The sequence below is a fragment of the Cibotium barometz genome, chromosome 37 (assembly GCF_041138505.1).
Source record: "Cibotium barometz isolate CiBa-2024 chromosome 37, ASM4113850v1, whole genome shotgun sequence".
Taxonomy (NCBI): Eukaryota; Viridiplantae; Streptophyta; class Polypodiopsida; order Cyatheales; family Cibotiaceae; genus Cibotium; species Cibotium barometz.
The window spans coordinates 32,550,290-32,622,378 of record NC_141082.1 but is presented as its reverse complement, the minus strand read 5'-3'; the positions used below and the strand labels follow the sequence as shown (position 1 = coordinate 32,622,378).

Here is a 72,089-nt window from a genome sequence, read left to right as displayed (position 1 = left end):
AGGTCAACTAAAGACTTCATGCATTCCCAAGAATTTCTCAAATAAGGTTAAACTCATTAATGATTTTACACTAACACGTTAGGCAACTTCAAAAACTAAGTAGTGCTTTGACAAATTCCATGTGGTCATGCATTATAGTTCATGCAATTAATTGAACAGTAAAAATTAAAGAGAGTGGGCATGGAAGAATTACACCTGTATTTTGGAGATCTCCTTGATTCGATGAGAAATGCCCGCAATTTGATGTAGATATTTATGTATGAACATTGCGGCAATCTCAGAACTTGAAAGCGAATCCACCTCAAACTTTTTAACCCGTACAATTAACTAACAAACACTATACCTCGAAAGGCACATCAGTGGGGAAAAAATAAGCACTCGTTTAAGGACACAAAACTAGAAACAACTTGAAAACACTAACCTACCTACCAGTCACCACACTAATACTGAGGATCAAGGTAAGAGGATGTTGTAGAGTTCTGGCTCTAGCCCTAAGGCTAAGCCTCTATCCGCATCATCCAAATAAATAAAATCAGCCTCGGTAGTGCCATGAGTTTCATCCGTCCATTCATCGTCAGATATATCTTCTTCGTTTTCCCATCCACATAAACTTGTCAAGAATGTAACTATGCGAGGATAGTCATCCTGTGGAAAAGGAAAGTCTTGGGCTATCGGGGATACGTCCTCTACGGAGTAGGGGTCAGTCGTGGTCAATAAGCAAATTAGCCATTCTAATTCCTCAACATTTCCCTCGCTGGCTAGTACATCTATATGATCCAATTCGATTTTAATTACAGGATAGCACATGTGAAATATCTGAGAAAGGTACAGATGATACCTCTCACCAAAGGTGGGAGTGGATGAAGTGTGTGATGCTCGTGCATCTGCCATATCTGCAAACACAGATATAGCATCAGTAGGTTTATGAAGACAGGTCAATCTAGTTCCTAATTGTATGCGGATATTTCTCCTCTTAATGTGCTCTTGCTCTTTTTACTATTTTTTATTTTTCTTTTCTTTTCTTTTTTGTGTATGAAGCTATATATATACATCCCCTCGAATTTGGGAGTTACATGGTCAGGGGAGAAGGTTAGGGAGGAAGCAATAGAATGTCGAACGTGAGTACATGCTCCCCCCTTCCTTGGTAGATCATATTTTTTGCAATGATGTTGTAGCCCCTTGGAACCAATTTTTCCCACCAGTGGGTTATAGGTGGTGATGTGGGCAGATAGCTTTTTATGACCCTTGTGGCCACATCAAATTGCAGAGATGGTAGTGTACGCTCCCACGAACGAACGGAGGAAATGGCTTCCGACGATACTTTTACAAGGGGAGACGTAGACTCATTGGTTTCTTGGTGGGTATTGACAAGGGTAGGTGTAGAGCGTGCAAAAACTTCTATATCAACGTGTGCCTGGCATGAGGAGCTAGAAGCTTCATGTGGCTCCCCCCTTCCTGAGCTAGGTGGTATCGATCGATATCATTTGGGAATCCAAACTAGCTCTGGAAGAAGTGGTGTGGAGCACTCCGTTACCTTTCCCTTACCACGGTCTTGAATTGTCGTTGGGGTGGCAACATTTGGTTTACAAGGTTTTACAGGCGATGTAGAGGGATTCAGCTTATGTTTAGGGACCCAAATCTGGTCATTCCCTTCGTAGTACCCTTGGGCTGCTAATAATATTTTAAGAATCCAACGTGATGTTACGTTGCCTTTTCTCGGGCGGGTAGCTGCTTTCCTACTACGAGGCTTCTTGTCTGAACGAGATTGAGCAGTGGAGGTAGCTGTTAACGAAGCTTTTGGGACCCATTTGTATGTACTCTTTGGTATAGTAAGCGGAGCCTTGGAGACCACACTGCCTGTTTCCACTCTTGGCGTTGAAGCGTTAGAGGGGTGGCAAACAATCAAAGATGGTGTGGACACTTGACTTTGTGATTTTTCGTTATCTAGCATTTTGTCCAGAGTTGATGGCTTAGGTGCGGGATTTTGAGCGGTCATCTGGTTCTTGCGTTGTAACTCGCCTGGTTGCCCAATCAATATTGCACTTTGGTGGCTAACATCCATTTGCGCACTAAGTTTACAGTCCCCTCCATGGCACCAGCAGGCATAACCAAAAAGCTTTGAATTACAGTCCCCTTGTCATAGGCAACAGGAGTGTGCAGAATTTCTGAGACAGTGGTTTTCTTCTTATTGATACCCTTAACTTGGATAGCACTCTTGGATAAAGGTGGTTTTCCAAGTTGAAACCACACTCCATATGATAGCAAATTGTGTTGAGCTCCCGTATCCAATAATGCATTATATAGCACCTCCCCGTAAGGACTCTGTAGCTCAATTGGGTATCTTAGAGGCAGGTCAGATTCCAGTGAATCCTCCTCTGCCTCCTCGAAAAATGCTTGCGTAATCCCCAAGTTGGCTTCTCGTTTTGGTGCCTAACATGCTGTTGACATTCTTTGGCTTCAACTCTCACTTGTATCTTCTTAAGCTCAGCTTGTTCTTTAGCTGCCTTCTTCTGATGGATTGCATGTAACTCCTCTTGGCTTAGGGGGTCATAGTATCTTTTGAATTTACTCCCATTGACGAAACCAATGGTTTCAACTCCGTTGAGAGTCTCCACTCGGATGGTACCTTGCGGGATAATTTCACATACTCTATACGTATTTGAGCTTCTTCTTTTTGTTACGCACTCCATACATCAGGACTTTATCCCCAACTTTGATGTCATTGTCTTTCAGGTGGTGATCAAATCATTTCTTCCTTCTATCCTTCTCCACAAGGGCATTGTACACCGCCAATTATCTTTCTTCGTTTAGCCGCTCAAGGATATACAAATGCTCTACTAAGGGATTACTATCCCAACCCTCTTGAGTAGCAACACGAAGACTAGAAATGACAAATTCCCACATGACTGCTTCTTGGCCATATACCATCTTGAATGGTGTGCAATTAATAGCCACTTTGTACGCAGTACGATAGGCCCATAAAGCTGATGTAAGCTTTAGATCCCAATCCGTGCAATGAGCCTCAACAGTCTTTGTCAGAATAGAGATTAAGGTCTTGTTGGTACTCTCGGCTTGGCCATTCTCTTGCGGATAATAAGGCATAGATTTATAATGGGATATCATGAAATTTGTTGTGAGCTCCTTAATCACTTCATTTATAAAATACGTACCATTGTCGCTCACAAGTTCAAAAGGACAACCGAAGCGTGTGATTATATTTTCAAAGAGGAACTTGGCTGTTGTCCTCGCATCTGCCTTACGTGTCGCTCTAGCTTCAGCCCATTTGGTCACACAGTCAGTGGCCACAATAATATAGCGAGTGTGTGTTGCGGGCCGCTGGGCTAATTGGACCTACAAAGTCGAAACCCCACTTTTCAAATGGTTGGTTTACTTTAATTGGATGTAGGGGCATCTGATCTTTCCGCTGGGATTTCTTGTAGCGTTGGCATTCATTCATAACCCTTCACAAAAAGTGATGCATCTTGGAACATAGTGGGCCACCAATACCCTGATTGTACGATCTTTCGCGCAGTTAAGTCTCCTGAGAAGTGACCACCAGCTACGCCCATATGTGCCTCTTGCAAATGTATAGATACTCATCCTCTCCGGCACAACGCCTAAGAACGTCATCCTTTCCTCTTTTATAAAGAGTCCCGGCCATCAGACAATAGGGTTCGCATTCCATGATCAGCTTTCGAGCTAGATCTTTACGAAGCTCTTTGGGTGGAAAGCCATTAACCAAAAAGTTAACAATCTTCTCACTCCATTCAGGCATTGTCTCCACCATGAAAAAGGAAGTGTCAGGTAAGTCATCCTCAACTCCTGTAGGAGCTTCACCATTAGGTATGCGAGACAAATGATCAGCCATGATATGTTTTTTGCCAGGTCTCACAACAACAGTGAAATCAAACTCAAGAAGAATCAATAACCATCGTGTGATTCTTCCTGTGGAGCATGGTTTGTTCACCAGATACAACAATGCTTGATGATCCACATAGAAAACTTACTTGGTGGCAAGTAGTGGTGTAGTTCATTTTAGCATCGTTCAACTGGCGATTGGCAAAGCTACTGGGTAGTCTAGCTAATGTTCTCCAGGTTGAGTTAGTACACACCCCCAATAGCAAAGTTTGATGCATCAATATGCACATGGAAGATTAAATCCCAGTTAGGCATTCACAAGATTGGAGCACTTGCCAAGGCCTTCTTTAATAGCTCATATGCACGGTCACAATCTTCAGTCCAAATGAACTCGATGAGAAGCTTGTACAATGGTCGAGCTATCTCAGCGAAGAATAAAATAAACCTTCGATAATAACCAACATGGCCCATAAAGTGTTGGACTCCCTTATAGTTGGTGGGTGGGGGCACATCCAAAATGACCTTGATTTTACTTTCGTCAGTGGAAATTCTGTTTTTGGACACTATATGCCCTAGAATAACTCCGCGTTTAACCCAGAATTGGCATTTGAAAGGATTCAATGAGACGCGATATAATCTACACCTTTCAAATATTTTTCGTAAACACATCAAGTGCTCGTCCCAAGAGGAATGAACACAAAGATCATCTAAGAAAGCTTCACAAAAGTCCCTTAAAGGCTGTGTTTATCAATCGTTGGAATGTTGCAGGTGCATTGGTTAAGCCAAAGGCCATGGCACGAAAGGCAAACACTCCAAACTCCGTTTTATAAAAGCTGTTTTAGCTTGGTCCTCTACTGCAATTGTGATCTGATTATAGCCAGAGTACCCATCTAAAAAGCTATAAGCCTCCTTACCTACAACTCTTTCAAGCACATGTTTAGAATACGGTAAGGGGTAATGATCTCTTCTGGTGGGCTGCATTAACCTTTTTGAGATCAACGCGCACTCTGAGTTTCCCATTCTTCTTTGGTACACTGACTATCGGGGAGAAACCCATTCTGAGTGCTCAATAGGGTATATGAATCCACATTTTATAAGCTTTTCAATTTCCTCTTGTACAATCTTTGCATACTTAGGATTCATTGGGTAGGGACGTTACTGGACTGGTTTAGCGGTGCTAATCATTGAAATTGTGTATTGCACCACAGAGGGTGGAACACCCTTCATATCATGGTATGTCCAAGCAAATATGTCCTTGAATTCTTTAAGAAGCCTCTTAAGTGTAGCTTCCTCCATCTTGGTTAGGTCTTGAGCAATAAAAACTGGGTTAGACTCCTCACCTGGATCTGCTAGTTCTATCTCAACTACCGTGCCGGGCCATCGTAGACACCGCTACTCCCATTGGTAGGCGTTCGTTTGGCTTTTGTGTAGATGACTTTACATTCCCCCGTGGTAAACGATTTGAAATGCTCGGGTGCGGGGTGTAAGTCTACCGGTTCTTGTTGTGCCATGCTTTTTTCTTTTAATTCCGCATCCTTTTGTTGCTGAGCTAACTCTCGGTTTTGACGCCTTCTCGCAGGTACGACTTAGTTTCGGCTTCTCTTCGATCTAATTGGGCGATGTCATGAGATTGCGGAATACACCACATGACACTTTGGAGGTATTGTCCCCAATTATCCACTAACTTCTAATGAGCGTCATATGCTCCTACATAACTAAGCCATTCTGCAGTGGATCTCTCTTTGTTTATTGTAGTTCGTACATTACCTCGATAGCATTGTCGCTTATGTCTCGTCTTCTTTTTATCTAGTTTTTTATTTTTGTTTATATCAGATTCGGACTCACTTGATCGATCTTCACTTGTGTCCCCCTCACTCTCGGATGAACTGCAAGAGGTTACTGTCCTAGGCCTTGAGCACGTGGCTTCCACACGGGTAAATACTAAAGCTTCAAATAAAGAAAGAATACTTGCATGGGAAGGCCAAAGAATTGGGACACTGTCAAGAAATTGATCGTGAAGTGGAAGAGTATAAATACTTCGAAGAAATCGATTGAAGAAAGAAAGAAGCTCATAAAAATAATTCAAAGGATAAAGAAGGCAAGGGTGAGAGAACCTTTGGGTGAAGGATTGAATGGTTTATGTGATTTTTGTGAACCATTGGATGGAGCCTTAGATCAAGGGCTATGGGTGAATATTCGATTCATACCCCCTATCAGGCTCAGAGTCAGCTTCTTCTTGAGATTCAGACTCGGAGTCGCATTGGTCAGAGTCTTCGTTACTTTCAGTGTCAAGGGAGTTTGCCACTTTCTTGCCACGTCAGGAGTCAAGTGCATAACACCTATCATGTTTACTGGCACTAATGGTGGCATATCTTGCCCCTCAGGCGTTACCCAACTTGTGCCTCTATTTCCCCATGTGTCTATGGTTGCCGCTAGGTGTACCCAATCCACGTTATCCAACTCAGTCATGCCCGAAAGGACATCCATATAAGGAGAATCTTTCCCATCATCAATCTCTTTTTTGCATGTATATCAATACTTTAATGGGACTGAGTGAATAGTGGTATCCGATCGATTATCGATGATAACCTTGCTTCCTAAAGGATCCGATAGATTATCGATGATAACCTTGCTTCCTAAAGGATGCGCGCGACCATTCTCAACATCAACTCGAATGACAGAGTCTTGGAATTGTAGGTAGACATGGTTTTTCGACCAGTCATGCACCATTTGTGCTTCCCTCATGAAGGGACGTCCTAAGATCATTTGATATGACATAGGATATGCTTAGAGAAATCCATTACAATGAAGGTATGTCTTACCTTGTATCCCAGAACCTTGATCTTAAGGTCCCTTAGCATTCCAATAGGTTTAGCTATAGTTCTGTTTGCCATCTTAACCACTATGTTTGTGACTTCTAGGTGAGGTCTTCCCATAGATTCCCAATAGTTTTTAGTCACAATGCTCACTCCAGCACCACCATCAAGGATTCCCTTTAGAGTTAATCCCTTGGTAGTAATGGGAAGGGTTGCATTAGATTCGTCACCTTCAAAGTACTGTCCCAACTTGTTAACAGGTATTTCAACGACCGAGTCCCCATCTAGGTTGGGCTGTATATCCAAATGTTCCTCCTCATCTTGAAGCGTGTTGGGTCTATCCATATTTGCAAATTGTGGTAACCCCGCCTTCAGTTCTCCATTGAGAAATACCCGAAGAGCTAAGAATAGCTCAGGATCTCCGTATAACTTGGATATGATCGTGGTTCTGATTTCAGAGGACAAATCCATTAGTTTGGACACATTCAACGGTACTTTTCGAGATATCGGCCCCTGACTAGGGGCTGGTGAAGATGGAATCGCTTCCTCTTTGATGGGATCAGGCATTCCCTCACTAAACATTCTTTCAAGCAAGAAGGGTGTCTGCTCACTTCCTGATGTCCTATCCTCACTTTCTTCCCGAATGATACTAGGTATAGCTAACGGTTTATGGCTCCTGTGAGGCTGAACTTGTGTAGGAAACACTATGTCTGGAATCTTGATTTTTCTAGGGTCTGGCTGGCTCCAGTTCTCTTTGTGTTTCTTCCACCAAACCCCTTAAGTGTTGCACTCGTTCAATCTCCTCTACTGGGTTTGGGTAGGTTCCAATCTTTTTCTTGAGGGTTTTTGGCCCACGTGGCTTGTCTTTGGGAGTCTCAGTCAGCCTGGGTAGCTGAGAGGGAATTAGCTGTGGGGCCAGAGGAGTTTCCTTTTGTTTCCCCTTATTTATGTATTCGCTTGATTCTCCTTCATTGAGCTCCCGAGTGGGTTCCTCCCTTAAAGTAGTGGCTTTGGTCCCCATGGTTTCTATTGAATCAGAATCATCTCTTCAGGATCATTCATATACACAGGGTCGTCTCCTGTTCCTATATTAGTCTTTGAACTAGGTTTGGAGCTTGTGGCATTAAGCGATCTCTTCCGTCGCGTTTTCTTTTTCTTTGCTCGAGCAATTGATGCAGTATCCCTCTCTTCAAGAATGTAGTTTTGATTTTGAAGCATTGACCGTGTGACTACATTCGCGTGTAAAACAGGTGTGGTTCCTAGTGCCTCATTGGTGACCTCAACCAAATTCAATGGCGTAATCTTGGGTGCACTCGGATTATGTGGACATTGAGCAATCAAATGATCTATGCCACAATGATTACACTCCCTTGATTTGGTTGCATTTGAGTAGCGATCTTCTGTAGCCTATTAGGGCACTCCGCTCTACAAGATGCAGTCCACCACAATCATAGCATTGAAGAGGTGGTCTCCTCGCCAAGGTATTAAGGTTTTTCCCTCTTGTGGCGAGAGCAGCCGCTTGGGTTGATATACAAGCTTGACTTGCCCGAAATGATCCTCCATGTAGTACTGGGGAGTCATTTCAAACGTATCAATCCCATATGGAACAGTGGGGTCTATATCCTCTTCATAATCTCCACACGCACTATGTGACTCACAACCCATCTGGCTTATAGGGATAATCCTTGGATGTGGAGGTTATGGTCCTAGCACTGGCGGTGGTAACGGCACATGCTGGACTAAATTTGGGTCCTTGGAACTATGTGTTGTGACAGTTGCTCGACAAGTGGTGCAGGCATCAGTGCGGGTACTTGAGGTGTGTTTGACCAGGCTAGTGGTGCCTGATTTGCTAACATATGCTTAAGTACTAGACAATCCTTAGATTAATGGCCATACTTACCACATGTATTGCAAGTCCCATTGAATTTAACTTTGAATGTGGGACATTCACTCGTGCTATGTGATCCTAAGCAAATCGAATACCATTGTTGCTCTCTTCTTGGGTATATATGGCTATTTTGAGGAGCTCAATTACCCCTAAAGTATTCTTGGAGAGCCTTAGTAAGGTCGGCTATAGACATTTCGGATATCTTGGGCTCCTTGGCAATAGGTTTTACAGTCATTGGCTCGTGCCCAGATACTTGCGAGCTAACAGACTTTGTCTCCGAAGACACCTTTTTACCTGCAATCATCAAGTTGTCTTCTAACTGGATTGCATTGGCAGTGACTGCTTCCCACGTCGTAAGACCTCTAATGACTAGGCCATTGTATATGTCCTCATGGCGCAATCCTTTGATGAATCTATCAAGAAGTTGGTTGTTATTGAAGCGCTCATTGGGAGTACAGGGAGAATTTAGATGCTTTAGTCGACTAATAAAGTCTCTCACTGACTCTCCTTCCTCGCGTTCAGCTTTTTGGAGTTGAGATGCTACTCCCCAAAGTACACCCTCATGTATGTATTCTTTCAAGAACAATCTCTTGAGAGTGGGATAGTGAGTACGTTCTTCAATCCTTAAAGTTCGATACCAATCTCCGGCTTTTCCACTCAAGGTTAAGCCTAAGGCTTTACATTTATGTAGCTCATTGTGCTCTTCCAAGGAATCACACACGTGTTCGAAAACTTCAATGTGCTTTCCTAACATCTTCGTTACCACCACTGAAGTTCTGAGTGAGCTTGGCCACTTGTACCGCCTTGCTTCTAGGCTCTCTCTCAGCAGGCATGCCACGCATATTTTTTCGCAATAGATCGTCCGATCGTTTGAGCAAACGCTGCTAGATCACCTAGGTGAGCAGGCATAGCTGGTGGAGGCACTTCTGGGATGGCCTGGTTGACAGGAGTTGGCATTGGTCTTGATATGTATGCAGCTGACATAGGATATGATATGTGACTGGGCATAGCTCCTCTTGGATAAGGGTTCTGATAAGGCATTCGTGGAGCATACGCCATTGGCATAACATGAGGCGTAGGAGCTACATGAGCATGAGTAGCGATAGGTACATATGGTCGATATGCATTGGTATGCACTGTTGTAGGTATTGTACTAGGTAGCGGTGTTGTACTAACTACAGTGGTAACAGGTGCACTTTCCGTCATGCTCATCATCGGAGTAGGCATTGTGGATTCCCTAATGGCCAAAGTTGGAAAGCTAAAGTTAATGCTCGTGGGCTCAACCTGCATTGAGACTCCAGGCAAAACAACATACGAAGGATCTACGGGACTCACCAAGGGAGTCTCCAATTGTGACAGGGTTGGTTGTTTAGCCTTGCCCGTATCCAAAAATCTCATAGGGCCAGTGGAAACTAGGTTCACTCCCCTATTCTGCCTCTCGAATAATTGGATAATTCTATGGATAACTTCACATATCATTTGTTGTTGTTCATCTAGATTGGTGGCACTAGATGTAGATCGTACGACTTCTAACCAACCTACATGGTATGTGTAACCCGTGTATAGGTCAGTCAGAGTCTCCGTGTGTGTAGGTCATATTCCCAATTTTCATTGAGAAATATCCCAAATCGTGACTTAAGAAGTAGGATCAACGATCAAAGATGTGGGATCAGTAAGGTTAGATCGTGATCGGGAAGTGAGATCGAGAAATCAATTTTCAATCATCAAGGAAGTGGGATCGCATGATCGGGTTTCTTGGATCACAAGTTAGTTGTTAGATCATGATTCTCTTGCCTCATTAGTAAGTGATTGATGGGTCCATCTTGGATCACGATTCAAGGAATGAATCATCTCACAATTTAACTACTCTGGTAGATCACCATTCAGATTTTGAATTGCACACATGATTGAAGAAATGCTATTGAACTTGGGATCACAATTGTTCTTCGTCTTAGATCGTGATTTACACTAATGTGGCACCTTTATTACAAAAAAACTCACCCCTTGTGCCTTCTTAAAAAAAACTCATCCTTGTGCCCCTCAACCCTCTCTTGCATCAATTTTTAAAAAAACCCAAAAATATTTTAAAAACCCACTTCTATGCAGTATCTCCTAGACCCCTTGCATTAGTTCAAAAAACAAAACACTGCCTTGCATCCCATGCAGCTCACGCCTCCATGCTCCCCCCTTTGCCCATGCCTTTGCCTGTGCCATGCTTGTGCCGCACCCGCAACTCACGCTCCCTAGAGCTAGCTCTTCCTCCTTCATCACCATGCTATTTTCGCCCCTACCCAACTGGCCTGTCATGCTATCATGTGCATGAACATGGACACGCTAATCCAATACTAATCCCTGATTTATAGTAGATAAACATTAAGTTAGGGCTCAAATTTATGCAAAAGACCTCCACAGGCAAGGACATCAGTTGGCCAGGTGGACAAGATCCTGTAGGAGTCGACAACATATATAAATATTATTATTCTTGGAGCTGGCCGCCAGCATAGGGTTGGCTAGTTATTTAAGTGTCACAAGAGCCTATAAAAGGCATAGCATTGGCCATTGTAGGATACTTAGTTCCCAATTGGGGTGAGGTCTAGGATAGGACCCTTGAGGTCTAGATTAAGACTTTAGGGTTGCTAAAGGCAACCATAATAATGTACCTTTTTATACCATATAAATATAGTGAATACACAGCCATCTCTCTCTCTCTATTCTATGCTTATGTTCATTGTTTTTGCATGCAATTTCATACCATCTAAGATTTACAAAGCCTTGTAAAATGCGTCGCATATTTGGTGAAAAGAATTCCTACAACAAAGGAGGAATTGCAAGTCATCGTCTTCTCAGAAGATAATTCTACAGAGCTGGCCTAACCGCCATGATTTAGTTGACACGAAGCTGCAGATCTCTAGTCGCACCTACCTAATTACATCAGCAACGGTGGCAATACATACTATGTTTTTACTCCAGATACACTTGGGTCTTCTTCATAAAATCTAGAGTTGAAGTATTTCACATTTTCAAAGAATTTCATGTTATGGTTCACAACATTACAAGTAGAAGAGTCAAGGTCCTTAGGTCAGACCATGGAGGAGAATACCTCTCAAGACTTTAGTAAATACCTTCTTGAGCATAGTATAAGAAGGCAATTGACCTACAGCTATACACCTTAGCAAAATAGAGTTGCTGAGAGGAAGAACAGAGTCCTGTTTGAGTTAGCCAGATGTATGCTAAAGGAGAAGAACCTCTCCAACACCTACTGGGCTGAAGCTATCAGCACAGCATACTACCTGATGAACAGATTCCCAACTGAAGCACTCCAGTGCATCATCCCATGTGAAGCTTTTCATAGACTCAAGCCTCAAGTACATCATCTCAAAATATTTGGTTGTTTAGATTTTTCTCATATTCCAGATGCAAATAGGAAGAAGCTTGATGACAAGTCAAGAAAGTGTGTGTTTGTTGGATATAGTAGTGAGCATAAGGCTTACAAACTCTATGATCCACTCAAAAAGGAAACATTTGTGTCAAGGGATGTGATCTTTAATGAGACTGCCAGCAGCTGGACCTCAACTCATCCCATTAGATGCAGACACCCCTTCTACATCAGCTACCCTAAAAGAGAAGATACCACCTTTCGAGGACTTCACTAAAGAACTAGAGGAAGAAGAAATGATGCTCACCAAGCAACCCTCATGAGATCTATCAGAGACAAAAGGCAGCCCTCATGCGGTCTACTAGAGACAGAAGGGAACCCCAAAGGTTAACATATCACAAAGGTAACAATTCAGACTTAAACAAACAAATTATGCTTTCTTAACATCACTAATGCAGCATGATGAACCCCTCTTTTATAAGGATGTTTGTGTGATAAGAAAGAATGGACAAATGCAATGGATAAAAGGATGATTACACTGCACAAGAACCACACTTGGGATCTGTGTGAGCTTCCACCCAACAAGAAAGCAATAGACTGCAAATGGATCTACAAGCTGAAGTACAACTAGGAAGGAAAGATCGAATGATATAAAGCAAGTCTAAATTCCATCAAGTTAGTCCTTTCTCTAGCATCTCTTCATAAGTGGAAATTGTCGCAAATGGATGTCAACTTGTAATGTGTTCCTCAGCGCCCAGCTTGAGGAAGAAGTCTACATGCAGCAGTCTGTAAGCAACTGATTGGTTCTCTTATTTACTTGACCATCACTAGGCCTAACCTCATTGGTTCTCTTATTTACTTGACTATCACTAGGCCTAACCTCTATTTTACAGTTAATAGTCTTGCTCACTTTATGCAGAATCCCAATTTTTCTCATTGGACTGCAACCAAAAGAGTGCTCAAATATTTCAAAGGCACTCAGCATTGGGGTATCTTATATGCAGGTCACACACTATGTCTACATGGATTTAGTGATTCTGACTATGCAGCCTATTTTATGGACATAAGAAGCATTAGTGGTTGGCAATGCATTCTTTCTTGGTGTAGGAGCCACTTCATGGAGTTCTAAGAAGAAAAATACAGTCTCTCTATCATCCATAGAGGCTGAATACAAAGCCTTAACCACCTCAGTCTATGACGCTATATGGCTAAAAAGATGTTTACAAAAATTGGGTCTTTATGGAGTTGATGGTCCTACTCCTATTCTTTGTGATAACATATCAGCTGAAGCCTTAGCCAAGAATCCAGTCATGCATCAAAGGACCAAGAATATTGAAGCCAGAGAACATTTCATCAGGGAGAAGATACACTCATGTGATATAGTGTTGCAGCATGCAATACCAAAGAAAATGTTACAGACATCTTCACTAAAGCGCTAGGCAAAGAGCTCTTTTTCAAGCATATGACATGATTGGAGAGTAGCAGATGCTGCAGGATGTTAGGATCATGAGCTTATAGTTTGCATTTGAGGAGCAAGTGAAGCTGCTTCAAAGGAGGCTCATTCTGTAGTACCAAGCGAGGGTGGTTGATCATCAAGAGGACAACCCTGACAAAGGTATGTGTTAAGGCTGACTCTGAATTATAAGACTGGGAAGTCTGGGGATAAGTCTCCTCCGATGGTCATCAACACCTTTCCTGCGAGTGCATAAGTCTTCATCCACTATTTTCTCTCTGGCTGGCAAAGCTACATGCCGCCCTACGACACAATTAAGACTACACACGATCACTACCGGCAATCCAGCAAAAGTGACAATCAATGCAACACCGACATCCATGTTCTTCCTAACAAATCAGTAAGTACCCTCCTTTTACTACTTACTTTGGCTCCCTGCAGAGGGTTGAGCTATTTTCTCTCTGGCTGGCAAAGCTACATACCGCCCTGCGACGCAATTAAGACTACACACGATCACTACCAGCAATCCAGCAAAAGTGACAATCAATCCAACACCGACATCCATGTTCTTTCTAACAAATCAATAAGTGCAAGTAAATCACTTCTTACCCTCCTTTTACTACTTACTTTGGCTCCGCGCATAGGGTTGAGCTAGTACAACTAAGATTGTCTGCAAGGACATCATGCAAATAGCCCAATTGCCACACCACCCACGCGCCACGCGTCTCATAACAAATCCCACTAAGGCCAAACCCAAACCTGCTTCCACTTACAACCAAACCTTGGCAAGTTTTTGATGCGTATTCAACCTCATGGTCTCACTCACACCTCCATGCTCCATGCACACACTTTACATGTTTGCTTAGGGTCCAATTGTCTTGATTCGTCCTTTTCATTGTGTCTCATTCTTGCTTGGTCTAGCCCTCTTTCCATCCATGCATGCAGTACATTCCAACATCTGCACACTCACAAGGACTTCTAGCCTTCTGAACACGCCCAACATGCTTGGACTTTTTGAGGATGCCACCAGTGAATCCTCCATCTTGCCCAATCAAGGGGAGATCCCAATCATGGCCTATGGAGCTGTCGGATCCATGCACCCAAACGACCATCTCCACACGAGCGGTGACTCCAAGTGTGCTCTACATCTCCCTCCCAAACACCAAACTTGCCTATATCTGTGCTAATAAACAAGTGGAGTACAGCTACCCAAAAGGTCAAAGCAACACCGCATGCCAAAGTCGATAGCGTCTAGCACTCCAAAATTTCACCCCCAAGCTGCAAACTCTTCATAGTGCTTCCCTTCTTTTCGTCGACATTCACATGCTTTGAGAAAGTGACAACTATTCACAAAGCAGCTCAAGAATCGCCTGAGACCATTCGACAATGTCTACCAAGGCACCCATTATTTGTGGCTTACCACCACTATCCCTACCAAACCGAGTGTCCTCAATTCTTTCATTCTCAGGGACACCCCAACCTTAGTCACACCCGCTTTATTTACCAGCCTTAACAATTTCCTATCTCAAACCATGTGTAAGAGTTGAAGAAAGCAAACAATGAAGTGTTGAAGAAAGCAATGTGTTGGAGTTTTCACTGGACAAAGCTTCTGTGCAAGCCTATCTTTTTTTCCCAACACCCATGCACGTCACTTGCAATATCCACAAGCTCGCTTTATTTACCAGCCTTAACAATTTCCTATCTCAAACCATGTGTAAGAGTTGAAGAAAGCAAACAATGAAGTGTCAAAGAAAGCAATGTGTTGGAGTTTTCACTGGACAAAGCTTCTGTGCAAGCCTATCTTTTTTTCCCAACACCCATCCACGTCACTTGCAATATCCACAAGCTCTACATGTAATAGACACACAAACATTGCTCTTTCACAAACCTTATCGCGCCTGGACCTTCCTATAATTAGTACAAACCTTCCATCCCTCATCTTGGACCACCCCACCCATTCAATCCACCTTACCCCTAGGCCCAACACTTGACAACACCAAGTCCATCGAGCTAGAGAGGCCACCTAGCTTATACAGCAGTGGACACAACCTTCCACAAATTCACAACCATGCCTTTATCAAACTATTCACCTTGACTCCCCAAGAAGCCTAGCCCATGGTCAAGTATGCATGCTAGCAACATACGGAACCTTCATCAAGGGTTTCGAGAGGCAAAATCCTAGGGTGGTTAGACACACTAGCAGGCGTAAGTCAACAAAGGCATTTGAGAAGGGTAATGCCCCTCCTTAACGACATCAAATTTCATGAAATCACTATGCTAATATACGCAAGGTATAGCCCTAGACATTGGTTGATCATCTGTCTATTGGACCCCTAGTGTGGCTATCAACCTCTGGATTACCCTAGTGTGGCCATCTACTTCTGGATTGTCAATGTAACCTTCAGTGTGGCCATCTACCTCTAGATTGTCAATGTAACCTTCCTCCAAGAGCAGCCAAACATGGAGAAAGTGTTTTCCTACAATTTGTTTCTTTTATTGTTGTATCAATGTTTGTACTAGGCAAGTCTCATTTTTTTTTTTACTAGTAGAAGGATCTATTTTTTGGATGAAACCTAAATCCCAACATGCTCAATTTTGTAGTAACTCCTCAATTGGCCTTCATACAATACCCTTACATTTTTAAATAGACACTTGTGTGCGTACAAAAAAAAGCCACCACACTCTCTAATACGAAACTGTCAATAAAACAACTCCCGTATTTTGTGGTGACCATTCAACATTTTGACGACCTCATTGTTTGTGCAATATTTGTGGAGTTAGGTCTAAAATTAACATACCTTTGGTGAAGGTCACCCAGGCAGCCCTGCGATCTTAATCTTAGGGAGAGAAATTAAGAATCAACTATGAGGCCATCTCCTCTTGTGCTCTCTCAATAATAAAACAACCAAAATAGACCACCACACAATTTATTTAACACTAGTTTGGTACTAAAACAGGACACTTAAGTGTCCTTTTTTGAGGGTTGCGAAAAAAAATCAAACTCCTAATGTAGGCTTTAAAAACCAAAATTCTTCATAGGGCATGTAGAGCATAACCCTATGCTTATGTAAAAAATGCTAAACATATAAAATGCCTTTTTATTTGAAAATACATAAGCAACAAAGTAGCATATGTCTTGAAAATGAACATTTTTCAGGATTTTTTCAAATATGCAAGCATCATTCTCTCAAAAAAAAATCCAATGATATCAATAGCATTTTTTCCAAGATATTTTGATAGCATACATCAGTCCAAGGAGGTACAAGTTCACCAAAAAAATCATTTTCCTTTCCTAGAATTTTTTCCAAAAATAAAATCAGCAAAAGTAACGGGTATTATCAAAACTCAATCACGCCACTAAAAAATAATGTAGCCCTATCAATGAGAATATTGATTATTGGTTTTCATGCTTGAGATGAGATAAATAAGCCATAATTTGATGTGTATGACACTAACTTAGCCTCCACTTAAGTAGGTTCTTATCGCCTAGTTCTAAAAAAACTGTAAAAAATAAAAATACAAAATTTGATCATCTTTTATCAAAAACTAATCATAACTATGCTTGCACAAGTACTCTACACCTATAGTTACAACAAATAATGCACTTACACAGCTTTCCCCTTTGATGAAAATCAAAATTAGGCTCATAATTAGACATTTTATGTATTAAAAACAGGTTGCGCAAAAGGCCATGTATGAGAAGAGGCCCAAAAAGTGGCTTTAAAGTTGTAGAAAATTCAAAACAAAGTAGTATTTACCCTATATAACATGGGTGCACCTCAAGTTTTAAATTATTAGCTTGCATATGGAAGGAGAAAAATTCATGCTCCACCAGTATAAAAAACGTCATTTCAATATTAGCGAGTCAGAAATTTATCCAATAGTTGTCGTTTGATGATTCCAGGATTTAGTTTACATCATGGGCTTTCCATCAAGCCAAGTTTCATGATCAAACTATGTCCCTTCTAAAAGTTATGTCCAAATTACTACTATTTTTTGAAAACAGCAAAAAATCATGCATTTTATCAGCATGTGTCTAAGAAAATTAAAATATTACCTTGCAAAAGCTAAGAAAAGTGCAATTTAAAAAATCTCAAGGATTTTTTGGGTCTTGAGGAACATCTGTGGATGTTAAGCATTTCAAAACTCTTAATAGATTGCCCACAAAAATTCAAGAACTTTTCAGGACACTTAAGTGTCCAATTACAAAACTAGTGTTAATAGAGCACTCAATGTGCATACAGTGAAAGTCTTCTTACATATGCTTTGTGGTGTCCGTTCAACATTTTGAGGATCTCATTCTTTGTGCAAGATATATAAATACTTGTGAAAGAAGTCTTACATTAGACTTACCAGCTTTGGTGAAAGTCACACACGTGACCATGTGATCTTGAGCTTAGACGGAAATCACAATAGTAAATCAAGAATCAACCATAAGGTCATCTCTACTTATGCTCATTAATAAAGCGCTCCATGTGCATATGTCAAAGTCTTCTTACGTGGTGCGCAACTAAAAAATCTTTCAAGGTCGCCAAATCTAAGCAGCAAGATGCAAGCAGACATCAAGGCACCCATGACACCACCTCTTCGCAACCTTCACCAAACCCTTCTATAAGAAGCTTCAACTCGTACCATTAACTTGACTCGCACTTGCTTACACTGTGCAACCAGATTGTTATAACTTTTTTAAGTCAATGTTTATGATATCCTTCTTACTTTTTAACAAGCGATCTTGGAGGAGTATACTTTAAACAATATTAAGAAAAGACTAGATTAAGTTATACACCAATGTAAAGTTTAGGTTATTTCCCAAACTTAACAAAAACCAAATGTGATCTTGACTCAACGACAGTTTCAAATCAACTCCATCATGCATAGCATAAACTACTTGTATCACACCCCCCCTAACATCATCAGCACCCAAGTGTAGGTGCCAATTTGTGCAAACAGATAGCAACCTTAGTACACAATTCTTCATATACATAAAACATTGAACTGAGTTTTCATCACCTTCTGCAGAGGTAAAGGGCAGACTCAACCATCATGAAGGCTAGCACTAAACACACACACACACACACACACACACACACACAAGTACTTGGTTGGGCAATTGCACCACTTCCCACACGAGAAGCAGCTATCCTCTTCCCTTATACAAATCACACATAAGATGCTGTCCTTGCCTCACCCTCTTCACTTCTTCATTTTATGATTGGAGTACAGATTACAACAGCACTTCAGCCTGTCCATTAACACTGGTCTCAATAAACAGACTCCACTACTTGAAAGACCCCTGTCCATCTACAAGACAAGAAACACCCAAAACTAACGAGTCAGCTCATCTGACTAGATCCAAACTGCTGCAGCAGAAAAACCCCAGTGTGCGTAGTAGTAATAGCTATTTGAAAAACCCATGATGTCTATGCCTAAGCACGCAGAAAGTAGCCCACTATAATCCCCAACAACCCAACTGCCAAAACAAACAAGAAAGAGAAGCCTGATGCTGTGCTGGGCTGCAATGCTGTCTGATAGCTCCCTCCAGTCTTTAATGCTATTGATGTCTGTGATTTCACCCAAAACAACCTGATTAAAAGAATGACCCCAAAAAAAGACAGATTATCGAGCTTTGATTGTGTTGTAAATACAATACAGTACCATCAGCTGAACTGCAGCAAGCAAGCATACAAAAGCATAACCAAATTCCTTAATTTAGAGACAAAGCAGTAAGCATGGGGCTCAGGAGGTTGGAATGTTGTGCAATGAGACCCTGCCCCATTAAGCTCCTGTGTTGCATTCACACTTTTGCACGTGTACACACATATACATGAATAAGTTTACACATATACACAACCCTTTAAAACCCTTTTAGGGGCTATTCACACATTACGCTCTGAATCCTAACAAACCGCCCTATGGAGCAAAGGTGGAGATGCTTGAAAAACCTTCAATAGTCATCGTGGTTTGGACTCTAGACTGCACCATGTGCTCAATGGAGAGACAATCGCACCAGCACCTGAACTCTCATGTCAGGCCTGATATAACAAATGACAGCCTACATCCGTTTGTCAGGATGACCACCCCTTGACCTAAACAGGGTTGTGTAGAAAATTCAAGCCTTTTATAAGATTCAAGGGTTATTACACACATAGAAGGAAAGACCGACACACACAACATTTATTACAATCAATTTGGGGAACCACCCAGGGAGAGTTCCAATGACTCACACATATTAGCTTTTAGAAAGCCCAATCGTAATCTTCCTCTTTTAGAAGAAGATTATCCATGACAATAGCTGCATGTTCCATTCCTAAGGCTTCTGCTTCTTGGACGACTTCTTCATCTTGTGCCACCATGTTTGCATGTACCTTCTCTTGCTCCTTGGCCATCTTCTTGAAGCATATGTCCTCTATGTGTCCTAGGTTGCATCTCATAGTTGTTTTCTTTTTCCCCTTCGTCTATGAGAACTGCAATCATCTCACCATAGGTCATTTCCCGAGCTACCCTTAGTACATTCAAGGTTTTAGAAAATTTTGAAACCTCTTCTATACTTGTCATCCTCATCCACAACAACTCCCAAGCCAGAGAGTTGTTGTGGATGAGGAGAAAGAAAAGCACAGCTTTCTTTCTTGTCATCCTCATCCACCACAACTCCCAAGCCAGAGAGTTGTATTATGTAGCCTAGGTTGCTAAAATGTTCTCCCAAGGTTTCTCTTTCATTCATTTTTAAGCGGAAGAATTTTTGCTTAAGACTTTGGAGTTTATGATTTTATGACCAAAGAAGTTTTCCAACTTGTCCCATACCTCCTTTGAGCTTTTGGTGAAGTCCACGTGATCAATCAGGTTGTCGAACAACCCAAGCCCGATGAGCACCATGGACTTGTCATTACGATCATTCCATGTGCAAATCTTTTCCACTCCATTGCTTGGTTTGAGGTCCGTGTCATTGACCACATTCCAAATGCCATCTCTCATCATCAAGAGACGCATCTTTATTTGCCATGTTGGGAAGTAGCTCCCATTGAATTTTTCAATCACCATGTTGTCTCTATTGGTCTCCATGATCCTTGAATATTATAAATGCTGAAGGCGGTAACTAGACATATGTCACGTGATCTGTGGGAAGCCCCAAACAAATATTGAACTCCCATGTTGGGAAGTTGCTCCCATTGAATTTTTCAATCGCCATGCCAGCTCTATTGGTCTCCATGATAATTTACTTGAATATTATAAATGTTGAAGACATATGTCACTTGATTTGTGGGAAGCCAAAACAAATATTGAATTCCATGATTGTAGCACTTGCGTCAACTCCAATACTAATGACAGCAACAGCTTTCTCAACGTCGGAGCACGAGGAGAAGGCACCCAACTGGGTTGTACAGACGGCGTACTGGCAGACCAGCTGGCCGGCGGGCGGAGCAGCAACGGCGATCCTAGAGCCGAGGCAGAGGCTAGCTGCAAGCAGGCACAAGGCGTGGACAAAGGGGTGTAACATGCGGAAGCTTCAGAGAAGAATCGGTAACTTCAATGCTCATAAAATCAGCACTCCTTTCGCGACGGAATTAACGCACAAACTGCATGAAAGTGTGCAGAAAAGAGAGAGAGAGAGAGAGAGAGAGAGAGAGAGAGAGAGAGAGAGAGAGAGGACACAGTATTGGGTCCCAAATACCCTCTGTAGGGCCCCCACCACGGATGGTGTATTTGCTTTATTAGAATGATGTAAATCTGAAAAGAAAATACAAAAATCTTGACCTTCCTTGGCTGGGAATTCCCTGCCCTTGACCTGCAATCCTTCACCCCTTTGCTTAGCACCTTCTTGGCTTGTCGAGCCCCTTTTATGCTTGAGCTCTTGGTGAGAAATGAGATGAACTAATGGGATTATGGACTCTCCTATTTATACTACTCCACCTAGAGCAGTCGGCCAGCTGAAGTCCAGGCGGCCAGCATTAAATGTCCCACGACTGAGTATTTCAGCATTTAATGCTGAAAAAATCACATAAATTCCAGCGCTTCTTTCCCTTTTTGGCTGGGCATTATGCGCATGCTTCTACATGGCTGGACAATGCTTTTGCAAACATTCTGAGGGCTGGGCAGCCTGTATGGGCTGCCCCGTACCTGCCCTATAGGCATACAAAGGCTGCATCTCCTACATGTCTGCCTTTAGCCTGCCCCTAGGGCTGTCCTACAACCCCTCCATGGCTGGTGGGTTCCGCCAGGGCCTTCCTGGCCCTCATGGGGGAGGTTTCACACCATCCCCATGCCCACACTAAGACTTGGGGTAGCCCTATGGGCTGGCCCCTTGTTCTAAAAGCAAACTCTAACTAACTACACAATGATCTGGCATCCGGTACCATACCAGATACACATAATCACTTACATCATTCCAGAGGGAGACTCACAACGCGGACTGGCACTGTTTCATGTGCAAGGCAGTGCACACCTGACCTTGGACTCATGTGCAGGACAATGCACACCTGACCTCGGACAACTGAGATGGATCCCTGGCTGACTCATCCAGGACTGGGCTCACATGGAACCAGTTCACCATCCCAGGTCCTGCACCTTCTGTACAGATATGTCTACGTGGCATCCAAGTGCAAGATGCACGTGACATCCCCTTCTGCTTGACTTGACGGAAGCTGCATAGCCTCCAAATAATCCGTCAATAACGCCGGATAGTCTTCGAAAAACTCTTTGTCAAGCCATACCGCTTCATGGGTCCCTTGGTCTTGAAACTTCGTGAGGAACTGTCGTAGTCTTCGGCCTGAGCCATGCTTGAAACGGTGCAGAAGGATCTGTTCTGGAACCATAACTTCTGCTTCATCAACAATATCTCGTTCCGCTTCGTCTTTGACTTCTAAAGGAATAGGACCTGCATATGGCTTTAACCAACTGACATGAAACACATCGTGCATAGTTCAACTCAGAGGTAGCTTTAACTGCATAGACACCTCATTAATCTTTTTCCTGATGAGAAAAGGTCCGAAGCTCCTGAAAGACAACTTTGAACATCGCTTGCTCACCTGTTTCAATCTTTGCTTCATAATCCGAAGATAAACCCAATCCCCTTCCGAAAACTTCATATCCCTTCGGTCTTTATTGGCCTGTCGAGTGTAGGCCTCTTACGCTTTAGTCAATCTGTCTTTTACTAACTCTAAAATCTCCTGGTAAGACTCCGTCGCTCTGTTCGCTTCAGGTACTAAAGATGAGGTCCTAGTCAACAATGACTGGAAAGGTCTTCCAAATGCTGCCTCATATGGAGTCCTGCCAATAGCTAAAGAAAAAGAATCATTCAAAACAGCTTGAACTAAAGGCAAATATGATTCCCACTTACCTTGCTGATCGTGGACATAACACTTCAGCACATCAAAGGCCAACTGGTTGTATATCTCTGTCTGGCCGTCCGTCTGTGGGTGGAATGCACTGAAAAAATTCAATTTAGTACCAAAGTTATCAAACATGCCCTCCAAAAATGACTGGTAAACTTGGCATCGCGGTCTGACACTATGGTCCTAGGAATCCCGCCAATCGGGTACCAATGCCGAATGAACAATTGGGCAACATCCTCGACGGTCACATTGGCCCTGCAAGGAATAAGCATAACAAATTTGCTAAATCTATCAACGATAGTTAAGCACTGCGTATTACGCTTACTTGGACTAGGGGGCAGATTCGTGACAAAGTCCATTGAAATATCTTCGAAAGGACCCTCAAGAATTGACAAGGGTTGTAACAACCCTATCTTCTTTCCACAAGGAGCTTTCACCTTTTGACAAATATCACAACGTTGTACATATGTAAACACATCTCGCCTCATCTTTGGCCAATAATATTGCCGTTCCAATTTCTCCAAAGTCGAATTCATGCCCCTATGACCACCTGTAATGGCGATATGGACATCATGGAGAAGAGCTTCCCTGAACGACTTCATGACACACAGTCGGCCTTTGTAGAAAAGCCAACCATCGCGTATCAGAAAGTGGCATGGTCCTGTGGCATCCAATGTCTGTTCCCACAGTGTACCGAATTCCTCGGAATCCGCATACATGTGCTTCATGTCATCTAGTCCTATACCAACAAGATCGAGTCTAGTGGTTTGAATCATAGTCACCTACCCCTTCCTACTCAAAGCATCGGCCACCGGATTGGCCTTTCTTGGAAGGTACTCAATCATACCACCAAATTGCTGGAATATCTGACTCCAACGGTATTGTCGATCACTCCACTGTGCACTTGGCATTGTCTGAATCCACCGTAATGCCTGATGGTCAGTGCGAACCTCAAAGCCACAGCCATACAGAAAGTGTTTCCAATGTTTCAAGGCCTGTATAACTGCTAGGGGTTCACGATCATAGACTGAGTAGTTTCTCTCTGCGGGCAGTAAGTAACTTACGAGACATGTAATGCGATGTTACTCACATCGGTGATCACCTGAAATGGTTCGTTCCAGAAGGCAAGTGCCAACGCTCGTGGAGTCATTCGAATCTTTTGCCTTCTTGTCTTCACTCCCTTTAGCAGATCAGTGAGATCTGCCGAGAGATCAGAAAACTTGTCGATGTGTGGAGTATGCCTAGCATATCCCCACAAATGATCCGATGTCGTAGGTTGTCTGAGGTACTTCCCAATTGACAATCTCATCTACTTAAGCCAGATCAAGTCGAATGCCTTTTGCACTAATTATGTATCCCAAGTAATGCACCTGGAACAGATAAAATTCCGACTTCTTTTCATAGACGTAGAGCTCGTTGCTTTCCAGCAACTTAAGGACTTTCTCCACATCAATGTCATGCTGCTCAACCGTAGCTGAAAATACCAGTATGTCGTCCAGAAATATGAAAACACACTTTCCAATCAAATCCCGGAAAACACGCATCATCATGCGGTTAAATGTAGCTGGGACGTTCGTCAAGCCAAATGGCATGACCACAAATTCATAGTGGGCCCCTTCCGTACAGAAGGCTGTCTTGGGGATCTCCCCCTCCACAATCCGCACCTGGTGGTATCCACTCTTTAAATCAAGTTTCGAGAACACCTTTGCTCCATTCAGCCTCTCGAGAATATAATCAATTCAAGACATCGAGAATTTGCTCTTGATAGTCAGCTTGTTGAGTGCACGATAATCGACACACAAACGGGAAGACCCATCTTTCTTCTTGACAAATAAGATCGGTGCTACAAATGGCGACACGCTGGGGCGGATGAAGCCAGATTGCAACAATTCTTGGAGTTGGCGGTCCAACTCTCCGATTCCATTGCCTTAGAAAGGCGATACGGAAACTTGCTCGGGGATTCCGAGCCTGGAAGGAGGTCAATCTTGTGGTCCTCCGATCTGGACGGGGGGAGCTGGGGAGGGAGGCTATCCCCAAGAAAAATCTTCTAGAACTTTTCATGGAGAGCCAAGTACTTCTCGAAAGCATTGGCCACCGTCAGGGCTGTCTCGATGTAAATCATCGAACACTGTGCGCCTTTCCTGACTGCTCGGTTAGCCTCTAAGTGGCTTACGAGCGAAAAGTTCGGAATTCCTAGCTCACACTTAATGGTCACCGGGGCGTTTGACACATTCCGATTGATCTGGAACGTGTGCTTGTCCCACTTAACATCACGAAGAAACTTGTGAAACCACTGAATACCCAAAATTATGTCTGCTCCTACAAGAGAGGCAACCATAAAATCACGCACAAATTCTATGCCCTGAATAACTAACTTAGCACCTAGAGCTTCATACTTGACGCTCATTGTCATGCATGTGCTAAAACCCTCAACCTGTTTGTCCACCGAAGTCAGGTCAAAACAAGCACGCCTAACGGCTGTTCCGTGACCACATCCTCCATGCTGTCGTTGTCAAACAAGACAACGACTCTCTGGCCACCTATGTAGCCAAAGGACTTGAGCAATTCATTGCGCTCATACTCCTCGTCATGGGCGCCCTTCTGCTTATCTTCGAGCTCCCGGCTAATAATTGCTCCAACTGAAGCACCGGGGTTTGAAGAACTAGGATTAGCCGCTGGGGTCTATGTGGGAGCTGAGCTCACCACGGAAGCTGTGGAGGCAGCGACGGCGGGCTTTGGAGGCTTCTTAGGACAATCCCGAAACATCTACCCTCCTTCTTGTACTAAGAAAGCTCCTCAGCACTCAACTTGCCACCTGTCTTGCCTACCTCTGCTTTCTGGTCTGGAGTAAGCTTAGACGTATTGTTCGAGTTCTTGGAGCCAAAGGCTACCGGGCTCTGTCCTGGGGAAGACCCCGTCTCGTTTTGGCCTTTGCCCCCCGAGGCAGTAGCCTTGGGAGAAGCCGACTGGGAAGTCTTGGGCTTTCCACCATTATGTTTCATTTCTACACTGCGCAAGCGAGAGTGCGTCTTCAAAGGTGGCAGGCCTAAACATACGCACCTCCCATTGGATTTGCGTGTCAAGGCCATACAAAAACTGTCCTTTCTTGTCCGAATCACATAAGCCTAATTGCAAACATGAGGTCGAAATTCTATTGGCAAACTGAAGGACTGGTTGCGCGTTCTGACGCGCTCCCCTGAACTCGTCTTCGAGACGCTCAAGGTAGTGGGGCAGTAGAAACCGCTGCTTAAGGTCGCGGACAAACTCGTCCCACATATAAGCTGCCATACCTAATCTGGTGTGAGCATGAGCCCACTGAGTCCACCAAGGAATGGCCTCACCTTACCAACTGGCTAAGATCACTCTATCAGTATCCGTTTTTCTAACTGCGGTAAAGTAAGCTTCAAACTGATGTAACCATGAATAGAGAGTTGTGGGATCGAGTTTACCATTATACTTACTAAAGTTCATTTTCTCGAGAAAATGATTCGAGAGCGCCGCCGGTGTCAATCTAGCATCCAAAGCTACTAGGTAACGCTCATGCTCCACGCGTTGCATGGCTTCGTCTTCATGTTGTCAGATCTCCAATGCACGCATCTGCAACTCAAGCAAAGAGCTCGGCTGCAGTCGTGACTCCGCAAAAGAGTCCCTGTGTCGAGGATCTGGAATCTAGGATACGGAAGGAGAGGGAGGAGGAGATGGAAAACGCGACGCTGGAGAACGGGTACGCTCTTCCAGAGCCAAGATCTGCGCCTTCTGCTCGTCCAACTTGGTTGTATGGTCTGCCCGATTGCTCGCATCATCTGCTGGAACATATCTGTAACACTCAAGCCTGGTGCCCTAGCTGGGCTGCCTGGTGCACTCTGGTCCCATGGTTCTTGGTCTCTCTCGTCGTCGAAGCTCGCCATAGCAGAAAAATGCACTTCCTTTCCGGAACGCAATCTGACCATCCAGTATCTGTGTGGGAGACGGGAAGAGGCTTCCGGAGGCTGAAACCAACCGTCCTTCGAGGGACAGGGGTCACTCCGAAAGGGGTAGTCCACCGACATCTAAAAACCAACCACACGAGCGAGAAAAAATTCTAGTTTCTTTGCTGAATCTTTGCACTTGAAGTAGGCTTTGATACCACTGTAACATGCGGGAGCTTCGGAGAAGAATCGGTAACTTCAATGCTCATAAAATCAGCACTCCTTTCGCGACGGAATTAACGCACAAACTGAATGAAGGTGTGCAGAAAAGAGAAAGAGAGAGAGAGAGAGAGAGAGAGAGAGAGAGAGAGAGAGAGGACACAGTATTGGGTCCCAAATACCCTCTGTAGGGCCCCCACCACGGATGGTGTATTTGCTTTATTAGAATGATGTAAATCTGAAAAGAAAATACAAAAATCTTGACTTTCCTTGGCTGGGAATTCCCTGCCCTTGACCTGCAGTCCTTCACCCCTTTGCTTAGCACCTTCTTGGCTTGTCTAGCCCCTTTTATGCTTGAGCTCTTGGTGAGAAATGAGATGAACTAATGGGATTATGGACTCTCCTATTTATACTACTCCACCTAGAGCAGTCGGCCAGCTGAAGTCCAGGCGGCCAGCATTAAATGACCCACGACTAAGTATATCAGCATTTAATGCTGAAAAAATCACATAAATTCCAGCGCTTCTTTCCCTTTTTGGCTGGGCATTATGCGCATGCTTCTACATGGCTGGACAATGCTTTTGCAAACATTCTGAGGGCTGGGCAGCCTGTATGGGCTGCCCCATACCTGCCCTACAGCCATACAAAGGTTGCATCTCCTGCATGTCTGCCTTTAGCCTGCCCCTAGGGCTGTCCTACAGCCCCTCCATGGCTGGTGGGTTCAGCCAGGGCCTTCCTGGCCCTCATGGGGGTGGTTTCACACCATCCCCATGCCCACATTAAGACTTGGGGTAGCCCTATGGGCTGGCCCCTTGTTCTAAAAGCAAACTCTAACTAACTACACAGTGATCTGGCATCCGGTACCATACCAGATACACAGAATCACTGACATCATTCCAGAGGGAGGCACTGTTTCATGTGCAGGACAGTGCACACCTAACCTTGGACTCATGTGCAGGACAATGCACACCTGACCTCAGACGACTGAGATGGATCCCTTGCTGACTCGTCCCGGATTGGGCTCACATGGGACCAGTTCACCATCCCAAGTCCTGCACCTTCTGTACAGATATGTCTACGTGGCATCCAAGTGCGGGATGCACGTGACAAGGGGCTACAGGAGAGGCGGCACTGGGGAGAGCAAGGCAGCAGGCGATCGCTAGCAGGAACTACCGCCAGCAGGGATCTCGACCTGTGCACAACTAGCGACTGTGCTTACAAGCGGGTGAAGGAGCACCATGCGGAGATGGCGTAGCAAGGCACCAGATTGGTTGGGGGCACTAGAGACTCACCAGAGACAATGGTGCACAGCTGCAAGGAGTCGATCATGGTGCACAAGCAGCATATACGACTAGCATACGTGACTCTGATATCATGTTTGATCTTACATGGTGGGTTGCTGTGCAGACAGCGAGGAACAAATACAATAGAGAGTTGCTGTGCAGACAGCGAGGAACAAATACGATATATATATATATATATATATATATATATATATATAGAGAGAGAGAGAGAGAGAGAGAATTGCATGACTCAATGTTGGCTTGATTAGATTGACTTCTTACACCAAGTACATGCCTTTGGTGGACTACAACCCTCTACTGAGGTAAAGTGCTCAAAAAAAAAGACGCTCCCTCCATGGCTAGCTGCTCTTGGAGGGAGACGACATCCTAGGGGGGAGGGAAGAAAAGCCACACTGGCATGTAGGGCCAAGTAATATCGTTGTCTTTGTGAGTGAGGAAGGGACCACTACTCCAAGTCTGCAAGGCGGCTGAGAGGGCCCTCATTGGCCTCGTTGCAACATGCACGCCACAAATGTGCTAGGCCGTGATGCTACTAATGATCTCCCATCTTGGGTCTGTATTAGTGTCAGGCGTCCAAGGGGACACCTGGGCCATAGATGCAGTGTTGATTTAATCCTAAAGCATGTAAGCTGGAGTGTGATGCCGTCACCATCCTCCCGATAGAGAAGAGCCAGACTTGCCTCCATGGCCCACACAATGGCCCCCAAATGACTGCTCGAGAAGCCCGCAATGATCAATCTGCTATGAAAAGTTGAGAATCCGCCTAGGCAATCCCAAAGGCAATGGTGTAGAAGTCCTGGTGAAATCTACACCCTACAGCGAGAAGCCAACAATCGCCAACCAAGTATCAACCCGCAAGGCTCCTGTGAACCAACTGCCAAAGGAAAAGAGTGACTCTGGGCTGCAAACTCTCCCAAAGCCGGTTCCAAAATTATGGGATTGAAAATTAGCTTTGTCAATAATTATTCTCATAACTTTTTTTTGTTTCTAAAAGATTGAAAATCAGTTTTGGACTTGTAATTTGTGTTTATCTTGCAAAAATAAAGCATGATTAATGAACGTTCTGCACTATTGTTATTAAGGCATGCTATCTAATGATGCTTTAATTTGGTATAAACGTCATCAAAAGTACCACTATTTTTTTATCGGTATGGAATATCGACATCTCATGTCTACTATTTAGGAAAGAAAAGGATATATTTATGCATGTACAAAGGTTGCACTTGAGTTTTTACTTTCATTGATGTACTAATTTTTATGAGTAAGATTTTCGTAAAGTTAAGAAACTTAAGAAACGTTTTTGAAACACATATCAAGCCTTGGAGCAGGCTCCAAATTGTCCTTAACTTCTACACGAGTCATGCACAATGTGGTAACTAACACAACTCTTTCATACAAAGTGATGAAAGAGTTCTAATATTGCAACTGAAAGAGTTCTAATATTGCAACTGATTTTCTTGTCATGTTTACAGTTTAGGTAACTTTCACCTTATCCTCCAAAAATACCAATATTTGTTGCATAACCCTTCCATTGCCATAACACATTTGTGTTTCAGGTGACATCCTTTTGATAAAGGAACAGCTGCCTTCTGCTGCTCATCCATGCATCAACAAGGCCACCAAACTTCTTACAGCCACCTACTGGTGGGGTGGCCTCAATAGAAGTAAGTTGTTACCGAGATAGTGACACTGGACAGCCTGTTTCCCTTGTTCTCACCAAGAGAAGAAAGCTATTCAACAAGTACCTAGTTAATTCACAACCAACTCCTATCCCTAGCCAACTGTGGAAAAACAATACCATTGACCTGACCACTACTTTACCTAGAACCAAAGGCAACTTCCCCAACTTGCCACCAGACCACTCAACATCAACAAACTTACAAAACTCTAAAAGTTCTACCCTTAATCCGCTTCAGCCATGCCTTCCTGCCCCATGCCCTTCCAGAACACTAGAACAACCCTGGAGTACACAAGTGAGAGAGTGTAACGCGCGGAAGCTCTGGGTAGTCTTCTTTCAGCCCTAAACACTCTTGAAAACCTTCTGATGCAGAAAAGCACCATCTGATGCAAAAACGCAGGTAGAGAGAGAGTAGAGAGAGAGAGAGTGAAGTGCTGGAAATTCAGTATATACTATGGTACAAAAAGGTACATATCTTTGCAGCCATGGGCTGCCTTCATAAAAAGGTAGCTAACCCTAAAATCTGTCCCCTATGGGACCTCTAATGATCCAATCCCCTAGTGGGAGAGAATGAATAAACCAAGGAGCAAGGATCCCTATTTATATGGGACTTTTGACACTTTATGCTGGCCGACTGCTGGTCGGCCAGTTCCATGTCCAAACAATCCCCTTTTTGCCCTGCCCGACTGCTGCTGGTCCTTGTCTTTGATGCGCATGCTGCCCACCCCTCTGCTGACGTAAGCCGACAGCTCCTCTGGCAGCCAGCATCCACTGTCCTGCAGCCGACAGCCATCTGATCATGCTTTGCTCCATGTCCACCTCAGATGAGTCACCTGAAGCTCCTACCTTCTGGTTCTATTGGTTCATAATCTTTATCTGCTTGCCCCTTCTGGATTTAGCCCTAGAAATGTCCATGGCATTGCTGATGCACATGACATCCCCCTCTGCTAAACTTGATGACGGGAATCCAACCTGCTCTTGGATGACTGTCATCATCCCAATCCTGTTCCTGAAGTCCCTCTGTCATCATCCATCCCTGGCAAACCTTTTTCTCTGAAAATCCGTTCTGTTCTCCAAACCACTCTGTCTCTGATGAAGATCTATGCATCGGTTCTTCCTCTAGTCCACAATCCATTCCTGCCCCGGCTCTGAACACCGTCTTGGTCTTCGTTCCTAGAACTGAGTCTGGCACTCTCACATCACCCTTGGAGGATCAACCTCCCTTGGGACCGTTCCCTTAGAACCTATCTGGCTCACGGAATTGCCATCCCCATCTGGCACTGTGGAACACCACCAACAAACCTCCTGGGAGTTCTTCCCGATCTGTGTTCCCGCCTTGGGCTTCGAATCCGTGTACTTTCCTGTACCTTGGACCTGTACACCATCATCTGGGACTGATTCAGCGTTTAGCTTTGCTGAGCCTGATGCTCTGATACCAATGTAACGCGCGGAAGCTCTGGGTAGTCTTCTTTCAGCCCTAAACACTCTTGAAAACCTTCTGATGCAGAAAAGCACCATCTGATGCAAAAACGCAGGTAGAGAGAGAGTAGAGAGAGAGAGAGTGAAGTGCTGGAAATTCAGTATATACTATGGTACAAAAAGGTACATATCTTTGCAGCCATGGGCTGCCTTCATAAAAAGGTAGCTAACCCTAAAATCTGTCCCCTATGGGACCTCTAATGATCCAATCCCCTAGTGGGAGAGAATGAATAAACCAAGGAGCAAGGATCCCTATTTATATGGGACTTTTGACACTTTATGCTGGCCGACTGCTGGTCGGCCAGTTCCATGTCCAAACAATCCCCTTTTTGCCCTGCCCGACTGCTGCTGGTCCTTGTCTTTGATGCGCATGCTGCCCACCCCTCTGCTGACGTAAGCCGACAGCTCCTCTGGCAGCCAGCATCCACTGTCCTGCAGCCGACAGCCATCTGATCATGCTTTGCTCCATGTCCACCTCAGATGAGTCACCTGAAGCTCCTACCTTCTGGTTCTATTGGTTCATAATCTTTATCTGCTTGCCCCTTCTGGATTTAGCCCTAGAAATGTCCATGGCATTGCTGATGCACATGACAGAGAGGGTCTGCAAGGTACATTTCAAAACCATCCCCAGCTAAAACCACCTTGGGTAGACATCATACATATCACAAACTTAGGCTTGTTGAGTTGTCAAAGAGACCTTCCTTTGGAAAGCTCAAAGAGCAAATTCTAGCCCTTAAGAGCAAGAACCAAAATTGACGGCAAAATCCATCACACGTGCAATAGCAAAAACCTTCACAAACTACACAAATAAAGCCACGACAGGGGGGCAAACAAACCTAGGGGGAAGTCAGAGGGTCTTCTGGCCCTAAAGACCATAATCTGGCTGTTATATCTGAGGTTGGGCTTGCATCTATGGGTGGGACACCTAAGGTTACAAATGATTTCTGGCATCGGCTAGTTGTGAAAATACCTATTTATTATTAGGTGTGCTTTTATTACAAATCAAGCCTAAATAAGTGACCTCGTGAGCTATCCACCACTCCTTGGGAATCAAGACGCAAGTGAGGCCTAGGCCGTGCTTTGCCATACATTGGATGGTGTGGTATGGGTACAGGAGTTTGAGCAACAAGCATGGCTTGGTGTTGGTCTAGCTACAAGCTTAGGGGTGCTTAGCCATGGTTGGTAGGTAGCCTGCTGGCCACTTCTATGATTGGTTTGTGTGTATTTGGGAGTTCGTTGGATGTTGCATAGGGAGGGAGTGGCAAACCCTGCAAAGGGGAAAACCTAACAAGGTGGCACCCTTCCATGCAATACTTTGTGGTTACTTATAGTTAGCTAATTCTAGTTCTCCATCCACTTCTATCATACAATATTAAACGACTCTTCCACCATGTAAATAGCTTGTTGAAAACTTTCCACTTCTGCCTCGTATACATTAAATCAACAATATTACTCATCTCATAGACTACTATGCTTCTTCAAACTATCTGAAATTCACCAAATTCACTTACTACTTCTTCCTGCAGTTGTTGAGTCTTCTGTAAAGCAGCTTTCTTCTCCTCGGTCAATCTTGCAACCTGTGCTCGAGTCTGCCAGAAAGAAACCCAAAAACAAGGTATTTTAACAAAACGCCGTACAAGTTAGTGCTATGACACAATTTCAAGTAAAATCTTGCAACTCTGACCTCTGCAAGCTTTGCCTTCAGATCACCCTCATCTCTTCCCTGCCAAAATTAGGCCTTTGAGGATTAAAACTTTTTGCCTCTTACCTTTCTTCAATTATTTTGAACAAGTCAACTGAGTTTATGGAGGCTAGGCAAAAGTCTAACTCTGCAAAGCATACTCTCAAGCAAGAGAACACATCTTATAAGGTTTGCATCTTACAGAATCATAAAAGCTATGATCACCATTGTACACACTTCCAGGTGAAATACCCTCATCTGCTGCTTCAGGCACAGGAGGAGGAGGCTGAGGTGGTGAGACATAGATGACCCTCAATTTTGTCTCTGAAACTTCTTTTCCATGTTCTTTGCTGAACTGTTCAACAATGTAATGTAAATACAAACACATCAATTGTGTAAAATGATCCAATGGTGAACTGTCTTATAAATAGTATTACACTAGATAAAACGAACGAATTATGAAAAAAAGCTTGCCCACATTGAACGCAAATGTCACCCTTCTAAAAATAAGAAGAAAAAAAAGCTGTTATTGCACAAGTGAGAGGACAAATAGCCAAACGTTTGCTTCTGGTTTCCGAAACACAAAAGGGCTGCAAACTCTTCTTCACTGTGTGCTCCCTAACTGGAGCACCAGTGGCACCAGCCCCAAAAGACTGCATCAAGCAGCCCCGCCAAACAGTCCAAGTTGGGTATCAGCTCACTTGAGCGCTGTCTTGGTCCTGCTCCCAACAATACAACATCACTTTTGGCTGCCCTGGCTGGCCATAAAATACACAGACGTGCTTCTTGGGATTTGGACCCTCAAGTGTTTGAACCCGTGTGTGTGTGTGTGGGGGGGGGGGGGGGGGGAACAGCCCCTAAAAGGGTTGTAACACACAATCTTATAAGTGGATAAGATAAGTGTGCAATGTAGCATTCACTTATTTGAGCGTGATATTTGTATGGGTCAAAAAAAAATGTAGCATACGCCAAGCTAGGACCGTGTGAAACAAAGAGGCCTTCTTTGAACCTGAGTTTAGTGAGTCTTTAGCAATCCTTTAAACAACATACATGAACTAAAAAATGTAGTCGAGACGCCAATAGATGGAGTCCCAAATTACCCGTTGAAGGCCCCCCACTCCACTACCCCCCCCCCTCCTGCAAGCAAGAGTATTTGTTTTATTTCTTCTAGAGAACTGAATACAAGCTAAACTGTGTCCACAAGACTGAGCGAACAAATTGACTAACTGACTGCCAAAAGCAAGGACAAAGCAACCAAACATTGGGCAAGACTGTTCATAAGCTGTAGGCGACTATGAAGCTATCTTCGAAGAGAATACACCGGCTTGAGACTGAGGGCTGGTGTGCTGTGAACTCTTGAAGAGACTGAGATTCTGATGCCTATGGCTTGACAGCACAAAGAATGCTGGAAGTAGCAAAGGCTGAAGGCCTAAGCACACATGCTTGACTATTTGCTTGAGAACTTGATTTGTATCTGATGATTTATGGATTGAGGATGACTTGCCTTTTTATATGTCCATATGGGTGCTGGTCGGTTGGCTTATGATGTTGTCAGCCTGTTTATTACTTACCAAGACTGATTTATTCAACATTAAATGCTGGCTGGGTCTTGGGCTTTCTCTGGCTGCTGGCCGACTACAATCTGGCCTGGCCAATTGCTGTCTGGTCTGGCCGACTACTGCCAAACCACACAAAAGGTTGCCAACTGCTGCCGACTAGGTCCTACTGATGAATGCGAAGATATTTGATACCCATAGCAAGGTTGTCCCTCCTTGGGCTGGCCTTAGGGCTGGCCCCTGCTACATGGATGCAACTAACATGCCTCTCATGCATACTACTCCTAAGGTTGACATCTACATTAACCTACATGAGGACTACTTGCGAATTCTCCAAAGTGGGTTAAGAGGACTAACCTGATAGACCTCTATGGCTAGGAGACTAACCTATGTAGCTCAAGCCATGTCCCAAACTGGGGCTCACAAAGGGGTCACCGCATACAACAGAATATCCTATCAAGGTACTACTACTGTACATAATTCTTACACTGTTGATGAGTGTCACAAGCGGGCACGTGAAATACAAAAAACCAATGGCCCAAATCACAGCATACATCTCAACATAAGCATGAATCAACACATCTGTCACATACATCATGTACATATCACATATGATAATCTTGCACATGACACAGCACTAGGGGGTGAAGTTGGGCCAGTCCCCCCCCCCCCCCACCTTAGGTATCGTCACCGTATCTTTATTACCAACAGAGTAATCTCTTGTACAAGATGCGGGTGCCCAACAGTTCCACTCCTCTGATGGCACCAGAGCTCTCGGTCACCAACCATATCAAGGCAGTCACCAACTGCCCAATAGAGAAAACAGATCCTCGGTCACCAACTAGGGCCAAAGCAGTCACCCAATGAAACCAACCCCTTGGTCACCAACCTGGGCTTAACAGCCACCAATTGTTCCTTAGTTTCACGACTGTCCACACGATTGTGCAATTCAGCAGCTCCGAACAAGCCAAAACAGCACTTAGACCAATCGTTTTGCATCTCATGAAGCTATGTTGAAGCCTGGCACAACCTGTGTCTGTTCTATCTCAAGGAAACCCATGAAGTATGGCTGAGAGTTGCTGTAATTCAGTACAGCCAGCCAATAGAGATGCAGTAGAGGAAGTCAACCAGCTTTAGGGAGCAATTATGCAACTCGACTGGCCCCTGTAGCCTGTATACATCCCGGCCAGCACTAGAGAAAAGAGGAAACATTGTCGGCCAGCCTGAATATTCACTATTCCATGAGTCACCCAATTGTCTGGCAGCAGTAGATGGAGTCAGCCAGCCACACACGTCTCTTCCTTATTGTTCAACAGCCCAATGTTCCCTAGAGAAGTAGTAGTCCAGCTCTCTTGGCTGCCCTTCCTTGCTCCACACCCCAAGCACCCAAAAAAGCAACTCGTGTCTAGCAAAAATAGCCCCCAGGGTCACTTTTAGCAACTCGTGGGTTTTTGGTTCATACTTGGGTGCCCAAACCTAGAAATTGGTCCCAGTTCATTAAAATAGTCCAGCCCGATGTGAAGTCTCTTATTATAAGTTATAAGTTTGTACGCCCAAACTTTAATGAATGTGAACCTACATAGACTTTAGTAAACAAAGAAATAATAATTAAAGAAGGTTGAGTGTGCATACTTACCACCTACAAAACACAAAAAATTCACCGCCTTAGTCCCAAACAAGTATGCACACGCACTCCAGGCGTCCCCGATTCCCGTAGACATTCACAAGCAAGATACCATGCAATGTCCAGGCAAACAAAACAAGTCACACATGCAAGTGCACTTCACAGGCAAATACTTGTGCACGATGATTCGGATTAAATCTCCCAACTTGCCATCTTGTACACAAACTGTCGCGACCATGCGCACCACCCATGCTGGATCCAAATGCTGTACTCACTAGAGCCATTGCCCTTGCATGAGCCCCACTAACTCACCAGGATCACCAACCCTTCCATGAGTTAACATACTCACTGAACAGAGTCACCAACTCTTTCATGAGTTCATGCAGACACTCGGGTCACCAACCCTTGCATGAATGCAGAACTACAATAGTCACAGTCACCAACTCTTCTTACTGACTTAAGAGTCTCCAACTCTAAGCACTCATTAAAGTCACCAACTCTTACATGAGTGAATCCATCATGCTCCAGGAAATCGTTTCGTATGGCACAGATCTCTAGAGGATTGTGACAATGAGCCAGTGTGTCATCGTGTACCACAGTGCATGGATGCACCTGACATGCCCTCCTACTTAGCTTGGCAACAAGTTCATGGCTTCGAGGTAGTCTGCCAATAATTGTGGATACTCGAGGAAGAATTCTTCATCTAGTCAAACGACTTCATAGGTCCCTCGATCTTTGAACTTGGTATAATATTGGCGAAGTCATCGTCCGGAACCATGCTTCCAAAGATGTAGAAGGATCTGCTCGGGGTCTATCACTTCTGCTTCATCAACCATTTCTAGCTGATGCTCTTCTAGAACATTCTGCATTGAAAGTTCTGATATAAGGCTTTCACCAAGAGACATAGAAGACGTTGTGCATTGTCACATGCACCCTGCACTAGAGTGCTATGTGACACACTACTCTACATCAATGCATCATTCATCAATAGGATTTACTTTTTTAGGAATATTTTGTCATATGCCATGCCCCCCCCCCAAGTCCGGGACATGTCAGGCACGAGCTACGTAGGTCAATCTCCACAGCCATAGAGAATCTGCATGTGTCACTCCTCTTAACCCACTTGGAGAATTTATCAGATAGTGCATGCAGTGTCAGTCTTAGTATTAGGTATGCATCGGTAAGCATTTAGGGACTAATTGCATAATAAAGCATGCCTATGGGCCAGCCCATGGCCACAAGCGTCAGTCAACAGCCTTGGAGGGTTGTTTACAACCCTATGAGCCAGCCGACAACAGTAGCAACACCTGGCTAGCACTAGGACTCAGCCGACAACATCTGAGGCTTCATAGCTACAAGGAGTTCTCAGTTGGCGCATGGCTCAGCATGCAGTCAGGCAGCAGTGAAAAATAACATTTTTTCCATGCGCATCTTTGATAGCATTTAATGCTATTTTTTGTCCATTTGCTACTGGCCGACAGCTTATGCTAGCCGACCAGCAGCATAGAAACATATATAAGCAGCATTTCAGTCATCATTCCATCGTTCAAGTATTCAGCGAAATTTGAAAGAAAGAGCATCACAGGTTGTAGGCCCAAAGCACAAACTATAGAAGGCTGGAAACAGTTGATTATTGCTGAAAATGAGCACTAGGGAAGCCCATAGATGCAAGCATAAGAGACTGTTGCTATAGGCAATGACCTTCAGCAGATATGCAAGAATGAGATGAAAACTAAGGGGAAGGGTGTGCATCCTACATTCTTATATACCCCTCCTATGAGCTGGTCGGCCAGCTATGTAGCACGCCGACAGCTAATATGCAGCATAAAAATGCTATAAAATGCCTTAAAAATGGTAGAAAAAACCCAAATAATATCTGCTGAAATATGCACATGCAAGGTCTCATAAAATGACCAGTACAAGCATGAAAAAGGTGAACTTAGACCCTCTAGAGATGATATAAAATCCAACACCTCCTCTTTAGCGCCAAAGGAGCGGTCCAATACCATCACGCTAAAGTAACACCTCCAAAGTAGCTCTTGGAAGTGGTTTGGTGAAGAGATCAACCACATTCTCCTTGGTAGAACAGTAGGCCAGCCGAAGAAGTCCCAGCTCGATCCAGTCGCATACAAAATGATAATGCACCAAAGACCAAGTGTGATTCCTCTCAATAGAGGACATCTCTGCTTCCATGGCTTGCCACCACTGCGGCTGTGAAAGAGCCTCCTCTGGACTCTCAGGCTCATCAATCTCCTAGAGAGAACTCATGAGAGCATAATTCAATGTGTGATGAGATAGATGTGGAACCCCAAGATAGAGATCTGGTTATGGAGTTGTGCAACACTGAGACCAAAATCTCTAAAGAGTTGTTGAACCCACCGAGCTAGGCCAACCTTCCTCTCAAAGCGTGAAGAGGAAGAAGATCCACTTGTAGTAGAGGACTCATCCGATGCTGCTCGAAGAGGTGATGAAGTAAGCACTGGTGAGGGTAATCCAAGAGTCGAAGCAAGACTCGTAGAGGGACTCGGAGTGGCAGAAGCTGGTACAACAAGAATTGGTGGCTGTAAAGGAGCACCTGGCACCGGAGTTGCACCAGGAGGAGGAGGAGGACGAGGAGAAGCTGGATGTGGAAGAGGTATAAGATCACTAACATCCGCCAGGAATGGATCATCCAGAAAATCTGTAGATGCATTAGGTGGAGAGGAGTCAATGCCAAACAAGCTTTCATCAAACCGAGCATCCCAGGAAATGATAATGTCATCAACCTCTGGATCCCAGAAGCGGTACCCTTTGAATCTCAGACTGTAGCCTATGAAGATCACCTTTTTGACTTCGGTGCGAGAGTGGTCCTCTTTTGATCTAGGGCATGCACATAAGCAACACAACCGAAAACACGTAGATGAGAAACAGAAGGCTTCTGTCCAATGAACGCCTCCTCCAGAGTCATCCCCTCAACCGCTTTTGTGAGAGAGCGGTTAATGAGATAAACTAAGGTAGCCACAGCTTCACCCCAAAAAGCAAGAGGAAGACCTGCATGAACAAGCCATCTCTTTTACGATCCGGTTCTTTCGTTCCACAACTCCATTTTGCTAAGGAGTGTAAGGAACTGTGGTATGTCAGTGAATGCCCTTCGACGCAAGGAAGTTATCAAACGGTATAAACTCGCCACCATTATCAGTCCGGAGAAAAGAAACTATATCCCTAGACTGATTTTCCACCATCGCAATCCAAGTCTTGAAACTAGCAAAAGCATTTGACTTGCGAGCCAGAAAACATACCCAGACTTTACGAGTGAAATCATCCACAAGAAGAAGAAAATATTGAGCCCCTCCAAGAGACTCAACCTCCATGGGTCCAACAAGATCTGCACGTTATAAGCTCCAGTCTTCAGGTTACTTGATGAGTGGCCTCCTCTGGAAACACATCTCGATAATGCTTGCCCATCATGCAAGATGAGCAAATGTGTGAAAGAGACCTGAGCTAAGATAGTCCGCTAACAATCTAGATAAAAAGGGGAGAAAATGGAGTAAAGATGACATGTCCAACACCTCCTCTCAGCTCCAACACGAGGATCCGACTCCCATACGAGTAAGATGCTGATCGATAGTATCTCAACGAAGAGATTTGGTGAAGAGATCAGCAATGTTGTCCTGAGAAGGACAATACTCCAGTGTAATGATGCTATCGGCAACCAACTCACGAATAAAGTGAGAGTGGACCTCAATATGTTTGGTCCTGCCATGGAAAGATGAAGTTCGAGCCAACGCCAAGAGACTCTGGCAATTTGTAAGAATACCGATCAAAGAATCCGAGAGTACATCGAGATTGCTCAACATCTAGAACAACCATAACAACTCACAGCAAGTATCTAGATAAGTATGGTACTCAGTCTCGGTAGAAGATTATGAAGAGGTATTCAGCTTCTTGGATCTCCAAAAAATAAGATCAAAACCAAGAGTGAAGCAATAACCAAAAGTGGATCGTCGAGTACCCTGATCACCTACCCAATCAGCATCAAAGTATCCAACAAGCACAATTGCTCCTCTGAAAGAGAGACCATAGTCCAAGGTACCAGATAAGTATCAGAGAACCCTTAGAGCGGAGGAGCAGAAGAAACCTGACTAAGAACACTGAAACTGTAAGAAATGTCGGGCCTGGTGTAAGTCAAATAAATAAGAGAACCAACAAGCCTCCGGTACTGTGTACTGTCCACGAAAAGGGGAGAGGCATCATCATGGGAGAGCTTGGAGTTAGGATCCATTGGACAAGAAATTGGACGGCACTAGATCATCCCAAATGTCTCTAGGAGCTACTGCAAATATATGTACTGGTTAAGAAACACGTCATCAGAAGACTGATAGCTCTTCATCCCAAGAAAGAAGTGGAGAAGTCCTAAACCAGTCATCTCAAAGGGGTGAGCTAAATCTTACCGAAGTTGTTCAATCTTGGAAAGATGTGAGCCAATGATCAATAAATCATCAACATATAAGACAATTAAGCGGAACAAAGCATCCTGAGCAAACACATGGAGATCGCTGTCTGCAAAGCATCTCTGAAATTCAAGGAAAAGAAAGAATCCATAAATCTTATCATACCACGCCTTGGGTACCTGTTTCAAACCATAAAGGACTTTGTGTAATATGTACAACTTGCCCTCATGTCCACGAACCTGAAAACCTTGAGGTTGTTCAACATACACCTCCTCATGTAAGTCACCATTAAGAAAGGCAAACTTGACATCCATTTGGTAAACCGACCAGTTCTCATGAGGAGAAAGAGCAAGAACTGTCCGGAGGCTGGTGTATCTCGCTATAGGAGTAAAAGTTTCCTCATAATCCATACCCTCAATCTGAGAGTATGCCTTCGCAACCAATCTCGCTTTGTGTTTGTCCATAGATCCATCAGCATGAAACTTGGTCTTAAAGACCCACTTTACCCCAATGACCTGTCGATGCAAAGGCCGGTCCACGAGCTCTCATGTACGATTCCTCTCAATGGAATCAATATCGGTCTCCATGGCTGCCCGCCACTCCAGAAGAGCAAGAGTCTTTTTAGCTATAGTAGGCTCATATGATTGTATCACTGTGTACTCATCAGGGCAAGGTTACAAGAAAGACAAAGTTGCTATAATCTCCGTGCCCGTGTCAAAGATTGTGCTACAGAATCAGCAAGGTGTTGAAGTTCCATATCAAAGAGATTAGGATTAAATTTGGATATGTCAAAATCGGGGCTATGAACATAGGCATCACAACCAAAAACCCTGAAATGAGAGACAGAAGGTTTCTGTCCAGTAAAAGCCTCCTCTGGAGTCATATGAGAAACTGCCTTTGTAGGAGAACGGTTGATGATGTAAACAGAAGTGCTCACAGCTTCTCCCCAGAAAGAGGGAGGAAGATCAGAAGAAGAAAGCATGGTACCGGCTATCTCTTGAACAGTCCTGTTCTTGCGTTCAACCACACCATTCTGTTGAGAAGTGTGAGGTGTGGAAAATTGACGGCTTATACCTTTCTGTGAGGAAAAATTATGGAAGGCTTTGGAGATGAATTCTCCTCCATTGTCAAGAGCGGACTTGTCGAACCTTTTGCGTGGTCGCAGTCTCAACCAAACTCACCCACTCTTGGAAGCACGAGAAAGCTTGAGTTTTTCTACCAAGAGATAAACCTATAACTTTGCGTGCATAATCATCAATAATAAGCATAAAGTACCTAGCTCCTCCTTGGATAGTAGTCCACATGGGACCGCACAAGTCCATATGAATGCCATGCGAGCATTTCCATGCCACAAGCTTCATGCACATTCTTAGGTGGTACGAGGATTGGTGGGATGTATTTCCATTCTTGGAGGATGCTTGGGAGGATTTAGCCAATGTCATGTCGACGGGCGAGCCATGGTCATCTCGCTATGAGATGATGTGCCCCGACAGTCCTTGCATTTTATGACTTTTCGCACTCTCTTTTATTGCTCCAAGATCACGTGGATTTCTTCCCCACACATCGAGTTACTTTGTTTTGGCCCTTGCATTGTTCTATCACTTGAGGTAATGCGGGTTTTATCGATGTCACACATTTGTTACCTACATACAATCTATCAACAAATGTGAGGTTTACAGAGATTACAGATCAGTCTCTGAAAGCAAAGATGTTGCATGCAATAAGCATTGCTATACTGATCCACAGTCCTAAGCCTAATTAAGAACAAGATTGTCATGTGCATCACAGATGCCATGGACATTCTCAGGGCTAGATCCAGAGGAGGCAGCCAGATAAAGAGCAGAACCAGACAGAGCCAGGGATTGGAGCAGGACTTGGACCATAGCATGGATCAGAAGGCTGTCGGCTGCATAGAGGCTGACATCAGCATGACCAAAGGGGCTGTCGGCTGCAGGACAGAAGGTGCTGGCAGCAGGCGCATCCAGAAGACACAGTCGGCAGCATTAAATTGATTTTATGAATTAATAACTGGCCGACCAGCAGTCGGCCAGTTCCCCACATGCTCCAAGGCCTATATAAAGGCACCTTTGCTCTATGTTGGATTCATTCCACCCACTAGGGGTGTGAGTCAATAGGAGGTCCCATAGGGGACAGATTTAGGGGTTAACAACCTTTTTATGAAGGCAGCCCATGGCTGCAAAGACATGTACCCTTTTTGTACAATAGATATACTGAAATTCCAGCACTTCTCACTCTCTCTCTCTACTCTCTCTCTACCTGCGTTTTTGCATCAGATGGTGCGTTTTGCATCAGAAGGTTTTCAAGAGTGTTTAGGGCTGAAAGAAGACTACCCAGAGCTTCCGCGCGTTACATTGGTATCAGAGCATCAGGCTCAGCAAAGCTAAACACTGATTCAGTCCCATATGATGGTGTACAGGTCCAAGGTACAGGAAAGTACACGGATTCGAAGCCCAAGGCGGGAACACAGATCAGGAAGAACTCCCAGGAGGTTTGTTGGTGGTGTTCCACAGTGCCAGATGGGGATGGCAGTTCTGTGAGCCAGATAGGTTCTAAGGGAACGGTCCCAAGGGAGGTTGATCCTCCAAGGGTGATGTGAGAGTGCCAGGCTCAGTTCCAGACCAAGACCGTGTTCAGAGCCAGGGCAGGAATGGATTGTGGACTAGAGGAAGACCAGATGCATAGATCTTCATCAGAGACAGAGTGGTTTGGAGAACAGACCGGATTTTCAGAGAAAAAGGTTTGCCAAGGATGGATGATGACAGAGGGACTTCGGGACAGGATTGGGATGATGACAGTCATCCAAGAGCAGGTTGGATTCCCGTCATCAAGTTTAGCAGAGGGGGATGTCATGTGCATCACAGATGCCATGGACATTCTCAGGGCTAGATCCAGAGGAGGCAGCCAGATAAAGAGCAGAACCAGACAGAGCCAGGGATTGGAGCAGGACTTGGACCATAGCATGGATCAGAAGGCTGTCGGCTGCATAGAGGCTGACATCAGCATGACCAAAGGGGCTGTCGGCTGCAGGACAGAAGGTGCTGGCAGCAGGCGCATCCAGAAGACACAGTCGGCAGCATTAAATTGATTTTATGAATTAATAACTGGCCGACCAGCAGTCGGCCAGTTCCCCACATGCTCCAAGGCCTATATAAAGGCACCTTTGCTCTATGTTGGATTCATTCCACCCACTAGGGGTGTGAGTCAATAGGAGGTCCCATAGGGGACAGATTTAGGGGTTAACAACCTTTTTATGAAGGCAGCCCATGGCTGCAAAGACATGTACCCTTTTTGTACAATAGATATACTGAAATTCCAGCACTTCTCACTCTCTCTCTCTACTCTCTCTCTACCTGCGTTTTTGCATCAGATGGTGCGTTTTGCATCAGAAGGTTTTCAAGAGTGTTTAGGGCTGAAAGAAGACTACCCAGAGCTTCCGCGCGTTACAAAGATGCTGATTTAAACATGATTAAGACACGAGAGAAGCAGAGAGAGAGAGAGAGAGAGAAAGTTAGTGTCACTGTTTTCTGTATTTAATATGGTACAAAAAGATGACAAGATAGTTGGTGTCACGTTCTGTATTTAATATGGTACAAAAAGGTGACATGAAAGTCTATACATAACTTAGATCCTTGGTCAACCCTTAGGGGTGACCTCTGGCCCCTACATGACTTCTATGCTTAATGAAATGATGAATGAGTGAATGCACTGAATGTAATGTTGATTTTATGCTTTTATACATGCTAAGGTTGCTGGTCGGCCAACCCAAAAGCTGTCGACCTACTATTGGACAAATAATAGGCAATAAATCCTTTCTAATATGTTGTGTTTACTTCTCTAATGTCCCTTATGCTGGCCTTCATACTAATAATAGCCAACTGGTTGCTAGGATCCCCTGGGCCCTGAAAGCTCATGATGGCTGCAGACTGGGTTTCCATGCCCTCTTATGCTGAAGATGATGATGATGATGATGATGATGCTACTGCTATGATGCTCTAAATGTTGTCCTATCTGCTATATTAATCAGGGATTATGATGTTCATGCTAGAGATTAGCCATGGCACAAGCGTGCGCGTGACATCCCCTCCTGCTACACTTGATGACAAGGTGGACACTAGACTACTGAATTTGACCTCTACTTTAACTTTGACTCTTTTTTATCTTAACACCTTCCACTTCTAATCTCCACTTCCAAGTCTTGCTAAAGAACTGAGCATATGTTCCACTGTTTTGTCTCCATGCCTGCTGTCCCTTTCCCTTAACACAGCAACGGGTCACTTGCCAGAACTGATCATGCCTATTGCTAGGCCTTTGGAACTGATCTAAGGGCTTAATGATGTCCTGGTTCTGAGTACACACTCCCAGAGAATGCTTTTCTCTAACTTTGCATGTTGCAGACCACTCCATCTGCAACCCTGACTACATTCTTCTGATGGATCTGTGCACCTCCTTGGGACTATGCTTAGTGGCTAAGCCTGAATGCTCGATACCAATGTTGCATGCACGGAAGCCTTGCTATTTTGATCCATAACCCTAAGCTTGATTAACAACAAGATGTTGATTTAAGCATGATTAAGACAGAGAAGAGAAAAGAAGAGTGAGATAGTTGGTGTCAGGGTTTTCTGTATTTAATATGATACAATGGTGACATGAAAGTCTATACATAACTTAGGCACTTTGTCAACCCCTTAGGGGTGATCTTTGTCCCCTACATGACTTCTATTGACGTCCTATGCTTGATGAAATGATGAATGACTGAATGTATTGAATGTAATGTTGACTTTATGCTTTTATACATGCTAAGGTTGATGGTCGGCCAACCCAAAAGCTGTCGGCCTACTACTGGACAAATAATAGGCAATCGTTTTTAATATGTTGCGCTTTACTTCTCTGATTTCCCTTATGCTGACGTCCTATGCTTGATGAAATGATGAATGACTGAATGTATTGAATGTAATGTTGACTTTATGCTTTGATACATGCTAAGGTTGCTGGTCGGCCAACCCAAAAGCTGTCGGCCTACTACTGGACAAATAATAGGCAATCGTTTTTAATATGTTGCGCTTTACTTCTCTGATTTTCCTTATGCTGACATTTATACTGATGATAGCCGACCGGCTACTAGGGTCCCCTACAAGCTGCCGACTATTGGTTGAAAGCTCATGGCTACCAATTGGATTCCCATGCTCTCTTATGCTAAAGATGATGCTGATACTACTGCTGATGGTGATGAATGTGACATGTGAGGGATTGATCGTAGTAATCACAACCTTATATACCTAGATGAATCCAGGAGCGTGCATGTTATATACTCATGGTAGTCAACCCACAAGACTATATAACTATCGACTCCATTATGCATAGTACAGACTAGATACTACGACATCCGCACTAATGTCATCAGTGCCCGATAGTAGGTGTAGAACTCTGTATCAAGATATGCTCTCACACGCGCGTACAGACACACACACACATAAGAGCATATATTCACGCAAAGCCCTTCCTACTGAGTTTCTATCAAACCTCCGGAGATGCAAGGCAGACTCAGCCATAATGAAGCCTAGCACTAAGGAAAGTAGCAAATAGAAAGAAGTAGTACAACAAATAAGTAGTTGATAGGGCAAATGCACCGCTAAAGATAGAAAGAATAAGCACAATATCAACTAGCCGTAACTCGGACGAAAACTTCACAATGTGAAATCTGCATGTCCGCTAATGCGGCTGAATTATATACCTAGATGAATCCAGGAACATGCCCAAATTCACCTTTTTTAGGCTAACTAAACTTCACTTAATGATACTTAAGAGATAGGCAGTTAGTGTCAATGCAATGCAATCCAGCTATATTAGATGAATGGGTTACAATGAGATCTAAATAGATCTATGATGCTGTCCTAGATGAAGATCCTTCTCGGGATGAGAGGGATAGGCTGAATGCTTATGATGAGGATTGTTTCTTGCTCCAATGCTGAGGTCCACCCTTCGATGCCGGCTTCCCTCTATGTAGGAGGTAGGAATGATGTACTATGTGCTGAATATGCTGGCTATACTGCTGATCTGCTTCTCCCTTGCTCCATGGATGAGAAACGCTGAGGAGAGATGAGACAATGGACTGAATATGCTACGCTTCTATATATATGGTGTGCTGCTACTGGTCAGGTACCTATACTTCAGTCAGCCAGCCTTTTGTACCTTCACGACTTGCAATAAATGCTATGAACTGCTGTCGGCTGCCATGAATGCCCACGACCTAATGTTATTAAATGCCCTAGATGCCATGAATGCCTTATGTGCTGAAGATGGTGCTGAAACAATCCCATACACATGCTTATGCTGATATATGCCTGAATTATACTTGGATTAATGCTTAAATGTCCTACTTAATGTTTATGGATGCTTGATGATGACATGCCACTTGTACACCTGATGGGTGTGCACGTGACAATGATGCTACTGCTTATGATGCTCTAAATGTTGTCCTAATTGCTAAATTAATCAAGAATTATGATGTTCATGCTGGAGATTAGCCATGGCACGGACGTGCATGTGACAAAAGAAGCCCAAAGCTTTGCGGAAGGCCTCAAACTTTTCACAAGATGAGGCTTTAGTGATAAGATCAACCACATTGTCATGTGTATTGCAATAGATCTCTCTTGCATGGAGTTTCTCTCTCTGACAAAGTGATAATGCACTTCAATGTGCTTGGTCCTAGCATGAAAGACAGGATTCTTAGCGCTATGACTATCAATGAATAGGAGTAGGGGTTTCTAAAAGGGACACAAAGATCCTCCATCGATCTTCTCAACCATACACATTGAACTATCACAATGAATGCTACTCTGTATTTAGCTTCACAGAAATGTTCCCACAGTTGATTGTTTCTTGCTTAGCCAAGATAAGCACAAATTGCCAAGAAAGAAATAGTTTCCAAAAGTGTCATGAATCATAATCGCCTGCCCAATCGGAATCACTGAAGGCCTGCAATTCTAAATCACCCTTCTTAGTATAGAACAATCCAAGATCTTGAGTGCCTTGAAAGTATTTAAAGATACGAACTCCCTGCCAATGCTTAGAGCATGGGCAGTGCATGAACTTTGAAAGTTGTGACACACTATACTGAATGTATAGCCGTGAGTTACACAAATAGATTAGGCATCCAACAGCTTGATCATAAGTGGTTATGTCGAATGGTTCACTGGCATCCTGCAAACTAAATTTTACACTAAGTTCGATTGGTGTAAAAGATGGTTTCCAACTTTTCATGTTGAACCTCTTGAGCAGTACTTTGATGTCCTTTGACTACTTAATGACTACCGTCATCTTACAGTATAAACTGAATAACCAAATAGTAGTGCAAAAGACCAAGATTTAACATCTAAAAATTTTAGGCAAGGTCAACCTTGAAAGTTGTAATGAAATCCTCATTGGTGTCTGTCACTAGCATGTCATCTACATAGAGAATTACAACAAGTAAATCTTGCTTGTCCTTTTTCACCTACAAAGTGATTTTTCTAATGTTACATACCTAGTACTAATCTTTCCGATTAGTGGATCTAATAAGCCCTGAGATTAGAGGAAGAAGGCTGATACAGGCAGTTGAGACTCATGGTTAATTCTGGCTATTTATCACTAGACAGTTATTTATAGCAATCACTGTATAAGTGAGACTTAGATTATTATTGTTCACAGAGAGTTATTCACTCTATGGTCTCTGATGGACTAGGATTATCGTCAGGAACATGATTAGATTCGACGTATCACGGACGGTCATGCCGAAGGCCTCAACAGGTAAGCATTGGTGGTATACTAGTGCTGATTGGCATGATTCATGGGATTGGAGCCTTAGTCTTCTGGCTTGGGGAAGGTTTGCGGATGCGAACATACGGGTGGGTGGTGAGCTAGCCTGCACCCCTCTTTAGGGAATTTGTACTAATCACTTCGTGTTTTGCATTTAAGCGATCCGTGAGGTTGTAACATGTAGGACTATTTTGAAATCCATGTCTACTCAAATAGGCATGGATCTTCCGGTACCAAGGTTTGGGAGCTTGTTTCAAACCATATAAAGCTTTATTAAGCTTCCGGTACCAAGGTTTGGGAGCTTGTTTCAAACCATATAAAGCTTTATTAAGCTTACATACCTTTTGTTCTTGATCAAGTTGGGTAAATCGAGCTCGTTGAATCACGTAAACTTCTTCTTGCAAGCCACCATTCAAGAACGTTATTTTGATGTCCAATTGGTGCACTTTTCATCCATGATGGACTACCAAAGCAATAACAAATCGGATAGTGGTCATATGGAAAGTGGGAGCAAAAGTTTCATCATAATCAATCCCTTTCTTCTCGGCATAATCTTTTGCAACAAGTCTGGCCTTGAATTTGTCAATTGATCCATCTGTCTCTCTCTTTGAAAACCCACTTAGTACTAATAGCTTTCTCCCAAGTGGTAGAGAAAAAAATAGCATTTTTCTAAATGAAATAAATTTCATCCTACATGGCTTTCACCCAATTTCGATCTTCTTAAGCCTCGTCAAAAGACTCTCGTTCATCTACATCATGTAGAGAACTAAGACATGCAACCTCAACAATATCTGCTAAGAAATTGGTTCGAACACCAAATCTGGCTCTACTCTGTAGGGGAGTAAACAATTTGCTATCCTGCAAGGTGAACCCATCTAGGCATAACCCTATATTCATTGATTGTTGATCTTTCATTACTGCATCTTCCAGCTGCTTTGAAGTTGGTGTATCAATTCCTTGAGCATTCCCCCCTTGCAACAAACAAGGATCAGTAGGCAAAATCTGCTAAGAATCAACAAATACTGATACATGTATCAATCCATCGAACATGTCTCTCTTTGAGCATTCTCTCTCTCTCTCTCTCTCTCTCTCTCTCTCTCTCTCTCTCTCTCTATATATATATATATATATATATATATATATATATGCTTGAAACAGGCAGCAGACCCATCGAGCTTCGAGCACTCCAAAGGGTTTTCAAGTACATAAAGAAGGTCAAGTCCATGCAGATGGGGAGACTACCGAAGAAAGCTTTGCTAGCGAGTAAAAGACCTCAAAAAACAAACAAAAGCAAGATGCTATCTTCAGGATGGATGCATGGCATCAACAGCTGGTTTCAAAGATAGGAGGTAGACTCCTATCTAAATGCAGCATCAGATGAAGTAGATGAGAAGGCATTTCATCAAGCACTATTGGAAGCACTCCACTGTAAATGGCAATCATCAAAAAAAAGGGCTAAATTTGAATATTATGGCTCACACATCAACCCAAACTATTGGGTCACATACTCAAGTGAAGAAGACAATGCTCAGAAATACATAAGCATGCCTATTCCCGCCAATGCAAGGAGAGGTCTTGCACTTATCCGGACTAGGTCACACACACTCGAGATTGAAAAAGGAGCATGGAGCAATATCCCAAAAGAGAAAAGACTATGCAAAGTATGCACTTTGGGAGCAGTGGAGACGGAGGAACATGTCCTTTTAACATGCCCACAATATGATCACATAAGAAAGGACTTTAGTACCATTCTAGAAGGATATCATGACTTGGTGGATCTGCTCACACATGCCAAGCTTGCTGCTGTAGGCATTTATATCACCAAGATTCTAAAACATCATGGCTACCTTACAGCACAATGCGACCATACGACAAGCTCCATATCACTCCCATGAAGGGAGAAGGCTTTGTATTTCCCTCCAATGAAGGGAGGAGGCTTTGTTTTTTGTTTCTTACAGCTTTGTAATAATTTCGTGGAGGTCCCATGGGCCGTTTATCGGCTCCCAGAGGACGATAATACATTCTTCTTCTTCTTCTTCTTCTTCTTCTTCTTCTTCTCTCTCTCTCTCTCTCTCTCTCTCTCTCTCTCTCTCTCTCTCTCTCTCTCTCTCTCTCCAAAAACACACACTCGCACCATGGATCTCTTTGATCCACCATAGCTTAGGCTTATACCTGTGTAACCCTAAATCTACACTACTACACACTTGGCTGCTAATATTCTGAAATGCCTCATGCCCATCCTGTAGCCACATCTACTATAGATCTTTTGTCAATATGCCCCCCCTGCATGTTGCCCTACTGTTTGCCAGACGCTTTTCTTCCCCCTCCAATGTGCCAACTGTTCTTCGTGGAGAACACATTGGCCCTATCTGCCATAGTATCCAAGATCTGCTCACACAACTTCTCTTCATTAATGGGAGTAGTATAGTTACTACATAACGCTCAAGGCCTCAATGCATCATCCCCCAGCGTGGATGCATGTGTCGTACTACTTGAGAATATACAAGGGATTAGGAGTCTACGAACACACCCATGATGACAGAATTCAATGCCCAGAGGCAATGGGTTATCAAAATTGGAAAGCAATTTATTCAATATTAACTAAGACTACTCCTAATTACACACTAATTGAAATTAGGAGCTACATCTTGGCACACATGACAGCACAATAAACAAGAAAAAGTATTCTATAATTATGAGAGGGAAATACCCTACAAAACGTTAGCCCAAAATAGTTAGGACTTGCACGACTCCTCTAACTCTATTTTTGCCTTTGCCTTGAGTAGTGTCAAACGACACTATTTTTTATTCTAGCCTATCTTTACCCCTTGAGCTTTGCACCTAACATTAGTAAGGTCCAACAATGGGCTACGAGCGTGACAGGCTGGTAACAACAAGAACGGTGTCCGATAGATGGATCGGTAAGGACTGGTAAATTTTGGCATGGGACTAAATGTGCAGGTGAGTAGCAGGTTTTACCCCTGACCAGTCCCAGACAAGCGCCCAAGGTCCCACTAGGAGCTGGGCATGTGAAAGGGCCATTTGGAACCACATCAAGCATTTTCCCCTTTTTGAGTCCCCTACACGAAGCCAATAAGCAAGATCTTGCAGAGAGCGGAGAGGTCTTCAAGGCCTTCAACTCAGCACGTGAAGACAGCTCTGTTATTGCAGCAAGGTGTTTGTTTTAGTATTGATATTTCATTCTCATATCTGTAAAATGTTTTAGTATTGGTATTTCATTCTCATATCTGTAAAATAAATCCCTTACTTAACATCTAAAAATAAGGGCAGACTTGACAGAAACAAAACCTTACAAAGATTCGGTCCAGCCTTCAGCAAGGTGCAGCCCCCAAAAATCCTCTGAAGTCCCCAGCCCCAATTGAGTGCACAGTCAGGAATTTGGCGAGTGCACGGTCAGGAATTTGACAACAGCTAGCAGTTTGTGATTCTTCCAAAAATCCTCTAAAGTCCCCAGCCCCAATTGAGTGCACAGTCAGGAATTTGACAACAGCTAGCAGTTTGTGATTCTTGCTCCTATTGGTAGAGAAGATAATATGGAAAAGGAAAGAGGGGAGAGAGGTGTTGTTGGGAGTCAGGACCTGATGAGTGTGTGTTGTGTACAATTCCTCAATCCTACTCTTATATTTTAAGTGATGCTAGAAAACTTTGCTACATTAAAATTAACAGATCAGTCACATTCAACGTGAGGTCAGTTTTGGGGCAGGTCTACACAACCAAATTTTTACTTCAAAAACAAGGTCACAGGTCAAACTTGGAGTTCATTATCAGCCCCCACTCACTTGTTTCACCTCAACCACAGCAATTGCAGGGGGTAGCCTCCTTGGTTCCCTCCCTGTAAGCCTGTTCACTCCTTTGCAGGTCCTGGACAGTGTATGATTGTGTTGTGACACTGCACCAACTGCAAAGTCAGTGAGAGACTTTTCTTGATGAGACCCAGACTCCTCATCCCAAAGCCAAGCAAGTTCCTGAAGCGCCAAGGTGGTGAAAAAATCAATGAGAACCTCGAGCAGCAGCAACAGTCCCCATAATGGTGCATGTGACAGCACATGTAGTAGCAGATAACCTGGTTAGACTCAATAGAGCAGCGCCTCTTAAGTAGAGAAAGAAACCTCAGGGAGAGCAAGTGGCTGCCAAGAAGCAAGCTTGGGCAAACCAACTTGCAATCTTCGAGAGGCAAGTTTGGTTTGAGTGGACCAAAAAACTTTAAAAGAAGAAATACTTCAGAAAGAAGCCATAACACCATCCCAAGGAGGAAAAGAATCTCAGGATTTGCAACCTAAGGAAGCAGAAGCAAATAATCTACTCTTCCTCTGGCCATTTCAGCCAGTCAAACTAATCCAAACCACTTTAACTCAAATTGTGTTGCCTACTAATTAAATTTCACTAATCGCAGCAAAACTTAAGGAGAGTAACACAAGACTTACCAGAACCACAACCAGTACGGAGTTGAATACCAGCTAAGACTCCAATAGTGTTGCAATCTCACCGCCAACATTAATCCAATGCCAAACGTGTCAATGCAGACACATCCTTTGCATCCACCACTCCTCTTCAACAATGTGAACCCAGAACATTGCAAAGCTTCCTTTAGAAGGGTGCAGGTTACAAAAGTGCTCCAATCTCCATCCCTAGTTGAGTGCACAGTGAGAAATCCAATAAAAGCCAGCCATAGGTAACTCTTTCTACCTTTTGCTCTTATCAATAACAGCAAATAATCTGCAAGGGAAAGAGAGAGATGAAAAACGAGGAGACGCGGCGGGCGGGGGGCAGGGGGAACTGGGCTTGGCAGGCCATTGTCGGCGAAGGCGTGATGTGCTCAATTTCTCAGCCCTAATATCATGGGTGTTCTGATCACTGCTGTGTTTACTGATTCTAGAAAGCTTTGTCACAATAAAATCATCAGATTGGTTCAGCCACGATATACACAAATAGATATATTAAGGCTGCCAGCTCGTTAAAAACTACCAAAGCTGCTACTTTTGGTAAGAACCAAGTGACAGCATTAGCACTATCCTTGTGCACAAGGGTAAGGCATGTCAGTTATAAAGTAAAACATTTCAAGTAAGAGGAATTCCTACTCAATTCTTGAAAATGTGCGGCCAATTGTAGACTGACAGTGATCACTACAATTAACAAAGGGTATGTTTTAAGTGGAAATGTGAACCCTTCAGGTAAAAAGGATAATCAAAAGCCCAAAGTTTCTGAGGTGTTTTGCTCAACCCTCTGCTACGTTATCAGCCTCATACAAAAAGCCGCCTTTTAGTCAAGACTAGGGCCAGGATTTGGTCCGAATTGGGCAATTTTGACAACCCAATAGGTGCCCGGAGATGCCCAAGACATGCACCAAATGCACCAAGAGGTGACTCTCCTCTTCAGCCTTTAAATTGTCCCACATAGAACTCCATGGCTGCCTACCAAACTTAACCTACAGTGACTTACCTGTATGCAAACTATTGCTACATGCAAGACCTATACAGGGAACCCTAGCACATGCACAAAATTGGCTGCAGATGCAAAAACAAAAACCCTATTTTCGCTGCAGATACAAAAACGCAACCCTAACAGTTGCATGCGCTTTTGGCAAATCTTAATGCAAAAACCGTTGCGTAGGAAAAACCTAGATGCTCTGGTACCAATGTGACATGCTAACTATGTGAAAGCGTGCTTGATCCTTGATAACGCTAAGCATGGAAGATTAACGCTAATCAAACTACCTGCAAAAATACAATATAAAAGAGATGTAAACCCTAATTTACTGTATATTCCAAAACATGAATATATACAATAATGACCTTGGATCTTGACTAAGATCCACTTCATGCATGCCTACCTATTGTGCATACAAAAGGTTCCTAGTTGTCCTCCACTTATGCATGCTCTAATGCACACGACGGCTGCCTGTCTTGCTACTTTACAACTTGCCTTCTTCCTTGCTGCCTTGCTCCTAGTCTTGCCAACTCGCTAATGGATGCCTTCAAATAACCCTTGACCTCCCTTTAGATAGGCCCAACTTGTGTCCCATCCATTGGTGCACATCTTGGGAACCTCAAGCGCCTATTGGGCTATCAAAACTGCCCGAATCGGACCATATCCTATTGGACCATATCATGTCCCTAATCTTGCCTAAAAGGTGGCTGCAAGGGAAAAGCATGTCCATGTGCAACTCTACTTGGACATACGCATCTTTAACCCTCAATGCCTTTCCAGGTGACCGATGTCATGTGGTGGACCAAAGCACCCAAAAATCAGCCTGTTGATTTAAGGAAATCCGACAACTCCAAAAGGAAGATTCCATGATACTTAATGATAACACAAGAAGAAGGCGACAGATGCTAACTTATTATTCATGATCGTAGCCGCTACTGTGGCAAAGAGATTGACTATGACTGATGTCATGGGACAAGTGAACTTTATGTAATATACCTAGATGAATCCAAGAACATGCCCAAATTCACCTTTTAGGAACGTGCATGTTATATACTCATGGTAGTCAACCCACAAGACTATATAACTATCAACTCCATTATGCATAGTATGGACTAGATACTACGACATCCCCACTAACGTCATCAGTGCCCAATAGTGGGTGTAGAACTCTGTATCAAGAAGGCCTTCTCACCTCCTTGACTAACAGCAGCTCTTAAAACCCTTGCAGGCTATGTACTAGCTGTTGGTGCTCCTGCTTTCAAATCCTCAGTCCTACAGAGATTGTGCCAACAAACAATCCCTACTGCTGCACCGTCACAGCGAAAGCTGCACTATCTACTATAAGCCCTGCTCTCGAGGAGAGCTTGTGGCATCATGAACACAGATCAGAATATGTGCTAAGTGGAAGTGACATAACTGTCATTCAAGCATTTGTAGTGTGACTTAAAATGAAAAACTTTTCTAGAATACTACCATGCAGCACAATTTAACGATTCTGCTATGTTTAAAGAGCCATATGATGTAAAGATTTGCCAAGTGACTTGCTGACCCAAAAGGCTTTAAGGTTGCTCACCAGATCTTGTGAAACCTCTTGTTCCTGAACACCATCTGAGGTTACCACACTCTGTACAAGAAACTTATCTTTACACTGCATGTCTGGAGGAGCTTCCCGCTGTGCTTGCATTGTAACTGCATCACAAATATATTTCCAGTTCATTGCTTTTAGTATTGAGGAGGAGTAATTTTTTATAAAGTTCATGAAACTAGACAAAGCTGAACAGTTTATATGCTAGCTTTTACCTGTGACATCACAAGTGGCCCCAGGTAAGACCAGTCCAGTATTCGGCCGAACACAGTACTTCTTTGGAGAAGTAGTTTTGACCTATAACAGTTAAAAATAAGCTTGTAAAAGGTTCCACTTGATGCATTGCCAAATCCCTAGAGCAGAAACTAACACAAAGAAAGCAGCTACATGATAGACAGCAAAAGAGAACTGTGAGCAAACAGATCCTTAGGTAGATTAGATTGCCATACATTGATGCATTGCCAAATCCCTTGAGCAGAAACTAACACAAAGAAAGCAGCTACATGATAGGAACTGTGAGCAAACAGATCCTCAGGTAGATTAGATTGCTATACATTATATGGCAACATCAAGAGCAGAATGCAGACTGCCACGTGTGTATAATGAGTTAAACCCGGCCACCCTCATGGGGGTTTAACCTACCTGCCGATTGGAAACTCAGATGGCAAAAGAGAGATGTGAGAAAAAAAAAATTTGATCATTTTACACTAATGGCAACAACAAGAGCAGAATGTGACGGCCACATGTGGCCACCATCATGGGAGTTTCACCTAGCTGCCAGTTGCCAACTTGTGGATGGCAAAAAAAGAGCGGTGAGCATACAATTCCTTAGCTATACACATTTTGGCAACCATAAGAGTTTGGACAGCCGCAAGAAGGCCATAAGTTCAATGAGCTCTATATATACACCTGGTTCCCATCATAAGACCTTAGCCTAGCTGCCCGTTAGCCACTCATAGATGGCACAAGAAGATGACTGCAAGCTCTGACAACATTTGGATCATCCTACACTAATTGTAACATTAAATAGCAGAATGTGACAGCAAGACAGGCAATGAGCTTTCGAGCAAGCAAGCAAAACCCTTAGCATAAATTTTTACTCCATCCTGAAACGAAAGCGCTTTGAATACATTGCTAATCAAGAAATCATGGACAATTCGAACTTGAACATGAATAAACATACATAAGGACAGTACCATAAAGTGTTTATCAGATGACTAACTTTGTAATCCTTGACATCAAAAGAAAGGCGACCTCAAGCTGTTGATTATCCGACAGTTAATTTAGTAATTCTGAACACCCTAAAACTGTTGATCAACTCGGTAGTCCTTGGCAACAGAAGAAAGGTACCCTAAATGTGTGCGCCTGAGAAAAGTAACTAACCTTGAAGGCAACATACTCCTCAGTTGTATTGACAAGCTGCAAAGAGCATGAGACTTGCTTTCTCACCTCAACTGCATGCAAGGAATCGCTAGGGTAAGTAGGGAAGATAAAATTTCAAAGGTAAAACCAGGAAGGACAAGAAGCCTATGGATCAGAACTCACATGGAAACTTAAGCTCTCCCGGATGGACGGAGAGAAGCTCGGCAGGCATGGCTGATTCTCTCCTCTGTAAGTGGATACCAGCTATGGCAAAAAATGCAGCTATAGCGTGAAATGCTCCACTGAGATCATGCTAGTTTTAAAAATCTGCTTCAAGATTTCTCCCTGCAAAATGCAAAGCACAAACTGAAGAGAGGATTACAAGGATCACACATCTGTGGCCGTGGCTGCAGCAAGCGAAGCCTTATTACCCTAAATAATCACGAAGCTGCACTAAAGTACTAGAGAAATCATCGATTTCGATGAGATTGAAGTGCAGATTAGCATAATCGAAATCAGATAGACGAACAGGGAACCCTCCAAAAGCTTGGGAAAAAGGAGGCGATCGGTGCAGGAAAGCAACGGCATACCTGGACGCAAAAAGGCGATGCAGAGAGAGAGAGTGCCGATTGGAGCTGTGGAGATGCGAAGGGGAGATGCTTTTCAGGAAGCGGGAGGGGGAGGAAGCTGAAGGTGAAGAATCTGGAGATGGAGGGCAAATAAAAACGCACACTGAACTTGTGAACGGGCTTTTGACGCCGCACCGTCACCCACCCCTTCTCTCTCCTCTCCCTAGTCCTCCTCGTCCGTTCTCTCACACGGTACACCCCACGGCACTAAATGACACTATGAATGAGGAGGGATCAAAAGAGGCGTTGCTATCTTGCCTAATTTGGATCGTCGGATTTCTATCGAGAAAGTGAAATACTTGCCTAATTTGGATCGTCGGATTTCTATCGAGAAAGCGAATTAGGTGAACTCAAGGTAATTTGGATCGTCGGATTTCTATCAAGAAAGTGAAATACTTGCCTAATTTGGATCGTCGGATTTCTATCGAGAAAGCGAATTAGGTGAACTCAGGGTGAACTGAGGGACTTCGAAAATTTTCGAGAGGTTGAGCTCAATGCAAAAGGGAATTCGAACGTGGAACCAGCTGCTCAAGCTTTCAACATCTAACCACTATGCTATACTACTTATGATGGACAAATCTACTCTAGAGTCTAGATGGTATAATCTTCATTACACTAATAAAAGATATTTGTAAAGCTTCATTATCATCCTATCCCTCATTCAAGCAAAGCGAAGCACCAACAATTGTAGATTCTGACGACATGGACATAGTGACCATAAGGGTTTTTTTCTTTTGTTTAAACGTCGGCCTTTCAATTCTTACGTGTGTTAAGTAACGAAGTTGGACCCAACTAGGAGCCACATATTTGCCAATTTTGTTGGCTACCATGCAACGCAAAAGAAGTGAGCGTCAATGAAACCGGCTCAAGTTGTCATGGCACAAAAGATCTAAAGGTGGAGTTGAAGGACTACTTATAGTAGATGTATTCCCAACCAAAGGTTGATACCAATGTGAAGGAGTTAGAGCAGTCTTTGTGGTCGCTATAATGATATATAGAATTGTTATTTGGGTTCCCAAAAGGCCAATCCAAAACCAGGTTACACAAATTGTTAAGCCAATAGAAGCATTAGCTATATCATTGGATGAACTGAGAGATTTTGGAGCAAATGCATTGATAGGCAAAGGTTCATATGGGAGGGTTTACCAAGGTGTTACAACCTTCGAAACAAGAAAGGCGATAGTTGGCAAATCTATAAATTATGGTCAAGATGTTATCCATATTGATATTGAGAAGGAATGAAGAGCTTGATGGTGGTATGAAAGGAACCTATATGTAGAAGGCATACATAGGCGGATGTAAGGTATTATAATGGTAGATCCATGACAACTAAAAAAACTTAGTGTCAACAATTAGCAAGTTCCCAACAATGAGTTTTTTGCTAGAGTAGGTATAAGGGCATGAACTCTTATTTTCTTGTTGTGTTTACAATGAAGTGGTAAGACTGTCACCTTAAGACCTAATGGCATTAGAATCATGGGCAGTAGCACATTCACCTTACCATATGATTCCCCAAATTCAAAGGAAACCAATGTTGATACCCATTGAACTTATAACCTCCATTGAAATTTCTTCTCACCAACCTTTATACAACAAAGTGTAAAACTTTATGCATCAACAAGTTGAGAGGAGAATGGTGTCATGCTGACCACCATTATTGAGGATCGATGAAGCTTAGCAAACATGAAACATTGATTATTAAAAGGTGAGGTGGACTTAGACCATACTTCGTGATTGAAGCATGCGGTCTAGTTGTGCCATCTATGTGCTTTATGCAACAACACTTTAAGACATGCGGGTTTTCTCTTTACAAAAAAGAAACAAGTCCTCACAAATAATATCTAGTCCAAGCCTCCATTTCCTTAGGCACGACACATAAGTCAAAGATGTGTAAAGGTAATTACTTAAAGCTTATGTGAGAGTAGTTTTACCACTCTATTAATCATGGGAGTTAAGCGATTAGTAGGTTGCAAGTCTCTTAAAAGGGAGAATCTAGCACAATGCACATTAGAAGTCCTAGAATGCCTCCAAATTGTAACAATAAACCCCCCACACCATCAAGGTGCATGGTTTGTTTTTCATTTGTTCTAAACCTAACCTTTATAAACCCAAGAACCTTAAAGCTTACCAACTAACCCACAAGAGCATTGAGAGAGTACTAATGGCTATTTTGGTTTAGTTAAGAACATAAGCTTTTTTTGAAAAAAGGAAAACCCACGTGCATCTTAGCCTTTGTTTGCTCCCTTTATGAACTTTGCTTGTTTTAAGCAAGTAAGGGTGTCCCATTAAACCCATAGTGAGTTCATTAGATTGCATTAATGTGTGTTGCATAATATGCAAAGTGCAATTTTGAGACCTTGACATGAAATAAAAAGACTTATGAGTGTGTAAATCTCACATAATGTCTTAAAAGATATATCATTTTGCAAAAGTTGATATGTGCATGTGATGTCTTGATAAACAACATGCAAGTATATAACTATGAGGTCTCTATGTGCATATGATGTCTTGATAAACAACGTGCACGTATGTAACTATGAGATCTCTAGTGTCAATACATTCAAATGTTAATTAAGGAAGTGGATGTATATGACATTACGATGGAGTGTATTAATAAACAACATGTAAGTATGTAACTATGAGATCTCTAGTGCCACTACATTCAAATGTCAACTACATGCAAGTATGTAACTATGAGATCTCTAGTGTCACTACATTCAAATGTCAACTAAGTGAAGTGGATATACACGACATTATAAGTGGAATGATCTTAAGATATATTTGTTAACACAATCACTACTTGCATATGCAAGGTACGATTACTTTTATTGGTTTGCCATATGTGAGACTACTCAAGGATATTGCAAGCCACAAATGATATAAATTTCATTACCGGGATCGGTAGTGTGGGCCTTCAAGTAAAGAAATGGTAGATTAGGGAAGATATGCAATGCTAATAGATGGGCCACACCAAGTCACCAACCATAGTCTCAACAACTTTTTGAATGGTCAACTCTATGGATTGGGATCTTTCTTCAATAAGTATTCCAAGTCTTTTCATTCGAGATTTCAAAAGTCACTTGTTATTGTCACCTCCCACTTGTTTATGCGCCTAGTTGAGGTTGTACTTAGCTATAGTCACATATGATACAATCCAATACTTTTTTAAAACCTCTTTTTCCTTTTCTTTTCAAAAATTTCCAAACTCCTTTTTTGCAATGTTAGGCCTTACTATTTAGTGCTTTTAGTGAACTAGATGTCCACTATTTTTACTCACTTTTTAGCATCACGGTATGGTAGTTTTCTTCACTTATCCATATTCTTTGGCATTTGCCATGGCAAAAAAATAAACCTTTAAACTTAAGTTCTCACTTTGTTGCATTAATCTTTCAAATTGTTGAGTTGTAGGATGATTGAGACTTCCCGACCCTAAAGGAAAAGCACATGAGTAATGGAATATATTGGCACTTAAAAAGGAGAGATAAATGCTTTATGGAGTTATGTCACTAAGGGCATCCACAAATAGAAAGTGTGTTGAAGAGTTTAAAGGGGTTCAATAATTAGAAATCCTATATAATACCTACATCAAAATGATGATTTTAGAATCCATTGAGACGGATTTCTTTTCATAAGCATATAGGTTCTTTTCGTGAAAGTATTATAATACCCTTTATTTTAAGACAATTTTCTAAGCTTTTTCATAATGTAGGTTATTTTCATGAAAGCGTTGTAATACCCCTTATTTTAAGAAAATTTTATAAGCTTTTTCATAATATAAATTACTTATCAAACCTCTTATTTGCATTTCAAGAATTGTCATTATGGTGGTTGTTAAGATATGACCACTTATTCATGGAGTATTAGATAATAAAACAAAGTGAACTACTATGGTCCATCATGCAAATTAAGCAAATAAGAGAATACTATTGCTAAAAAACAACCATGGCTAAGAAATAAATTAGTGGGAGAGAGGAAAGCAAGTACCATTATGGTAATTTATACACTACTATGTCCTAGTATAACACATTTAAGTTTTGATTACATTGTTGTGCATCATGATGTGGATTCTATAAATTTTTGCACCTATGTAAAAAATATCTGCAAAGTGTAAATTAAAAGTTTCATAACTTCATAAAGAACAAAAAATGAAAAATCAATAGATCTTTTCTACATCCAATATTTGAGAAGACCATGGAATCAATCGCAAAAACAACTAAAAGATCAAAGGTATGATGGAGAAAATGTGGGATAAATAGGTATGATGACCAAATGTGGGATATCTAGGACACTAACTCCTTAGTATCAAATTGATCAAGACGAGGAGGTTGCAAGGTGGGGAAAATATTAAAAGGCTTAAAGTTAATGCTTCAACTATAATATAAATTCCATGATAAAAAAATCCCCACAAACAAAACATGCTACTCTCAAGTTGGAATGACTGTGAAAGTAATCACATCCATATGGCACAAGCTTGTGTTTGTCATCACCTATCTCATCGCATGACATAGGGAAAAAACTTACTAGGAAAGGAACATCTCTTTGAAGGTTATTGTCACAACTTTAACCTGAGATCCTTCAAATTTTCAAGGCTAACCAAGATGCAAAGTAAGGATTAATATTCTCTCAATGCATATTGAGGTTGATACTTTTAAACAAACTTTTCTATCTACTTATGCTTGGTAGACCATGAATAGATGTGAGAGTGGTAAGTGCCATACTCTTTCTAGTTTAGCTAACCTTTTAAATTGGTAAGTATGGTTGCCAATGATAAGGTAATTGTTATGAGGTTGATACTTTTAAACAAACTTTTCTATCTACTTATGCTTGGTAGACCATGAATAGATGTGAGAGTGGTAAGTGCCATACTCTTTCTAGTTTAGCTAACCTTTTAAATTGGTAAGTATGGTTGCCAATGATAAGGTAATTGTTATGAGGTTGATACTTTTAAACAAACTTTTCTATCTACTTATGCTTGGTAGACCATGAATAGATGTGAGAGTGGTAAGTGCCATACTCTTTCTAGTTTAGCTAACCTTTTAAATTGGTAAGTATGGTTGCCAATGATAAGGTAAGTATGGTTGCCAATGATAAGGTAATTGTCTTATCTATGATAATAGTTATCTCTACTTAGTAATGGCTAGTAGGGTAAATGCTTCCATGGGATGGCCAAGACTTTGAGTTGGAAACTATGATAATTGTCTTATCTATGATAATACTTATCTCTACTTAGTGTGTAATGGCTAGTAGGGTAAATGCATCCATGGGCCGGCCAAGCCTTTGAGTTGGAAACTAAGGCTTTCCAAGGCATGATCAAATGTTAAGGAGGTTAGAGGATACTTGAATGGAATGGTTTATTGGGATTTATTAAGGGATATACAAGCACATCTACTTCATGGGAGGAAGGGGGTTGAGAACATTAGGTCTTATTTTAATTTCTCAAATCTCACTCAAAACACATGGATCAATATACACCTTCCAACCACTCTATATGTGTGTGTGTGTGTGTGTGTGTGTGTGTGTGTGTACGAGTTAGCTTTTACTTATTAAGAAAACTCTATGCAATTTTGTTGACAAAAAGGGCACCCCAATAGACACATTTATAAAAATATATATAATGTCAGTCCAACAAAAAAGAAATTTTGCATCTCTCTCTCTCTCTCTCTCTCTCTCTCTCTCTCTCTCTCTCTCTCTCTCTCTCTCTCTCTATATATATATATATATATATATATATATATACTATGCTAATGTTTTAAATATATAACAAGACTAATATTCCCATTTACAATACATGTTTTACAAAATTAAAGCATAAGTTGTATTGTATTATTAAAAAAGATGTCGACTAATGTTAGTCATAACTTCTATGGGGATGCCCATTATTTTATTTCAAGATATTTTATATTAGATTCACCTTTTATTTATATCATCTACTACTAAGATTAATGTGTTTAATCGATTATGAGCGATGGTATGATATAGTCAGGATTAATGTGTTTAATCAATTGTGTGCATTGAATAATATTATATTTTGGGTATAAGCGATGCGATTGAGTGGCAGATTATGTGTTAATCGCAAGTGGAACATGTGTTGGACCACAATGAGATATTTTGGAAGACGTGAATACGTTTTATGGTTTCATATTTGGCATTAATATTCTTGCAAGGTTAAGGCCTCAAACCTTTGTACATACCAATTAGTATTCTATACTTTTGGTAGGCCCAAGAATTTATATTTGTAGCTTGCTATATTTTTGTAAGAGCTTTTATGCTAAAAAACTCAAAAGCACTTGTGCTTTGTTTTAGAGTTATCTTTTTGAAAAGCAAACTTTCTAATACATATAAACTTGGGTGAATGGTACAAAGGCCACACTCGTCTAGGGGAGATTCAACCCAATCTTGTGTTGACAATGATCTCTCTCTTATTATCTAGCTCTCTTGTTTATTTAATTTTGTTTATTAAGTTTTATGCTTTTAATTTGTGCAAGTCTATGTTATGCTCTAATTTTTGTGCTTGAGAAATAGAATCTCTTCTCTAAGTGTCATAAAGGTCCTAACAATTAATAAACTTAACATTAAGAAGAAATCCTACAAAAAAAGTAGATTTCGCATTTTAATTATGGCCCACAATACTCAATTCAAAATAATTTCTAGAAGTTCATCATAGGTTTTAAAGACGAGTTATATTGTGTGTTATCCTTTAGAAACCAAAATTCTCAAAATGGAAAGCATTTTCTCAACACATTGAGAGAGAGAGAGAGAGAGAGAGAGAGAGAGAGAGAGAGAGAAGAAGAAGAAGAAGAAGAAGAAGAAGAAGAAGAAGGAGTTAATCATCTTTGCTTGTGGCCAAAGTAACTTACCTGATCATGTACAAACATGAAGTTCTTAAATCAATCTAAAGTATGAATGTGAATGTGAAAACCCTAAAAGAAAAAGAAAAACCTTAGTGGTCAATTGGTGAGGCTATGATGTTAAAAGGTACATCAGTTCCAACAAGTGGAAGCTTGATCAATTTTGGCTTTTAAATAACCTTATTATGGCTTTTAATAAATTGATCTATTTGCCTTCTTTACGAGATACCTAAACTTTAGCTATATTTGCATCCTTTTACTTCAGTTCTCTTTAGTATCTTTAACTACCTTAAGAACTATAATTGTATATACTCTTTAGTGTCTTAGATTGCCTTGAGAAATATAATCTTTGGTGTCAAACACAATACTTGCATGGTTATTCAGCTAAGCCTTATTATATATATCTATTCTTCATTTTCACTATTCCTATGCCTTACAAGCGGCAGGTTTGGGAGAGGAAGAATTACACATGGCAAGTTCAAGAGAGGAAGAAAGAGCTTTGGCATAGGTTTGGGGGCATAGAGGAAACTTTCAAAAAGTGAGGGGAGCTGTAGGTCATTTACTAGTAGTTTATATTGTAGCTTATAGCTTGCTTGTTCCACTCAATTGTTTACGTGCTTTGGATAAATTTATTCACTTGGGACTCTGTATCATCCTTCAAAAAATTTCACCCTCACAAATTTTAAGGGATAATATCTTTCTCATTTTAGCTTTCCTTGAATTTGACTATGACTTCTAACTTGATGTGCCTAGCTATCTCTTATAAATGCTCATGTGGGAAGACTTTCCTCTATACATTGAGTTTGGATCTTGGGCTTGGTTTGGTTTATAAAGTTATTAGATGGTCTTCAAGTAGAGTACGACTCCATTTCAAAAATTTGGGTAGGGACCTTGTGGATCGACCATATAAATGCAAGTGGATCCAAACTAATCTAGTTTAGATAGGGTTCACGCAAAAATAGAGTATGACTCCATTATGAAAAATTGAATTTGGGACCTTATGGATAGACAATATAAATGCAAGGTCAATAGCATCTACTATTGGATGTATAAAGCTGACTAAAATCTAATGGCTTATTAGAGAAGTACATGGCTTGGCTCATGGTGGTGAAGTACATGGCTTGGCTCATGTATTTGCACAAGTTAAAGGGGTTTGGCTTCATAAAGGGGTTCCATGCTCATACAAAGCATATTGAAATTTAGTATCACTTTGTGTGCAAGCTCAGGTTGAGATGGTCTACTAACATTTTAGTATCTTTACCAAGGCTCTTAGAGAGATCATCTTGATCAGTATTTTCATGAACTCAACATTGGACTAAATAGATATTTCACCTGTGGGTCTACATTGCGAGGGGGTACTGAAAGTTAATGCTCCACTCAGGAAAAGGTTTGGCCTGATCAAAAACAAAAAAAAGGATGAAAATACATAATAGCAATAAAAAAGTCATACAAACCAACTAGGCTTATAAAGGGATATAGGAGGTACACTAAGCTTCTCTCATAATTAAGGAACCATATGAGAAATTGCACAATTGTGCACAATGTTTTCCATGGACAAAGTAGAGAAATCATGCTTCCCATGAACAAAGTAGCCATCAATTAATCTAAAGGATCAAGAGAGTGAACCGTAGGAGAAAAGTAGATAATATTATGGTGAGGTCACAAACTATATGTCTACATGGATCTTCTAGGTGAAGACTGGAAGAGGGAGGAACAAGAAGGCCCAATTAATCACCTTAGGCCTTATCCAAAAGCCTTACCATAATGATGTAGCTGCCCATGTGATTAGTGATTAGTGATGAAAACCTTAAAAAGGACACATATGCATTTGTAATGACTAGGGTAACAAGGAATAGGATGTCTAAGCTCTTTCTTAACCTTGAACCCATAAATAAGAAAAGAAACAAGGAACAATGTAGTTGCCCATGTGATCAGTGATGCAAACCTTAAAAAAGACACGTGTAATGACTAGGTTAACAAAGGAATAGGATGTCTAAGGTCTTTATTAACCTTGAACCTGTAAATTAGAAAAATACAAGGAAATACTAAAATTATTATTTTTAATAAATATAATGGAGGCAAGGGGGTGAAAGCCATGAAAACTTCCAAATCATGTAAATGAAGCCATAGTTTGACTCTTTTAAAATTTTGAGGAAGGGAATATGTAATCATAGTAGATCGCCTTAGGTTTCATCAAGATCCACCATAATAGTTGGTTTCACATTTAGCTAATGGTGCCAAATGCTTAAAAAAGTCATTTTTGCACTCCATGTTGATTAGACTAACAATCACACAATTAGACTGCATGTAGTTAGCTTTAAAACAAGCTTCCAATTGAAGGATTTTAATTTCATCCAACACCACAAGGATTTTAATTTCATTAGCATGGGTTAAATCATAGTTTTGAGAATTTGACTATCCATATTGTAGTGATAAAAGTTTTCCCCATCTATTTATATGTTTTAAGAATTTGACTATCCATTACGATGGTGATAAAAGTTTTTCCCATCTGTTAGCAATTATTGCCATTGTTCTTTATGGAGACATATGATTATGGGCTAACTTTTACTTTGGGTGATCCTACTATCCAATTTGCCAATGGGGTACGAGCTAACTTTTACTTTGGGTGATCCTACTATCCAATCTACCAATGAGGTTTGATTATGTAGTTATTTGGCTTTTCATGCACCACTTTATCCTTTGGCTATTACTCTAATAAGTAATGTTTCTTAAAAATTCATTCTTTACTTTTTACTAAAAATTTACATGGATGACACTTGATCACCTTCATTAATGTTTTCTCGATGTCACTAGCTTGTTAATTTAGTTGTTGGTGATAAGAGGGACAAATTAGTACCTTAAGGGGCCTTAATTATGAAAAAGTTATCATATAGCTTGCCAACACCTTTCCAATGTTGGAGTGGAGATCAATGTAGTAACACACACATAAATGCATTAAGCAAGGAGTGATAGATGGAAGCATAACACTCAAAGTAGATTAATGAGAATGAGTGAAGTACAAGTGAAGTGACATCTTCAAACTTCTCTCATGAGAGAGCCTTCGTGAACATATTTGCCACATTACCATGTGTAGAGACATAAGCTAGGCTAGTCTATCCTACACGAGCCTCTTCTTGACAGAATAATAATAATGCACCTCAATGTGCTTTGTTTGTAATGGGGCTAATGTACTATGGCTATTAGTGAAATAGAGGTGGGAGACTATTGTCCAACACCAAGATATGCTAAAAGACTATATAGTCGTTGCAAGATTTGCCATGTACTTAGCTTCATAACTTGAAGTGGCCCATTGTCGCCTTCTTGTTGTTGAGCCATGATATACATAAATCACCAAGGTGAAAGCAAAAGCCACTGGTGGACATTCGCATGTCATAACATCCAACCCAATCCGAATCACTAAAAGTATGTAGCTAAATATCACTCCCCTTATCATAGAATAGGCCAAGGGACTAAGTATTTGAATACTCGCTTGGCAGCCTGCCAATGCTTACTTTTGAGACTGTGTATAACTTGCTTAATTGGACGACCCCAAACTAAATGTCTGGCCTTATATTACATAGATAAATGAGGAACCCAATAGCCTGGTGATAAAGTGATGCATCAAATGGTTCACCTACATCCTAGAGACTAAGCCTATCTCATATCTCTACGATTGGTGTAGGAACATGCTTACAGTTTTCAAGATCACCAAATCGTGTATGCAGTCTCTATATGTACTTTGATTGTAACATCATAATATCACCATCACGTTGCATAAAGCGTATGCCCAACTAATAACACAACAAGTCCAAATTTGTCATCTCAAATGACACACGTAATTCAACCTTGAAGCCTGAAATCTTCTCCTCTAGGGCCAAAAAGTTGGAAAAAATATGAAGCTACCCATTTTGAGAGTTAATGATAATAAATCTTAATTTCAAGCTAGGCATGGTGCATTAGCAAGAAATCAAAATAAAATATTAGATTATTTTTAAAATTAGAAATAAATTATTTTTAGTGATTTTGTATTTTGGTCCCATTTAAGTAACAGTTTGGTCACCTAGGTGTGTCCATATTATAATCTTAGTTAATTTTACCTTAATAATAAGGGACATGCTTGGGAAACCTACTGAAGAACCTTTTTTTCCATCCCCTTGCCTTGTGTCCACCATACCTCCTTTTTGGAAGGGATTGGATGCTTCTCACCTTATCTCTCACCATTCCCTTTCCTTGTGTGACCACACCCACCATATTCCTGAATGAATTTGGGTTGACTGGGGACTTCTTCTCTTTACTTCCAAGCTGAAATATGTCCCTACCACTACCCCCTCCACTCTCGAGTGATATTGGAGTAGTTTCTGGAGCTAGAAGGCTGATTCTCGCTCTCCCAAAGTGAAGCCAAGTGTTTTGTAAGTAAATTTTTGGCTTTTCTCTATTTTTTTAGTAATTAATCTTAAATAGTCTTTTTCAAAGGCTTAATTATGCTGTTATGGAGTGTCATATAGTGTCCCCGAGAGGCCCTTTCTTGGAGTTTTCCACTCTTCTCTCTCTCTTTTACTCTTAATTCAATAATTAGCTTGAGCTCTTTCTCACAAATTAAGTTATGAGAATTTCATTACTTGTGATTAGTAATTAGGTTTAATGATTAAAGAAAGTAGAGAAGTGGAATTACGTGATTAGGCTATTCTTTATTCTTTTCCCCACAGAGAAAAGCCATTTGTAAGAATTTCTCTTGTAGGAGAGGGGTTTTGTGAGAGCATAGAGAATTAAAGAGATTTCATTTCTTCTTTGATAAAGCAGGATTGGAGTGTGTGAGTAACGAGGGATTTTTTTTCTTAATCTAGGTCTTGTTATTTCTATTTACAACTAATTAACAAGTAATGGTAATTAATAATATTAATTAAGTACCATAATTTACTCTTTTGAAGGTAAAGTGCTGAGTGGGTGTGTTAAGGGAGATATACATGAGCACATAAATTGTTGTGGGAATTCACTAATCATGGAAGAATATAAAAATGGCTAAGGAGCTTCTAAATTGTTGCCAATGATGTTTTTATACCATAGTTTTGATAAAAGAATGATATAATCACTGATAAAGAAGATTGGAAATATGATAAGATGGACGAGGGTGGTGAGAGAGTTCGCACTCGTCGTGGAGATTGGCGAGTCTAGGGCCAACTTGGACCTTAGGTCCTTCGGTTTGGCATGGTTGAGGTCAAGATTAGCAGCCTTGGGTGTGGGGACTGGTTGAAATATATACCACATGAAGCGACCCTTGTGATGATGCTCCATAGCTTAGCTGACCTCATAGCCAAGCATTATGAAGTAAAAAGGAGAAAAGTAAAGCATGGCAGCCAACGTACTGGCCTATGAATGGGTAGGCTAGATGAGTTCCTAGTGCTTTCCTTTTTGTAGGTTTTTATAATGAAGAAGCTCTTTGGAAGAATCTTGTATAAGCATACTGTATAAACTATATCGTACTTGCATCGTTGTTTGATTTTTCCTACTTGTTGTGTTCTCTTGTACGTTGAGAATGAAAAAAAATCAATTCTATTTGGGTTTCAAATTTTGGGCCATGTGGGTTCTTATGTTATGTGATTACCCCCTTGGGCTCGTTCATGAAATTTCAAGAACCAAGTGGAGGTAACCCGCGTATGCCAAGTGGTCCTGGACCCAAGGGCAGGTGGGTAGGGGCCTCACTCTAGTGGCATCAAAGAGATCCCATGAACATAATGATAAATTGGAAAAAAGAAAGACAAAACTAAGAATATTGAATATTATCTTTCATGAATTATGCCTAGAAGGTCAAGTGATGTTTTTCTTGAGGGCCTTTAAATGAATGGGTTAATGATTTACGAGCAATGGAGTGCATCCACACCATTCGACAAATTTTGAAACATGAAACAAAAATACTTAGGGATAGAGGGTGGGCTGGTTGGACCTGAATTTGGGACAATAATATCGACTTTATATTGTGAAAATCCCCATTTGGGGATATAAAGATGTTAGTCCAAAATATCACCATACGTCATGAATTAAAAGAGGATGGGCTTATAGACTATTAGTGGGTTGTCTGTATAGACAACACCTTTGAGGATGACATCTTTTGTAGAGAAATTACTCAACTTAGACAACTCCTTACCGCCTAGAAAGTAGTTATCCCATAAAATATTATGAGGCTTCGAGGTTTAAGAGACTTTTAGGAAGACTTGGGGAAGGGAAACAAATAAGATTTTCAAGCTTTTAAGTGGTGTAAATATTTTTCATGTATAAAGGTTCTGCTTAGGAGAAGTTGTTCTTTTCTAAGAGTTATCGAGTTAGCTAAAGAAATTTATACTATTTTCTTTTTTTTCTCATAATCATGTCTCATCACAAATGAGTGGGGTTGTCCAAGGGGTTGTTCATGTGATGACCTCTCAGATATCTTGCATTGAGCTCCACTTGGGACATTCTAAGGTGAAGGCCCAAATGTCAGAGAGACTCTGTGTGAATGAATAGACTCCATGGAGGAATACTTTGAAATGGCTGGTTATAATGAAACCAGTAAGTCAATCATGGCTCGTCTAAAGCTTTGTGGCCCAACCAAGACTCAGTGGAAGTCTGTATGCCAAACCAAATTTATTAATGAAAATAATCTTACTTGGGATCAAATGAAACTTATTAATGAAAATAATCTTACTTGGGATCAAATGAAAGCTATTATTGAAGAGAGATACTACGCGGTTGACTTCAAATTAAAGATGGATACCTTCTTGGAATGTCAAAGAAGAGGTAGACATCCAGATGTGTATTATTTAGAGTTTATTCAACTTTCTAAGTATACACCTCCTTTGACTGAGGTGCTGACTAAGGCAGTTTATCATTGGCTTGGGTCATTCGCTAAATTCTAAAGTTGAAGCTCTTTAACCAACCTCTATCTTGATGATGTGCTCCAAGCCAAGGCCAAGGAAGAAGCCATGCGAAGCCAACGTAGGCTTGTTGGGGCCAATCAAGTCTCAAGTCAACCTTACCATCTAAATACAAAGCATCCTCCTCCTCTGCCTCCTCCTCCTCCTCCTCTTAGAAGTGGGCAATCTGATGTTGGCCAAGGTTAAAGGCCTCTCCCTTCTATGATGAATCAACATTCGGCCCCTTCGATTAATTCTTACCCCAACTCTTAGAACAACACCATTCCCTTTTTTTTTGGGGGGGTAAACTGGTTAGTTGAGATGAGAAGTGTGTTAGTGTAGGAGCAATAAACAAGGTGTGTTAATTGACAGGTAAATGTTATGGCGTGAAGGTGCAGGGTCTTGGTAGTCCCATGAAACTGCAAGTCATGAGAAAATGTCACGTGAAAGGTGGTTACATGAAAGGGAGTTCCGTGAAACAACTTCCCATGAGAAGTTGTTTCATGAAATGTGGTTCCGTGACAGTTTATCACGTGAAATGTGGCTACGTGAAAGGGAGTTCCGTGAAATGGCTTCCCGTGAGATTTAGTTTCGTGAGAGTTTGTCATGTGAAATGTGGTTATGTGAAAGGGAGTTCCGTGAGATGTTTTTTCGTGAGAACTATAAGTTCCGTGAAACTACAGTGAAGCGTGAAGTTGTAGGTTTTTGTTGTTTCATGAAACTACAGTTTTGGTGGTAGTTTCATGAAACTAGAGGTTTTTGTGATGTTATCGTTTGTTTATCAAAAGATGCAATGCGTGTAAGTGATGATACTGCAAGGAATTTTTTAGAACAAACACCGAATTCGGACGATACTAATGCACATGATTGTTAACGAGCATGATATTGATTGAACATAAAAATCAAAATAAAAAAG

General features: G+C 42.1%; 1 protein-coding gene across 1 annotated transcript; it reads right to left on the bottom strand.

Annotated features, from left to right (window-relative positions):
* Positions 1-18,339: 18,339 nt before the first annotated feature.
* LOC147617190 (vesicle-associated protein 1-1-like) lies at positions 18,340-57,617 on the bottom strand. Its single transcript, XM_086776804.1, has 9 exons — positions 57,400-57,617; positions 56,993-57,154; positions 56,831-56,901; positions 55,663-55,744; positions 55,436-55,551; positions 33,192-33,344; positions 32,993-33,031; positions 32,820-32,897; positions 18,340-18,952 (listed from the first exon to the last, which is right to left on the bottom strand). The coding sequence occupies exons 2-9, from the start codon at positions 57,039-57,041 to the stop codon at positions 18,818-18,820; spliced, it is 723 nt and encodes a 240-aa protein (XP_086632930.1). The 5' UTR covers positions 57,042-57,154; positions 57,400-57,617; the 3' UTR covers positions 18,340-18,817.
* Positions 57,618-72,089: the final 14,472 nt, after the last annotated feature.

Excerpts from the sequence above, each read along its gene's own strand:
- LOC147617190 (XM_086776804.1), bottom strand. The coding sequence starts at position 57,041 with ATGCCTGCCGAGCTTCTCTCCGTCCATCCGGGAGAGCTTAAGTTTCCA. Across the intron at positions 33,345-55,435 it reads AAGAGGTTTCACAAGATCTG|TTCAGCAAAGAACATGGAAA; the intron begins GTGAGCAACCTT and ends ATTGTTGAACAG. Across the intron at positions 33,032-33,191 it reads ATCATAGCTTTTATGATTCT|GGAAGAGATGAGGGTGATCT; the intron begins GTAAGATGCAAA and ends TAATTTTGGCAG.